The sequence below is a fragment of the Trachemys scripta genome, chromosome 8 (genome assembly GCF_013100865.1).
Source record: "Trachemys scripta elegans isolate TJP31775 chromosome 8, CAS_Tse_1.0, whole genome shotgun sequence".
Classification (NCBI taxonomy): domain Eukaryota; kingdom Metazoa; phylum Chordata; order Testudines; family Emydidae; genus Trachemys; species Trachemys scripta.
In genome coordinates this window covers 92341865-92402812 of record NC_048305.1, presented here as the reverse complement: position 1 = coordinate 92402812, position 60948 = coordinate 92341865, and the positions used below count along the sequence as shown (strand labels likewise).

Genomic DNA, 60948 nt, shown 5'->3' with positions numbered 1-60948 from the left:
ATGGGTCTGCCTCATGGAGCATAACTGCTAGTGGTATTTGGACAACTCAGCTTGTTTTTTAAATTGATTTTGTGTTTGTTTAAAACTTGAAGAGTTGGTGTCGTGTATTGATTACCTCTCAAATTCCAGGATTTGTGTTAGTAATCCTGGCATTGTTTAATCATTTTATAAGTTTCTCATCATATATCCACTGGAGACCTACTTGCCTCTAGAAAGGGACTTTGTCATTCCACTAAAATGTGTTGGCGATAATAGACTTAGAGGTTTTTCCTTGTATTCTGTAACCTATATCATTCAGTTTCCCTATCTAATTAAGACTAAAACCCACGTAAATACAAAGGGTTCACAAAAGGCCCCCTTGTACTTTATTAAACATGGGTCTGATTCAACTCCCACTGGAGTCAAGAAGAATTTTTCCATTGACTGCAATGTGTGGTGAGGCAATGGGTGATTTCACCATAACTGCACCCCCATTTACTATCAAGAGAACTAGTTCACTAATAAAATGTGTGATCTAATTTTCTGTCCCAGAAATGGAGAAGGAAAATAGGTATAAGAACAAATGCAGGTAAATTAAAATCTGACTTTTATTCACACATAGAGGAGATAAATTCATTTTGGGATACAGTAAAATGAGAGACAAATGTATGGGATGATGACCATACAGATTGCTTTTGATTAAGAACCATGAAAGAAATAACAAGAATTATACAGTAGATTTCGATGTGAAAACATCTGAATAATGAAAAAGAACAAAGGATAGGATCCTCTTTTCCTTACTTCAACAAAACTCCCACCTAAGCCATTGGAGTTTTGTTCGAATGAGGACAATGGGATCACGCTATCAGTCTTGGAAATGATTTTGATATGCATCGCAAATGCAAGGGAAGGGGATGGGGTGACTCAGATGAGATTTAATAACATGCTATAATGTGACTTACACATAAACCAAAAAAAGTTAAACCAGGATTAGGTTTTGTTTAGAAATAAAAACGAGGACGTTAGAAAAACAATACATTTTATTTGTAGTAAGTGCTACTGGATCCAGTCTCACTGACTTCATGCTGCACACAATTTGAATGGCTGTGCACAATCAGGGTCTGATCCCAGGCCCATAGAAGTCAATGGAAAGACTCTTCCAATGGAAGAAATGTAACATCAAGGCTTGTTAATTTTTTGTCTTAATGAGAATGGAAAGATGTTTGGAGGGATAGGGATTTATGACCCCATTCTGCTAGGTGCTGAGTAATTCTTGCGAGATGCTGAATTCAGTGGGAGTTGAAAATGCTCAGTATCTCACAGGATGTTCTCGGTACCCTGCAGGATGGCACCCTTTGGCTGTGACTTTCACAGAGGAAGGACCTTTGGGACATACCATACCTGCTTTGAAAGAGGAAGGCAGAGTGATCTGTAATTGCTGTGCTTGGACCACTGGAATGTAGGAAAGATCTGCCTTATATATGCACTGCAGACAGTGCTGGATTCCCACCAGGGCCCAAAGGGCTGTATACTTCAAGGAGAAGCCCTAGCTCTCCTTGAGCAGGTCACTCAGACTACACAGGAAAAATCTGGCAGCTAAATTACTACACAGATTTAAATCTGTCCAGTTTGGGGGGTTCCCAAACTGTTTAGCATGCTGGAAACTGAAGAACAGATGTTTGGCCAAAGGGCACTTTCTGGGTGGAACCTATTATCATCGGAAGTGGTTCTATGAATTTAAATATGCAACCTTACAGACAGTATTAACCCATCCTTGCAGAGAAGGTTTATGCAATGATCAAGTAATTTGTCTCCTGTACTGTGTTTGGATAACCTGATACTTCACAATTGTACCTCAGCATCCTATAAATGATATATTGTATATGCCAGTGGGCCACGGTTCCTGCTAAAGTCAAATTTAATTAGAAAAAATGAGAGCCATATGGTAATTCTGAATACAAGAAAAACAATGCCTGTGTGTTTGGATCTGGCACACTCAAATATTTTCTTAGAGAATTAATTTTAATTCTTGCTTCTGAGCACATAACCACACATAAATAGGATTTGATATTTTTATATAATCCACCTGACTTGTATTTACTGCTATATATATTGAGTAAGCATTGCCTGCTAGTACATACAGAAGGTGTAATAATAAACAGTAAGATGTAAACTTGCAAGTTAAATGACACACATTTTAAATAGTTGATTAAAAAGAACACCATTATCTAAAATTACAAAAAAAGTAAGTATTGCTTTTCTAATGTGCATTTGTTTTTTGTTCACCAACGTGACAAAATTATACTGTGAGGGGTAGATAGCGGAATTCAGTTTTAAGATCAAGATCAAGTGTGTTAATAAAAGGCAATACAATAATCTAACTCTCTGAAACAGTATTTGAGTCATTTATGGCACTATGCATAGGTTAGAACTATAAAAGCAGGCTTAATGAGGGGAATTATATATTAGGAATGTATGCAAATAGTTGACATAGTTCACTCCCTCAATAAGTATAGAAATCAGCAGTATCAGCTACAATCATTTCCATCTAAATTGGAAGCAGAGTTGTTAAAAGAATGAACCTTTTGTTATCCATTGCCCATTCCGACAAATGCTATTTTCCATTTCCTTTATTTAGCCAAAGACCGGCTCTGCTCTTTGTGGGCTTGGAGAAGCTCTGCAATTTCCATGTGGGCAGATTTCAGAGCGACAGACAGAGCAGAATTACCACTCTACATGGGAAAAAAAAGAAAATGAATTTACTATGCAAATCTTTCCAATAAAAATCTTACTGGACAGCTAAGGGTTAATGTCAGTTGAATGTGGAGAATTGCATGTGCCAGTTCTACTAATGGGAAAAGGGGTTGCATGCATTACAGTGACAAAATTGCCCATAACGTCAAAATGGCCTAATCCTTCATAAAGTCATATAGTCCAAGGCCAGAAGGATCACTAAATCATCTAGTTTGGCCTCCTATATATCACAGGCCACCAACACCACCCAGGACCCACACTCTAAACCCAACAACTACAATGAGACCAAAGCATTACAGCCCACAGGATACCAGCCTATTATGTGCCACAGGCAGAGAGTAGGAGGGACTGAAGAGGACAAGTGCTCAAGGCCCCAGCAATGACAGAGAAATGATTCAATGAGATATACGCAAATAATCCTGGCAAGCGACCCACACCCACATGTAGCAAAAGAAGGCAAAAAATAAAACCATGGTGACTGCCAATCTGACCTGGGGAAAATTCCTTCCTGACCCCATATATGGCAAACAGTTAGGCCCTGAGCATGTGAGCAAGAACCAGCCAGCCAAGCACCTGAGAGAGAGAGAATGCTCGGAGCCACCTCAGAGCCCTGGCCCTCCCTGCCCAATGTCCCATCTCCAGGCGTGGTCATCCCTGATGCTTCCGAGGAAGGAGAAAATAGTATTCAAATGCCAGATGTTTCCCCCTTTTGTCTGTTTTCCTGAGAAAAGCATCAACTGTAAGGAGATGTGTGTGAATCTGAACATAGTCTCTGATCACAGTATTTAGCAGGCTGCCAATCTTAGTTACCAGAGCAGCTGCTATGTACATTGGCCAAACCAGACAGTCTCTCCGCAAAAGAATAAATAGACACAAATCGGACGTCAAGAATTATAACATTCAAAAACCAGTCGGAGAACACTTCAACCGCCCTGGACACTCAATAACAGACTTAAAAGTGGCAATTCTTCAACAACAAACATTCAAAAACAGACTCCGAGAAACTGCAGAACTGGAATTAATTTGCAAACTGGACATCGTCAAATTAGGCCTGAATAAAGACTGGAAGTGGATGAGTCACTATAAGAACTAAAAATTTTCCGCCTACTGTTACTTACACCATCTTGTCAACTGTTTGAAATGAGCCACCCTGATTAGCACTACAAAAGTGATTTTTCGTTCTGTTGATAATAGTCCACTTTAATTGAATTGTCTCGACACCCCCTCCACTTGGTAAGGCAACTCTCATCTTCTCATGTACTGTTATATATATCTTCCTACACTCCATGCATCTGATGAAGTGGGTTTTAGCCCACGAAAGCTTATGCCTAAATAAATTTTTTAGTCTCTAAGGTGCCACTAGTACTCCTTGTTGTTTTTGTTTTTGCTGATACAGACTAAGATGGCTACCACTCTGAAACCTGCTTTCTCTCAGTAGCTGACGACCCAAAATTAAGATGAGTTGTGGAGAGAGATTATAACAATCTCCACTTGTGTATGTTTATATTAAACAAAAGACATTATATTTGGTGTTCAGCTTATAGTCATGATACTGGGCTGTCCATCCTGTAGTTGGTCAACTTGATTTATCAGCATAAGACAATTTTTGCCATCTTGCTAGGTCTAGTTAGTCTGTTTCTAATTAATTCATCATGGTAGTATCTTGCTCAATTTTGGGTGTTGTCAGCAATGACTATTTCCCATTAAATAATGTCCAAAAAATTGCTGTTTATTTAGAGTGTGGTTGTATTTGTCTCCATTTGAGTGTATATGTGTAAACTACCTATTGCCACTGACTATGCAGACACAGATTGAATACAGTCTACTGTACTAATCTCCGATAGCTAGCCCTGCCCGTACGTTCTTGTCTGCTCTTTCATCCTCCTCTGGCATCATCTTGAAACAATGCTGCTCTCTGGTAATGAAGGCTGTGAAATTCATCCTGGATAATCAACAGTGGTTGTTGAAGAGACAGTGCATGATCCACCTCCTTGCACACGAACAAAACCAATGCATACAACTACTGAGAAATTCCACACTTACAGCCACTGTATATAATTCCTCAGAAACTTCATCAGTTAGTTGGCAGCGTGGTGTGCTGCCAGCTTGCAACTGGTCTGGCTATTAAACATTTAATTGTGTTTATGTAAATACCATTGTTCAGTCCTTGTCACAATACCGAAAGCTGTACATGTATAAGCAATGCTTCTTTGGTGTTTCACATGAGAAATATGATAGCAAGGCACCTGGTACAAAAAAGCAGCTTTGTGATGGATTTGGATTGATTTGGGGTCTTCAGCAGGTGACTAGTTTTGCATCAGCAGTCACCTTTCAGATTAAAACCTTCAAGTAACATTATAGTGCAGCACATCTTTATCCCTCACTAGCACAATCTGCTGTCTAATTAATTGCGTTAAACAGAGGGAAAGAAGCAGATACAAATCTGTAATCTTCTCGATTCCACAGGCATGGAGGAAGCTAAGTTATTGCCTCAAATGGTCTTCTTTATTCTACGAAAATTTCCTCTCCTGTTGTTTCAGTGGTTTTCACATTGCCAGATGTCCACGTGAGATTATGATGTACACAAGCTGTAAATAACAATTTCTGCCCAGGAATTAACTGCCAGTAATTCACTCAATGGGGTTTTCAGATCTTCCTTAACTAAATAAGATAGTGATTCACATCTCGTGCTGCTACTGAAGACTATACTCCCAAGGCTGAAATGAGATTTTTAAATGTGCTAATGTGATCTTTGCCAAGGCAGTAGTTTCCTTTCCAGTCAGATGATTTATCCAATTTATGAGGGGTGAAAAGGGAGTACTTGGACAATTTGATATATATTGCTGATAGGGCTTTCGTTGCAAGGCTCTCTCTTGTCAAGATCCTAAGAGCTCACTTCTGCCTTTCAGATGCATTGGTGCAATTCTCAGTCATTTAAATCAGTGTATCCAAAGGGCAGAACTAGGCCCTGATGTGTTTTTCAACTCACTTCCTGTCTTGTGACTGCTGTCTGGACATTCATACTAAATGGCATGCTACGTGCTAGCCTATTTAAGGGATTAATGGAAAAACTCCCATTGACTTCAGTTGAGCCAGGGTTTCACCCTATATATTATTAACAGGTTTAAATACATCTTGGCAAAAATTTCAACAAGGTTGGCTTCCCTTTTATGGGTCCAATTTGCACCTACAAAATTTGTGCCCATATTTTTGCACCCATAAGAGTAATCTGTATATTTGTACCTCTAACTTGGCTGCAGGTGCACATCAGGTAGTTAGAACTGCAACCACTCTGCAGCAGCAATGCATTGTGTTGGTTCAAAATCTCAGCTGAATATTTCACCTCTAAAAGAGCAAGGTGTGACCTATGCTCTATTAAAAATGTACCCCTTAGTGTCTGTAGGTGTGCTGGGCATAAATATTTCCCCATTGTGATTTTCTGACATGTTCATAATGCAGTGGTTCTTTCTGCTGGAGCTGAGAAGATCATTCAGAGGTACTCAACACCCACCCATTGACATCAATAGGAATTGAGAGTACTCAGGGCCACAAAGAATCAGGACACAATGCCTAAATATTAGAGCTGATCAAAAAAGTAGAGTTTTTTTAGTGGGAAGTGTTCATTTTGGGCAAAAATTTGAACACCAAAATATTCTGGCTGAGAACTGAAATATTTTTATTTGAAAATACTGCTCTGGTGCCTTATGGGAGTTGTAGTTCAGGTGATTCAAGCTCCAATTCTCCTCTGTTGGCTGGGCTCCTTGGATGGACTACACCTCCCATGATAAATAACAGTCTACCTGCGTGGAGAGGAGAAGTGGTGCAACATGGGAGTCCCTGGCTGTGGTACGTCATGGAAGATTGTGAGGGACTAGTGTATGTCTGTATGTTAGGGTGACCAGATGTCCCGATTTTTGGAGCTTTTTCTTATATAGGCATCTATTACCCTCCACCCCTGTCCCGATTTTTCACACTTGCTATCTGGTCACCCAACTGTATGTTCTTATATCAGATTACAAACTTCATTTTGTTTTGTGAGTGCCATTTTGATTGCCTACACTTTTGCCTTTTACCCTCCATTTTCTGCTAGGACTTCCAGGGAGGTGTCATGAGAAATTCTTGCAGCTAGCAGAAGGTTAACAATCCAGGGTCATTTACTTAGATGGTCTCCCATTCAAATACATGCACCCTAAGACAATGACCTCGCTGCTGCCTGAGGAACCAGTTCAGCTAGGTGAGTTTGTAACCAAGTAATGGATCACCTGATGAGGGATTTGAAGTCACTGAGGAGACTGGGGGCGTGTGGGGACTGGAACCTTATAAAAGGAAAGCTCTCTCATTGGCTGTTACAAATGGCATATCAGCATTCTGAGGAAGGAAATGAATTTTTCAGTTGTGACCCCCTGTAGTTAAATGGTGGGTACACTCAGTTAGTTGATTCTGATAGGTGCAGTTCTTTCAATGGCCCCGTCAAGTGGAGAATTGGACAATATTTGATTATGTGCCAGGTTTTTACATAAAACTATATGGTTATAATGAAGCTGTGATCTATTAACATAATATTTTTCTGTTGTTTGAGCAGTGCATCATAATGCTGGAATAAAGCTCTAAGCCAGAGTGAATCTTCCTCATTATTTTCAAGATGTTTTTACACTTCCAATTATCTGGTATATGCCAATGGGGCATGTATTATCATTTGTAACCCACTTGTTGTCTGTAACCTACAGTGACGAATGCAAAGGGCTGTATCCAGGCGTACTGAACATGTACAAAATAGGAAACATCTTGAGCTCCATGTTGCATGCGCGCAACCTAGCTGTTACTTATTATGGTATTTTAAAGAGATAAAGGCCTATGCTGGAATCATTCTCTCTCTCTCACGCTCTTTCATCTACCAAAACTCCAGCACAGGATGCCGCTGTAGTTCAGTAGTGTTGAACGTACATGTTCACTGTATTGTACAGTGACCCTGTCTTAAGCGAATGCTCAATAAACTGAAAAAAGGTTTTTCTGCTTAATGGAAATGACCTCCTACAGATGCTGGAGTACAACTGTAGTTAGTACATTTGGGGATACTTCGGAGGTAGTCTATGAAGACAGTAGCTTGTCTGGTAGGGCAGGTTTCATTGCACTTCTAAGTATGCAATTGTGCAGCTTGGCTTGGAATTGAAAATTGAGTTAAAATGTGGGTTACTCATCCTCCAAATCCTTAAACTGATCCAGTCCCCTTTATTTGTGAGACAGGCAAGGCACAGAGCCAAAGCCCACTCACTAACATATCTGATAAGGGAGATACTTTGGTTTCCAGGAGGTGTCTAGTGTCTGCTCCAGTTCTAAGGCAAGAAAGCCATATGGTTTCTTTAAATATTCACTAATTGGCTCCTGGCAGTGACTGTCTGAATATATATATATATTTTACAGTACATGCTGCAACCACCTGTTTCCCTTACCTTGTCCGTTAATGTAGTGTCACAACCAGGGTGAGCCAGAAGAAGCTTCGCGATCTCAGCATTGCCATGCTGACAGGCAACCATCAGTGCTGATGTCCCATTATCATCCTGCTGGTTTATGTCAGCCTTGCAAGACAACAAGGCTTTCACCATATCTCCCCTGTCATGGCTGACACCTAATATTAAGGCAGTCTGGCCTCCCTGGGAATATTGCAAGACAGACCAAACACAATGACAGACCCATCAAAGAAATGTAACTTTATTTACACAATCTAAGCATTCAAATAGCATAGCAGTCTTGCTTGGAACACAGGTAGCCCTACAGCAGATGCTGTAACAAATCCGAGGCCATTTATAACTTCAGGGTTGACTCTTCTACATGTCATGGCTCCTCAGAACTTCACTGCGACAGTAAGGCTAAAACTCACATCTGATCTGCGTGCTCCAAAAGCAAAGGCCCTGTCATTGGAGCTATAGGAGATTATCCATTAGCTAGTAGCTGCATAGGGCTTATGATATGCAGTTCCAGTTCTGTCCTGTAGTCAGAGGTGATATATGTTTACACTGCCAGCTCAGTATCATTTTGTCTGAGGTATGAAATTTGGAAGCAAATTACAATGGGAGCTCTCACCATGACTTGAGCGCTGTGGTGTGTCAAAAGCCCCTTGAAATCTGGCCCTGGCCAAACTGGCCATGTCTTTTGTTTTTATTGCCAGTGTAAATATAAAGCTATCACTGTTTGTAACAGCAAAGTAAACTAGTGAAAGCTAAAGTGAGACGGGCCCGGTTGCCTTTTACACGAAGGTCCTTAGTATTACACATATAACCACACTAACACTGCCTTTACACTGCCACAGCAAAAAGAACACAAATGCCAGAGTTGTGTCAAGGAACCTTAGTGTAAACCAGAATCAGGCCCAGAAAAGTTTACACAACCATGACTAAATAATCATGTGTAGTGATATTGTTTCAAAAATAATTATTCTGTGGTGTCCTGATAGTTCACCCCTGAACAATTGCGCCTCCCCATAGTGGTTCACATTCTGGGGGTTTTTAGGTTAATTTAATTCACCTTCATTTCTGAGACTCTTATTTCAGATTTTAGCCATTGTTTAGCAAGCAGGTGGGAGTCAGAAAAAGTGAATGTTTGCATTTGCAAAGTTCTGCATCTCAACTCCCATCCAATGGCAGCTGAGGGCACTTAGCTGCATGTGGCGGATGCTCAGTATAGTGAAGGATCAAGCCCTCTGAGTTTTCCTTCAAGTACTTTAATTAGCAACTGATTAATTGATTGATACTTGTACATAAAAGCATGGATTGAGAAGCAGCATTGAAACAGGCAAAGTCCAGAAGGTTTAATTCGTCACAGTGGACTGCACAGTTTGGCTGAATATGCTGCTTTAACTTTCTAAACTGGCAACTTCAATACAAGACGCACACTAACACATAATCTTGCTTCTCAATTTCATGAACATAAGAACAGCCATACTGGGTCAGACCAAAGGTCCGTCTAGCCCAGTATCCTGTCTTCCAACAGTGGCCAATGCCAGGTGCTCTAGAGGGAATGAACAGAACAGGTAATCATCAAGTGATCCATCCCCTGTCGCTAGTTCCCAGCTTCTGGCAAACAAAGGCTAGGGATATCATCCCTGCCCATCCTGGCTAATAGCCATTGATTGACCTATCCTCCATGAATTTATCCAGTTCTTTTTTGAACCCTGTTATAGTCTTGGCCTTCACAACATCCTCTGGCAAGGAATTCCACAAGTTGACTATGCGTTGTGTGAAAAAATACTTCCTTTTGTTTGTTTTAAACGTGCTGCCTATTAATTTCATTTAGTGGCCCCTAGTTCTTCTGTTATGAGAAGGAGTGAATAACACTTCCTTATCTACTTTCTCCACCCCAGTCATGATTTTATAGACCTCTATCATATCTCCCCTTAGTTGTCTCTTTTCCAAGCTAAAAAGTCCCAGTCTTATTAAACTCTCCTCAGACGGCAGCCGTTCCATACCCCTAATAATTTTTGTTGCCCTTTTCTGAACCTTTTCCAAGTCAAATGTATCTTTTTTGAGATGGAGTGACTACATCTGCACACAGTATTCAAGATGTGGGTGTACCATGGATTTATATAGAGGCAATATGATATTTTCTGTCTTATTTGGGAATCTCCCTCACATCCTCAATCGTGAAGACCGATGCAAAGAATTCATTTATTTTCTCCACAATAGCCTTATCTTCTTTGAGTGCTCCTTGAGCATCTCAATCATCAGTGGCCCGACTGGTTGTTTAGCAGGCTTCCTGCTTCTGATGTACTTAAACATTTTTTTGCTATTACTTTTTTAGTCTTTGGCTAGCTGTTCTTCAAATTCATTTTTGGCCTTCCTAATTATATTTTTATACTTCATTTGCCGGAGTTTATGCTCCTTTCTATTTTCCTCACTAGGCTTTAACTTCCACTTTTGAAAGGATGCCTTTTTGCCTCTCTCTGCTTCTTTTAATTTGTTGTTTAGCCACGATGGCACTTTTTTGGTTCTCTTACTATGTTTTTTAATTTGGGGTATACTTTTAAGTTGAGCCTCTATTATGGTGTCTTTAAAAAGTTTCCATGCAGCTTGCAAGGATTTTACTTTTGGCGCTGTACCTTTTAATTTCTGTTTAACTAACCTCCTCGGTTTTGTGTAGTTCCCCTTTCAGAAATTAAATGCTACAGTGTTGGGCTGCTGTGGTGTTTTCCCCGCCACAGGGATGTTAAATTTAATATTATGGTCACTATTACCAAGTGCTCCAGCTATATTCACCTCTTGGATCTGATCCTGTGCTCCGCTTAGGACTAAATCAAGAATTGCCTCTTCTCTTGTGGGTTACAGAACTAGTTGCTCCAAGAAGCAGTCATTTAAGGTGTCAAGAAACTTTATCTCTGCATCCCTTCCTGAGGTGATACGTACCCAGTCAGTATGGGGGTAGTTGAAATCCCGCATTATTATTATTGAGTTTTTTATTTTAATAGCCTCTGTAATCACCCTGAGTATTTCACAGTCACTATCACCATCCTGGTCAGGTGGTCTGTAATATATCCCTACTACTGTATTCTTATTATTCAAGCATAGAATTACTATCCATAGAGATTCTATGGTACAGTTTGGTTCATTTAAGATTTTTACTTCATTTCTTTCACATATAGTGCCACTCCCCCAGCAGCATGACTTGTTCTGTCCTTCCAATATATTTTGTACTCTTGTATTACTGTGTTCCATGGATAATCCTCCATTCCACCAAGTTTCTGTGATGCCTATTATATCAATATCCTCATTTAATACGAGGCACTCTAGTTCGCCCATCTTATTATTTAGACTTCTAGCATTGGTATATAAGCACTTTAAAAACTTGTCACTTTTTAGTTTTTTATGCCATTACATGAGGTAATTGAATGGGCCTTTTTTTCTTTTGACTGTTTCTCATCAGATCTTACATGTATTTTATCATCTTCCTTCCTCTCCTCCTTATTAGGACATAGTGAATCTCCATTTATAGACCCTCCCCTAAGGGATGTCTGAACCATGTGCTCCTCCGCACCTGTGAGCTTTTCCCCAGCCCTTAGTTTAAAAATTGCTCTATGACCTTTTTAATTTTAAGTGCCAGGAATCTTGTTCCATTTTGGTTTAGATGGAGCCCATTCTTCCTGTATAGGCTCCCTCTTTCCCACAAGTTTCCCCCATTACTAATAAATCAGAACCCCTCCTCCCTACACCATCATCTCATCCACGCATGATGAGACCCTGCAGTTCTGCTGATCTAACTGGCCCTGCGCGTGGAACTGGAAGCATTTCAGAGAATGCTACCATGGAGGTCCTGGACTTCAATCTCTTACCTAGCAGCCTAAATTTGGCCTCCAGGACCTCTCTCCTATCCTTCCCTTAGGGCAGGTAATCATACATGCTGCATTGGGTGCAGGAAACTGGGTAGCCCCACTCTGTTGCTGGACTTCTGCCTGCATTCTCTTTTTATTCCTGAAGCTTATTCCTTTGTTGTTGTTTTGTTTTTATCAGGGGGTGTTTGGGGCTTTAAGTTTAAAGAAGTTTAAGGAATGTTAAGTGTATGCAGCCCCCACACACACACTCCCCCTGTAAACTCCCTCGCAAAACTCCCCTGTTCACTAGCTCCTCTGGTTGCTTAGGTGTGGGCTTTTTAAAGCCCTGGTCTTCCTGAGTAGTCCCGCCCCCTGATTAAGGGTTGATGGTGTAAGCATGTTGTAATGCTTGATTTATTCTCCCTATAAGGCTCTTTAAGGGGACATAATTATGAAGGAAATAAATTCTATCTGAGGATTATTAAACATATTTAGTTACTCTGGCTGAATTAGCATCTAGAAGGTTCTACAGTGCAGCATCTTTATAAGGCTAGTTCCCATATGTGCTGAGACTTAATTAATTACACGATAAATACATTTCAAAGTCATCTTGTTTAGCCAGATCTTTCACTCCTTTATTCAATCTGAACTCACACTGGGAGTAAGTAATAGGAATCGAACAGGTCTGATTATAATTAGGGTGGTATGAACCCTGCAGGGTTTGGCTTGTGAATGAGTTTGCCAAGTGAATCCTGTAGTTTGGGGTTGGAAGGGAACCTATCCCTATGGTTTCCATGCATCATCCAGTTCACAGATATATTCTGTATAAAAACTTAGAATCATAGAATTGTAGGACTAGAAGGGACCTCGAGAGATCATCTAGTCCAGTCCCCTGCACTCATGGTAGGACTAAGTACTATCTAGACCATCCCTGACAGGTGTTTGTCTAACCTGCTCTTAAAAATAACAGATGATGGATATTCCACAACCTCCCTAGGCAATTTATTCTAGTGCTTAACCACCCTGACAGGAAGCTTTTCCTAATCTCCAGCCTATACCAACCCTTGCTGCAACTTAATACCATTGCTTTTTGTCCTATCCTCAGAGGTTAAGGCGAACAATTTTTCTCCTGCCTCCTTGTAACAACCTTTTATGTACTTGAAAACTGTTATCATGTCTCCTTTCTGTCATCTCTTCTCCAGATTAAACAAACAATTTTTTCAATCTTCCCTCATAGGTCATGTTTTCTAGACCTTTAATCATTTTTGTTGCTCTTCTCTGGACTCTCTCCAATTTGTCCACATCCTTCCTGAAATGTGGCACTCAGAACTGGACACAATACTCCAGTTGAAGCCTGATCAGCGCAGAGTAGAGCGAAAGAATTATGTCTTGTGGCTTGCTTACAACACTATTGCTAATACTCCTCCCAGAATGATGTTTGCTTTTTTTGCAATGGTGTTACACTGTTCACTCATATTTAGATTGTGATCCACTATGACTCCTAGATCCCTTTCTGCAGTACTCTTTCCTAGGCCGTCATTTCCCATTTTGTAAGTGTGCAACTGATTGTTCTTTCTTAAGTGGAGTACTTTGCATTTGTCCTTATTGAATTTTATCCTATTTACTTCAGACCATTTCTCCTGTTTGTCCAGATCATTTTGAATGTTAATCCTATCCTCCAAAGCACTTGCAACCCCTCCCAGCTTGGTATCATCCGCAAACTTTATAAGTGCACTCTCTATGCCATTATCTAAATCATTGATGAAGACATTGAACAGAACTGGACCTAGAACTGATCCCTGCGGGACCCCACTCTATATGTCCTTCCAGCTTGACTGTGAATCTCTGATAACTACTTTCTGGGAATGTTTTTTTCCAGCCAGTTATGCACCCACTGTATAGTAGCTCTGTCTGGGTTGTATTTCCCTAGTTTGTTTATGAGACAGTCATGCAAGAGAGCATCAAAAGCCTTACTAAAGTCAAGATATACCATATCTACCAGTTCCCCCCTATCCACAAGGCTTGTTACCCTGTCAAAGAAAGCTATTAGGTTGGTTTGACACAATTTGTTCTTGATAAATCCATGCCGACTCTTACTTATCACCTTCTTATCTTCTAGCTCTTTGCAAATTGATTGTTTAATTATTTGCTCCATTATCTTTTCAAGTCTATGTTCACTTGTACAAACAAACAGGGACTGTTGATGATTGTTATGTACCTGACTTGCCCGTATGTTTACATCCCCTTCTTTCAACAGCTTTAAGACCACCTCCATGTCTTCATCACTTTCTGCTGATGCCAGTGGTGTGATCATCACTGCAGTATATCCAGCTTTATTTTGATGGTTCACATCACAAACACCTAAAGATGAGGGGGGAAAAGAGTCCTGAAAATCTACAGATAGTGCAGGGTTGAGTGACATAGCCAAAACACACTATACTATTTACAGATGGATAACGGATACCTGTGAGGAAATTTTAGGCCATTTATGGCCAGTTGCATCATCACAGGAATCTGGTCTTTTTAACTTTTTTTTAAAACTGATCTCATATTAATATTGAGATCTGAAAGTGAGAGGCCTAGAAAGTTGAAGCTATAGCAAAGCCAGTGGTTGATGCTCACGACTTGAGATATTGATTTTTGCCCTGAGTTCAGTGGCAATCACTTTCAGGTGCATGCAAGTCAGGCAAAAAGTGCACTAAGGATCAGCTGTGGAAACTATGTGGATCACAGAGAAAATGCTAAACATCAGCTGGTCAGAAAAAAGGGAGGAAAGAAAGGAAGAATTTGAAGGAAAGAGAGAAGGAACCCAAAACGGTGGAGAAACTGAAAGTAGAGATAAAAGAGTAGTAAGAGAAACACTGGAAGAGAAGAAATAATCAAGTGGGGTATTGCAGAGCAGCGAAACAAGTGAATTAGGAGGAGACAAGCTGAGTAGAGAGAGAACGTAATTATAGCAATTATAGAAAATGTGACCATCAAAATAGAAGTGAGAGAAGTAAAAGAAAAGCAGAAAAAATAGAAAAGGAAAATATAGCAACTTGGAGATCAATCATTTTCCCGATTAAATTAATGGGAGCTTTTCTACTGTCTCCACTGAGAGCAGAACTAGGCCCTGAGAAGATCTGTAGAGAAGAAAAATGACTGTAGACTTGAAAAGGAGAGAGACCCACACTATCATGAGTGGAAGGGAAAAAAATAGAGTGCAGAGGTGGGGGAAAAGTCAGTATATAACATAGACAAGCAAACTGAGCAAAACAGAAATAAAAAAAGAGAAGCAGAGTATCAAATATGAAAAGATGTAAGTATTACTTGTAGCCAGCATTTAAGAGATGGATGCAGTAGTTCTTATTCAGGCAGGAATGACCAATGGCTTGATCAGTAGCCTAACAGAGGAGTTGTGTTTTGGGACAAGTCTGTGAGTGACTTAGGAACTGCTCCTGCTCCCAGTGAAAAAAATGGCAAAAATCCTATTGATTTCAATGGGAGTTAAGCACCTAATTACCTTTGAGGATCTGAGCCCAAATGACTTGAAGACTGAGTAAGTTGGCTGTAAGTACAGAGTCGCTGGATGTTATGTATTGCTCCGAGCTACTTGGAATTTTGTTTCTAAGCATTTTTAAGTTGGGTTATGATCATCAAAGTTATTCTGAACAAAATGGCACTGTGCCACTGCCATCATTGCTTTGTATGGGTGACATTTGCTCCAGTGCAGAGGGCCAGTTCCAGACCTATGAACCACTCGTTTAAGTTCTCAGAATAGGGCTTAAGTAGAAGAGTGAATTTCACCCAACATGCATCCTAAATCTGATCTTCTTAGGTTGCTCCTATAACCAAGTTTTACTAATGTTAGCATTGCAGAGCTGATATAGCTATGGAACAACAAGCTGGATTCTGACCTTCTTTGCTTGCACAATCTCAGGTAACTTGCCAGCAATGAATCTAGATTGTTAGTGATGAAGTGCTGACCTGAAAGAACACGGCTTGCTTGCAATATGATGTTTTAGGCTGAACTTGCAAGCGCAAGCAGTTGGAAAAATCTTCTTTTGATCTGTAAACTAAACAGATTTGGGGTCTGATTCTGAGCTACACTAGCTCCTTCACATCACTTTGGCATAGGGTGACCAGATGTCCCAATATTAGGGGCTTTGTTTCATACAGGACCCTATTACCCACACCCGTAGGACCTTATCATCCCCCTCACTAGCTGTCCCCATTTTTCACACTTGCTAACTAGTCATCCTACTTTGGCAGCCTGGGGTGTGAACACATTCAAGATAAATTTGTTTCAAAATGTGAATGAACATTCATAGTAAATATGTTTCAGTAGCTGATCTAAATAGAGATGCAGCATGCAATTTGGACTATTCTAATTCTGACACTTTTATGCACTTGACAAATGACTCCGTTCATTCTATACACAGCAAATAGGCTAATTCTATTTAGAAATGCATCACTCCTACTGTTCCAGTGTGTGCTGTTATACGCTCAGCCTTCTTATTTACTGTGCCTAAACATTTAAATATTCCCCGTTGAGCTTAGTCGCCTTGGGGTATTTTCTAAAAGAGCAGAACAAACTTCTCTCAATATTCTGGGGTTGCTTGGAAGTCTGTTAAACAATGGGTTTATAGATGTGTATGATAATATGCCATTTCCCTAACATTTAACAGAGTGTCTTGCCAACCAAGCAAGGCAAAAAGCTTCATTATTCTGTCTGGAAAGTGCCTGCATTTTATCTGATAAAATCTCAGCTGGACGTTTAATTCTTTACAGTAGGAGCTAAAAGTTCAATAGTTTAGAATGCGGTTCTTGCTGCAGAGCTAGAGACCACTGTGACAATCAAAGGGTTTGATCTTGCAAACATGAACTGCGGAGCACAATGCTTACTCCTGTGATTAGTGCCACTGAAGTAAGCACTAAGGGCCAAATATTTAAATGTATTTAGGTGCCTGAAGATCCCCCCCAGTGGGATTTTCAAAAGCACCTAGGCACTTAATTCCGTTGAAATCCCACTAGATGTCTATCTGCATCTTCAGGCATCTAAATAGCTTTAAAAATCTAGGGGCCCAATCCAACTCCTACTGAAGCCATTGGAAAGACTACCACTGACTCCAATGTTGCTCCATCAGCCACATGCTGGGTAGTAAATTTTCCAGGATTGGGCCCTTAAATGGTGACCAGATTTTTTAATCTGAAAAAGACATTAAATGTGATTATATGAAATAATTGGCAAGTACCAACCTTTCCCTCCCACCCCAGACAAAAACAACAACAAAGCATTAGTTCCCACCTGTGTCTAGTAGAAGCTTCACAATCAGAAAGTTGGAATGGGAAACACTGTAATGAAGAGCTGTATTCAAATTTCCATCCGCCAAGTTTATGATCATCTTCAGTAGCTGGGGATGAATTGCTTTGAATTCTTTGAGATAAGCTGCAACAACCTCAGGGCTGGAGGATTTCCTAGTAGAGACTCGGAACCACTCTTGACAGACCGTGTTTAAGATGTGTCTCTAAAACACCAACATTTCACAGTCACTTTCAGGACCTTACTTTTTCAAAAAGTAATGATGCCAGTTCCCTTCGCTATTGCTCTACCCTAGGGTTGGTCCCTGGCTGGGGTTTTCACTTTGTGGCTGGCAAAGAAAACTTCACACTTATTGGCAGTGCAAAAGGATGGTTTGTTTTAGCAAAGACAATACAAAAAAATCTTTAAAAATAGAGGTAGTTTCTTACTGGCTTTTGTTAGTTTGTTTTTAATTGAAAAGTGGCCATCCTAAGGGAACTAAAGTGACTAGTTCTATATATGAATACATGGAAAAATTCTCTCATGGGCAAGTTATCACTAGACTTTAATTCAAGCAGCATTCATATTTATTGATACATTAGTGGAAACAAATAAATCTGAGCTCATCTCCTATATCCTGTTTTATGGGCCAACTAGAACAACGGTGTTATTTTTATATGATGTCATCAATCTAACATCTATATTAAAACATTTTACCAACTTCTCTTTACCTACCTCCAATAATAAAATAATAATAATTAATACATTTATCCCAAATACTCTATAAATCCAGGTCTAAACTGTAGCTTCTCTATTTGCCTCACATAGGGGGAAGTGCATAACTCAACTAGCCGAGACTTCCTGGGAAGTAAATTGTGATTCAGTCACAATCTGACTCCTGGATCCCACTGTCTCCAGGGTGGAATGTACTGTGCAGAAATCCTATACCTGGCACTGTGTGTGTCTCCTCCATCTGGTGCAGCTGTGCTGTCCATCACGATTGGTGGGTGGGGGGGCTGTCCCAAGGTTCTGCACATTCCCCATCCCCTGCATGCCCACCAGTGTGGGATGGGCTCTGTGGAGGCTATCTGCAATGTGTTGGCATAGGGCAGCAAGGGGAAGCCTTACTGACCTGTGCAGAACATAGGATGGGGCAAAATACTGGCCTCAACTATGTGTGTGTGTAGAATAATCAAACAGCAGCTAGAGTAGGGAAGAAATTCTTTAGCACTACATGTTTCTCCTCTAAGTGATTCAGCCTTTGTATGCAAAAAGGATTCAGCACTCAGTGTTCCCATTAGGCACGCTCCTGTAGAACTTTTCTCTGTTCTACTCTTAAAAAATTACTAATAAGCAAAAGCTAATGAAGCATCATTGTCTTTCTCCTGACCAGCCCACAATCAGTCAATTTGCTGTCTCTCTGAGGCTCTCTTTACAGACTATGTAGTCACATTTTTGCAAGGGATATGTGTGTCTTCTCACCCACCCCCCGCCTGGAGATCTAGGGCCATGCCTTTGCCATACCCTCAGTTGCTTGGCTACGGAAAGAGGAGGAGATGCTGGGCAAATTTTTCCCCTTCTCCAGTGCTCTGCTTGTTAGTTAGTACCAGATTCTCTTGCACTGAGATCTGCTTAATGCAGCAGAGTGTGTGTGTATTGGGGGGGAATGCTGGAAGCCTGTTACAACTCCTGGTTCTATGCCCTGCACTGCTTCAGCCTATGCCCTGGCATAGGTTGGAGAAATATAGTTGCCATATGTATTTTGGCAATGTTGAAGACTGCTTTCTGCATGATCCAGCATGTGTTTAATACGCAGAATGGAGTTTTTGCATAGTTTTTGTTATTTTATTCCCCTTGCAGTCTAGAAGCAGGGAAAGATTATTTAAAGGGGGAAAGGAATTTTTATGTCAGTTTTAGTCTGGCCCAATTGAACAGAGGAAGCTTGGAAAGTTTTCTCCCTTTTTCTGTAGGTCATGAATCTAAAACCGAACCTTGAGCTGGTTTTGAGTTTCAAAACCAAAACTGGACAACAGAAGTTACCTTGACCCACCTCTCCTTATAAAGCTGCCCATGGTTTGCTACAATAATTCTGCAAAGCATTGTCTGGATGGTCTAAACTCTAAATGGTTAAATGTAGCACAGACAGGGGGGTTGCATTTTAAATTCAACTGAAAAATACCAGTACCAAATGTTTATCATTGGTGGTCCTTATTTCTGAAAGGTGTTTGCTCAGTAACAGGCAGCCATCAAGAAAATCTTCTGAGGGTTTGCATCTAAAATGGAAAACACTCTTATAAATCCACTGTAAGAGAGAACTAGTGCACTCTGAATTGGGAAGATAACTTGCAGGGTGTATCTTTAAGCCCCAATGCTGCAAACAAACAATTATGCATATTGTTCCATTAACTTTGATAGGATTGTGGGCATAAAGTTAAGCATATGCATAAGTGTTCATAGATCGTACATGTTACATAGGCAATCAAATGTCTTTTATATTTACAAATCACCACTTTCACAAAAATTCAGGCAAAAGCAATTTTATTCCTGGATCTTCCAGGAAATCCACTATAGTTACAATTAAATGTCTGTTAGGACAAAATTAGAAGATGAGAAACTTTGGATTCTGTACTAACCTGAAGAAAATATGTAGCTCTTTAAAGCCTGATCAAGTGCTCACATAAGTCAATGGGAGTTTTTCCATTGATTTCAATTGACATTGCATCTGGCCCTAAACCAGTACAACATGACAGGTTGTGATGATGCGTGGATAGCTCTAGCCCAAAACCCCTTATGAAACACAAAGAGCAGAGTATGGTACAGAAATTCCCATTGATATACTGATTTTCACAGTATGAATATTCTAATGTCTAGGCATGTAGTTTGAAAATTGGCATATATGGCAAATGCGCTATTGTAACATGCTTCGTGCAGAGAAAAATATAAGGACTGAAAGCCCTGTTTTAGTAATTTTAGTTTGAGTTCTTTCCCCATGAAAAGCACAGATCTCTCGAAAAAGCTTAATGAAATGAGAACTTAAGACAAAGCCATGGGTCCAGCAATATTATCCTACTGTATCTGCATCATTATGATAACCTAGCCACACAGGTACTGCATGACTCAGAATCAGTCATAAGAACATAAGAATGGGCGTACTGGGTCAGACCAAAGGTCCATCTAGCCCAGTATCCTGTCTACTGACAGTGGCCAATGCCAGGTGCCCCAGAGGGAGTGAACCTAAAGGTAATGATCAAGTGATCTCTCTCCTGCCGTCCATCACCACCCTCTGACAAACTTTGCTGCTAACAAAGTGGCTGCAGTCTTCCACTGAAACTTGGAACCAAAAATCACAATTTGCCATTGTTCATTAGTCAACATCGCTAATATGTTACATTAGCCTGTTTATCTGATTACCTGTCAGTCTTGGGTTGAATGCTAGCCATTGTTATTTCTTCCAGTTCCTGTGGCTCATTGTCTTCATGACTAGTGCACTGGGAGACTCCAGATGAGGCATGTTTGTTTTCACGGGCAGCTTTCACCTGTCTGTGCTCTAAAGTGTCATACTTCCTCTCCATCTCGCTGTCAGAATTTCCTTCCGATGAGCTGTCTTCACAGCTGGTGTCTTCACTTGACGTTGTTTCGTAACTAATTGAGGACACCAGATATTATTCACTTTTCCTTCCCCCTCAGCAACTATAGGGCCTGTGCCAATACCCATTGAAGACACCCAATGACTCCAATGGGCTTGGATGAGGCTCATAGTGACATGCATGTTAGACACAGTAAAAATATGTCAATATAAAAGATTGGCACCAAACCAAAACCCTAGATCCAGACCCCAACTTTGAAGTTCAAACCTACTACACAGGAACTCTGGGTTCAATTTCTAGTCTTCTTGTTTCCCAGGCCAACGAAGCAATTTGCTGCTAAAATTAGGGATAGGGAATGTCACTCTATAGAGAATTCCCCCTGGCTAATTTAAGAGCAGTGGTGTTAATATGTTACATGTATATGGTGCCTTTTACTCCAAAGGATCCCAAAATGTTTCACACACTGAAGCTCAGATTCTGATATCTTTGCTTATGTTGAGTGCCAAATTCCTCCACAAGTAGTTCCATTGATTTTTATGACTACTTGTGAAATAGCCTTGCTCATGCTGTGTAGTTCCTATCGGAATCTCAGCCACTGAACTGCAGTGACTTCTGGGGTAAACAACAGCACATATAAGTACAGGGAGAGAAACCCAGGATCAATTTCACATGCATAAGTCCATGCCCATTGAGGGGAAAATATAAATCTTTCAGCACAAATAAAAATCAGCTGAAGAATTCTTCAACTGAGTCACTTCTATTGGCATTTTGTAACTGTTCCTTGGGTGATCCATTTTTTTAAATAATTATAATACTCAACTATCACTCACACACAAATAGGCATCTTTTCATGGGCAAGACGTGAATTAGAACTCCTTGGTTTGTACACATATACATATTTTGTGGGTGCAACATAACAAGCTATTTTTGAAAACTTGGCCCACGATGACATTATTAATGTATGGGACACTTTTAATTATAGTATATTCCATTTGCAGTTCATTTGGACAAATTATCCAATTATGTCTACTGTATGAAGCAAAAAACCTGAAGCAATATTAAGAACAGTTGGTAGACTTCAGCACATATCTGAAAAGAACAACATTCTCTTCATAGTTTCATTCCGCTTTTCACTTATAAGCAGGGGTGAAAGTAAGTCCAGTGACTTACCGGTACGCTGGGGCCAGCTCTGGCCCCTGGAAGGGGCAGGGCCTAGGGCGGAAGGGGCATGGCTGAGGGAGTCAGCGCTAGCCCCAGCCCACCCTGTAAGGTAAGTGTCCCCCCCCGCCCCCCAGGGATAGCAGCAACTGCCCGGGGCTCCGGCAGTGCTCCCGCGTCTATTTAAAGGACCAGGGCGGCAGAGGCAGCTGGAGCCCCAGGCCCTTTAAATAGCCCCTGGAGCTCCCCCCACCGCTGGGCTCCGAGGGCTATTTAAAGGGCCCGGAGCTCCCCTGCTTCTACCGCCCCAGCCAGGGCCGGCTCCAGGGTTTTGGCCGCCCCAAGCAGCCAAAACCAAAAAAAAAAAAAAAAAAAGGCCGCGATCGCGATCTGCGGCGGCAATTCGGCGGGAGGTCCTTCACTCCGAGCCGGAGTGAGGGACCGTCCGCCGAATTGCCGCCGAATACCTGGACCTGCCGCCCCTCTCCCAAGCGGCTGCCCCAAGCACCTGCTTGAGAAGCTGGTGCCTGGAGCCGGCCCTGGCCCCAGCCTTTTAAATAGCCGCCGGAGCCCTACCCCAGGAGCCCTACCCCACCGCCGGAGTGGCAGCGGGGCTCCGGTGGCTATTTAAAGGGCCGGGGCAGTAGAAGCAGCGGGAGCCCTGGACTTTTTAAATAGCCCCCAGAGCCCCGCAGCCCTACCCCAGGGCTCCAGCTGTGGGGCTCTGGTGGCAATTTAAAGGGCCTGCTGGGAGCCCCAGGCCCTTTAAATTGCCCCCGGGGAAGCCGGGCCACCCTGGTTCGGCAAACCAGCTCTTGCCGGTACACTGTACCGGGGTGTACCGGCTTACTTTCACCTCTGCTTATAAGGCTCATGAGATAACACTGCTATTAGATAAGGATTCATAACGGTAGACATTCATGTATCAAATATATAACTTCATGATTTAAATCTTTAAGAGCATGGTTTTTGATGATTGTCTGTTTAAGCAGCAACTTTCCCCCATAACTGATCTTTAATTGATCCCAGTAAGGTGACAATTTGCATGCAGGCAAATTTATCTCTCTTCTAGAGCAAGCCCAAATGCAACCTACATTAATTTTATTCACTTAGAAAGGAGTGCTTACTTATACTTTCTTTTTAAGTGCTCCTGAAAGCTCCCAGAGTGTCGACACTGGAAACAGATGTCAATTAATCAGCAGAATGGGGCAAAGGGGTAAGATTCCATCATGCTGCCCAAACAATGTGCCTCAGACCTTGCCCAGAAAGACCATTTCTAGGGTAAAATGCCATTTTGTCTCAATTCAATCCTTGGCCTCTCTGCTGAGACTCTCAACAAAGATGTTAATTCATACCAGCTTGAGCGGTATGGACTTTGGTCCACAAGAAATTCAGCTGAGTTCACGAATGCCTAACTCTTATGATGGTCATGGATTTTGCTCAGTGCAAATTAGATTAGATGTAACTGTGAAAAATTCCATAGTGCAATTTCTATCTATCTTATATACTTACGAGCCCCCCGCTAACATAGTATCAGAATGCCTCAGACTCTTTTAATGTAGTTATCCTCACAACATCCCTGTGAGGTAGGGGAGTACTATCCCCATTTTGCAGTTGCAGAACTGAGGCAGAGAGAGACTAAGTGACTTGCCCAAGGTCACAAAGGAAACCTAAGACAGTGCAGAGAATTAAACCTGGATCCCACAGGACCCAGGTGAATGCCTCAACAACTGGACCATCCTTCCTTTCAGTACCTGACTCCTGTGGTAGTGTAGACCCTCATCCATCTCCCACTGCAATCAATTGAAGAACTTCCATTTACTTGAGCAGGAATTGGATCAGACTCTGAGTTTCCAAGTTGATGATAATGAAAATATATTACATGTATTGGTCTCCGTTCAGTTCTTAGTGAACAAGTGTCCACATAATCCTCACTCCTATCACAGCACTGACTGGCACTTTTGTTGGCTGTCATTATAGAGAGACCAAGGACTGAATAGGAATAGATAGAACTTCTTTTAGGCCAATACTGAGGCACTTTTGATGGCAGGGTGTGGCTGCCTGTGCAAGGCCCATTGAAGTTAATGGAAAGATTCCCAATGACTTTGAGGTTTTGGATCAAGCCCTAAATGACCTGAGTGCAAAGGAATTCAGTCTTCAAGGATGTCAATCCAGTACCATTCATTATTGCTGTAAAGTGCCGATGTCCCAGTCTTTCCCATCAGGTTTTACTGCAAAGTTATTGATATTAGATTGAAGAAGGAATAAAAGAGATGACATTGCAAATGGCCTTTTAATTAAAGATTTGTGGGGAGGGGGAAATCATATTTCCTGAGAGAGAGACAGATGAGGATAATATTGTATGTGAAAAGGCAGTTTTATCTTCTTATCTGATGCTTACCCACCATTTACCCCAACAAACTGAAGATTCTTTTTGGTCCCATTACCTCCTGCCTGGAAACCATAACCTTTCTTTTTCATGATTGATTTAAGACTTGTGGTTGGAGAGATTTCTAGCAAAATACAAAATCAGAGATTAAGAAAGTATCTATGTTGTCATAATTGTTAGTCTCAACTTTATTTGTATGCCTGGAACAAACTACAGAGCATAAGCACAATTATGTCACACTTATCTAGGTATCTTGGGTTTATGTTACATGTTACCTTATGAAGGACCTTATATACCTTACAGAACTGCAGAGGCAGCTGTATATAGTCTAAATCTGGGCTACCACCATTAAAACAAGGATGGAGATCTGACACACATCTATAAATGACTGGTAAGTATCTGCATCTTGTCCTAATATAAGTAGGCTTTACTGGTATAATAATGTTCTACTACAACCCCTTAATTAGGTCTTTTTGCACTTTGGATATTGATGTTGTCATTGAAATTCATGCATAGTGTCCTCGGTAACACTCTTAGTGTCAGCCTTCTATATAACACTACAGAAATGAATTACTGCACCTGAATTCACATCCTTTCATGTTATATTGCTTGAAACTAGAGGCCTTGGATTTAATTACACTAATACCCCCCTCTGGCAGTGTAGAGGAGACAATGTAAATGAGGATCAGGCCACAAAAGAATAAAATAACCTAATTTCACATGGAATATTTATTAGTTATTTATCTTAAAGGGCACAGGTCTTTTTAAATACCATGGTCCACATCCTGGTGTGAACTGGCTTAGCTCCATTGAAGTTAATGCTGATTTACACCAGATGAGGATCTGGCCCTGTGCTCACTAATGAAGTGCAGAATCATAAAACCCAATTAAGAAAAGCGATGAGCAACTCTACCTGACGGACCAGTCCCTCTCAATAGCATAAGGGAACTTCGAAAAGTTCAGATTGTGTGTAAAACTTCAAGTAAAACGTCAAAGTTTTACACCGTGCTATAAAGATTACCTCTCTCATCTATACTTAAGGAAACACAAAGAGCCTGTTTCTGTTCTCACTGACACTGGCTCTACATTGATGTAACACCATTGACTTCAACGGAGTTACTGCTAATTGATGCTGGTGCAAGTGAGAGAAGAATCGGCCCGGATGCGTTTAGACCTGTGCCGATGTTATTTACCCAACTGTTGATACTGCGTGTTCGAGTTCTCCTTATCTGATGGTGCTTGTGTAGAATAGGCAGATAACAGCAAGTTTAAGGAATTAACTATCTGATTCTGGATGGAACTAAGCTTCGATGCAGGGTGTTTAATAGCGCTTGCTAACTCTGGATAGCCATGCTCCAAGCACATCCACTGCTCTTGCAAAAGCTCCTGGATTTTTTTAACATATTGGCCTATAGGGTCATCTGCAGAGGAATCTTGTTGTTCTGTATGGTTTTCCTCCTCAATCAGATCTTGCTTTACATCCCCGGCAAAAACTGGTTTATTTCCACCTGGTTTATTTCCATTCGAGTCAGCTCTTCCTGTTCTTGAACAGCTTTCTCCAATCAGAGAGCTAGCAACACAAGACTGTCTGTCATAGCTGTTTCTTTGATGTTGACAGTCATCATTGATCTGTTCATCTATCTTCAGCTCAGTGAAGCATGATGTAAAGACAGGAGGCTCAGTGTCAATTCCAGTTCCTTTCTGTTTGGCAAGAGCTGCAGCCCCTTCCTCTCGGACACCAGTGTGAACAGCTGCCAACCCCTGATCCGTATGAACAGGCATTCTTCTGAACTCCTTAGCCTGCAAGTTCACGTTGTCCACTCCATAGGTACCACATCCTACAGATTCTGTAGCGACTGGAATATTAACATTGACACCCTTGTCATAGGCCTCCTTAAACGTGTTTGCTTGCATAAGTTCAGTGTTCACTGCAGCATCATGGTATTGCAGGACATTTCCATCCTGCTTGGACGGTTCAGTTTCTTTGGTGTTTTCCTGACAAAGTTTCTCTTCCAGTTGAGCTTTGGAACTTGCCAGTATTTTAATGCTTCTCTCCTTTGCTTTGATCTCACTATCCTGCTGCTTCAGCACTACTTTGATCTGCTCAAGTTCCTCTATTTTGCTATTTAGTTGCTCCTCCAGAACAGTGATCTGTTGTTTCAGTGCTGTGATCCTGCTGGGTTCTACTGTGTCACAAAGCAAAGGTTCAGGATCTACGTTTTCCTCATTTGCTCTAGCCCAAACACTTCTAACTTCAGTCTTCTCTGGTGCACATGGCATGATCTCACTTATGTTTAACTTTATTTCTTCACGGTTCTCATTTTCAGGCATAATCTTGGGGGCATTTGATGAGATTGATTCATCCTTGACTAATTCAGGACATTTATTTGTCTCTGGTGCGTAGCATTCCTCTCCTCCACTCTCTGTAACCAGGAGCAGCTCTTGAGCTATGAAATGCTGGCTTTGATGTGGAGACTGGATTAGCATTCTCTCCCTAGGAAACTCTAAGGGTTGGGGATCCAGCTCGGGGATGGCTTTCACCTGTTGTCCCTCAGGCTGCTCATTTTTCTGGAACACCACTTTGATTTGCTCTTGCACATTCCTTGGCTCTTTGGGGAAATGTAATGTGACACTATCAGAATAGTGTGAATCCAGTAACTCCTTTGCAGGGCTAAAGGGAATTTCTGTGAAGCTCTTTCCATCACAAGGCTGAGACAGTGCCGAGGGCTGAGAAGGCTTGGAGCACTGACTTTCCTCTTCTGAACTTTTACTTGGTAGAAGTTTGGCTGGCATGCTGGAAGCCCTTAACAGCTGTGGCCTCCCTCTACAGCTGCCAGGCTCTTCTTCATGGTGGATGACCTCTGCTTGTCTGATTGTTTCTGCTAAAAGGGCCTTTTTTCTGTAACTTGGCTCCTCTGCAGTTAAAGATTGTGGTGAGTCATACGATGTGATAAGACAGGTGGTTTCTTCTGCCCCTAGTGATGCCTTCCTCTGTGCAAATGAACAGGTTGCAGTCCAGCTCTTATTGGGGGAGGAAGCGTACGCACGGGATCTATTCTCAGGCAGGCTGAAATTCCGAGGCAGTGTGCTGAACTTTGGCTGTTTGGCCTTCCTGTGAATCTGAATCCTTTTAATGGTATTTCCTTTTTCAATGTCATCCACATATTTCAGAAAGTCCAGGTCTAAATGGAAGCCATAGGGTGTTTCAACAGAATAAGGGAGACTTCTGGGTTGATCTTTATCCTCAGCGGGTTTTGATGGCTGATTGCCAGCTGAAATAAAATGAGACATTACATTTTAAAAAATTAATTAATTAAAAAAAAATCTAATCAAGTTTGCAGCAGAAAAAAAGAGGTCAGCAATGATTTATTTTGTCTCCGCTTTATACCTTTCCCATTCATTTTCCGCTCCTCAGACCCAATCCTTGGCTGTGGCTGAGGAGACAGCATGGAGTGTGTGGACAGGGAGGGCTGGCTGTGCATTGATCCAGTCCTCTGGGGTAAGTTAGAGCAGTCTAAAGGCTGTTCTAATGTTCAGCAACTATCAATAGCCTGAAGGAGCCAAAAGGCAGCTGCAGCATAGCTGAGAATCAGGGATCTCATCAGTATGCACAAAATGCTGAAATGCCAGCCGGCTGCCTTCCTAAATCATTATGCAGTTAGCCTGCATCTACCAGGAAAAGGGAGAAGGAATGGTTTGTAGTTTGTCACTTGTAATGCTAATGTCGCGTCTGATTAGAGATATAGCCACAGAGCAACACATGCAAATGTATAATCTTGTTTTCTGGAGCTGACTCATGTAATTGTTGCACTGGAATTTGCTAAATCATTATTTTAATTGGCAATTATGTAAATAGCAGGTTTGATAGGCTGAGCTACAAATTTGTCTAAGTATTAAAAAGCTGCTGATGTATAATAAATCCTAATTCTAGTGTATAAGAAATCCAGCTACAAACCAGATGATAGAAACTATCCATGACAATTACATTTGGAGCTTTTTGCAAGTCAGGCAACGAGACATTGGTTGGCCCTATGGACAAACATTGTCACCCTAGTTGTCCTTTGAAAACAAAGAATACCTCTAAAAGGCAGGGTGCTTGGCAAGTTGATAGAATGGATAGAACTTATAGTAAAATCCACAGCCCACAAAATTCATAGGCCCAAATTTTCGAACTAGTGCGGTTAAAGTTAAGCACCTAAATCCAAATTCAGGAAACAAAATAAGTGTCCTGATTTTCAAATGTGAACCCATGAAGTTGTGGTGAGTTAGGACTGCTAAGAATCTCTGAAAATCAGGCCATTGATTTAAATATGGGTATCAGTGCCTAACTGTAATTACCCAAGACTGAAAATGTTTGAGCATTCTTCCCTTTGCCACTGCTCTTGTGAAGCAGTCTTGCAGGGGCTGATGAGAATTTGGCATAGATATAGACCCTTTCATCTCAAAGGTTTCCCAAGCCCTTTATACAAACAGCCAGGAGCGCCGCCAGCTTTTCTGCCGCCCTAGGCGGCGGAAGGTCCCGCCCCGAAATGCCGCCCCCCAAAGAGGTGGCGGAAGGTCCCACCACTGAAATACCGCCGCAGTCGCCGCCCCCCAAATCGCCGGCCCTGCAAACAGCACCACTGAAATGCAGCCACCTCTGGGGAGGAAGCCAGCACACTGGAAATAGTGGAATGAGGAAGGAAAATTTTGTGTAAAGCGACACCAAGGCAAAGCCCTACTTCTCTTTTGAAAGGTAGAAGGGGATCATTAATGTCCATACAGAATATACAAGACCTTTGTCTTTATGATCTTATCTGAAAGCACCATACACAATGCTTGAAACTCCACTGTAAACAATAGAACTATCATACTTATTCTCTGCTACAATAATCACAAATCAGAGCAAAACAAGAGTGCAACATGTGTGTCTTGAACAATGCACAAACCTTGCATATTTTTATTGTTGGAAAACATGTCTCCATACAGTTAGAAGAGCATGAATTATTTACTGTATAAACAAAATACCTTGGTTTAATATTTTTTAAACGATAAAAGAGTTCCATTCAACAGTGTTTAAGTAAAAACACAACCTCCATACCATCTGCTTTCTCCATAATGTGGAATGTGGTCCAGGCTGTCAGTTAAACATCATCCAACGAGTCAATAAGACTTTGTGCACCTAAAAAAATTAAAAGGACATTTAGACAAAGTCTCAGTATTTATTTCAAAGCCCAAGTACACCACACCCCATCCATGTGTAAGGTCTTCCATCTAGCTGTAAGAAACTCCTCAGTTAGCCAGAATGGCCACTGCTGAACAATGTGATTTTTAAAAAAAATCTTTTTGGTACAACAAAAGTCAGGTCCTTCCGGGAGTACAGTTGATGTTAGTTACTGTTGTTGCAGTACCTTGCCTCTTACTTGAAGTATTCTGTAGCCAGATGGTGTACAGAAAACATTTTCAATAATATTTAAATCAATATTTTCTCTTCTAGTGGTAACAATTCCTGCTTCTTAGACACATCACAATGAGATGCTGCTTTAATTAGCTGTTAGCCTGAGATCTGTAATAGATGGTATATGAACTCTTTAGCCAAAATACATTGATTACTATGAGATATAGTCTGTAATTTATATACTGTGTGATATTTCATCTCCTGGTGAAAAGAGCCAGGGGTATATACGGCTACATAGAGTGGTGGCTTGTTTGGCATTTCTTTGCTTAAAGCAGCCAAAGATTCAAAACTGCTACTAAATATCTTTAACACAAACCCCATTATTTCAGTGTGTGGTCGATCATATTAAGATAATCCTTCAGCTAAATGACTAAAACACAGTCGTGCTTCTTGCAGGAACATATAACTCCGTCTGTCTCTTCGACTCAGACTCTTCATTGTCTAGAACATGATCATCGTCCTTCAACGCTCCCTCCCCGCTCATCTTCTCCTGATTCTGAGTGATGGCGTATAGGACTCCAAGGATCTCAAGAGGACTGTGGATGTTGGGACTGCGGACACCCAAGCCAAGTCGGATGGGAAGCCCCTACTTCTTCTATGCCTGGTGGCTGGATTCTAACGAGGTCAAGGCAACTGGAGCTCATCAGGCAACCAAGCCCACTAGTATATATACCAGACAGGAAAAGAAAGTCAGGGCCAGAATGGGAAGATGATTTCCCAGCTTACAGGAGGAGACTTTGGGTCCCTCGTGTTTTTTGAGGTGGGTTTGTAACCTCAAAGGGAGAACTTTCTTTAAGATCTGGGTTTGTCCCTGGAAAGAGAGGCAGGGAGGACCTGCCCAGTGCAGGCTGGAAATCCACCTTCCGCTGCTCCCAGGGCTGGAACCATGCTAGAACTACGAGAGTGCAGCCTTGCCCCCAATGCACCAAGTCTCTAATGGGGTTGAAGGCTTGAAGAGCCCTGACCTCAACTCTCATTCTGACCAACGTTGGAAAAACTCTGATTTCAGCCTACTGCCCCGGGCCGGCCCCTCCTGAACCTCTCTGCAGCAGGCAGTCCCTCAGGGTGCCCAAACCTCTGATCTTTCACCCATGCCTGTACTCAAGAGAGCAGAAAAAAGGTGCATGAATTGCAAGTTCACAAGAGCCAGAAGGGAAGGAGGTAGACAACGCGGGAGAGCTGAACTACTGGGGAAATTCCCCCAGCCCCTGGCATAAGACAGACTAAGTTGTGTGGGAGAGCAAAGAGCTGCTCAATAATGTCCAGTTTCAGAAGCTGCTGAGGGTGGAGACTCACTGAATGCAAAGCCTGGACCAAGTGTGTGGGGGAAGGGCAGATAACTAGTCAAGAACCGCCCTCATCTCATTAGCCCTATTGGCAGAAGTGGGTGAAGAGGGGGAGATGCCGCCTGATTGTTTTCCACACAGCTGCCCTCTTCAGCACCATTGCCCAGGCATGCCCTGCCTCGTTTCCCCCTCTATGCTTCCAGCTCCTGTCACCTCAGCTACTGCAGTTCCTTACTCTGTGTCGGACTCCAGCATGCTCAGAATTCCACTGCCACCTGCTCAAAAGTACAAAGAAGTGCAATCAACTTAAACCCATTCCAAGCCAGCTCTGCTGACTATCCATTCATTCAGGAGCCAATTCAAATTGCTCTTCTTGGTCCACATTCCAAGCCCCTTGTTCACTTTTTAACTCTTACAGTTTCGCCTGAGGAAGGACTTCAGCATTTGGCCCATAGTATTAAAACCCTCCATGGGCTTGCCCCAGCCACATTTATTGGCTTTTATCCCTCACTGTGTCAGTCATTCCACTTATCTAGTATTGATCTCTTCTCTGCCCCTCCACCCAATCTCATCATGGTTGGTGCAAGAGACTTCTTCTCTGCAGCTTTCCTATGTCTGTCCACGTCTTCATTTAAAATAAAATGTTCATCTGAAACCATAGCTTGTCTTAATTCTCCATTCTTTATCCCTTAAATGCCTCTCTTCCTGTGAGATTGGTTTGAATTTTAACCTAATTTATTTCTGTTTTAATTTTTAGAAGAGCTGCCCAAAAATGGGACAGATGCTGCTGGTATGTATGTTTTACAACATTGAAATGAAGTGCTTAAATTATAGAGCTTTCAAATAAAGACACTAGAGAAAATGAGATTAAACTGTGCTGTGTTACCCATTTAAAATTATGAAAATATTTTTATGAAACCACAAATAACTGGTAAGAAACTTATTGCTGCATTAAATAAGTGTGGTCTCTGCATCTGAGTGTGATGGAGTCTTCCGAAACACATTACTATAAAGAAAACATTAATATGATCCTAAGGTTACTACCTTATACACAATTATAACTGGATAGTGTAACAGACACCTGGCAGACTAGTAATTTGTTTACCCATCTTAATCCTGCAGAACCAGTCAAAACCACGTTTATGGTAGATTTCAACCAATACACTCCTAAAATATTCCCAGGCTAACTCCATTTTGTACATGAAAGACCGTTTCTCCTGCTTTTCCTCATGAATAAACAGCATGTGCCAAAATTAACATTAATCACTTTCTCCAATGTTTTTATTTTACTTTTCCAATTACAGTCAGTTACACAGTGATTATGGATTCCAGCCACAATCTGACCAGTTTTATTTCACTCTTCTAGGTCATTTACAAAGAAAAAAAATCCAATCAATATGAGGTTTTTAATATCTAGATAATTAGACCTAATTGATTCATTTATGACTTGGCTTAGTTCCAACTTTCCAGTCATAAAATTGATATTATTACTTTTCTCTTTTGCCTAATCTATTTCAAAATAACCTCATAAAATGACTTCTGCATGTACCATACCAGCTTCTAGACGTACTTCAAGTGCCTCCAGTGTAGTTTGTACATGGTTTTGATGGCTAACTGCCAAAAATATGGGTCCTATTACCCCTAGTATCCAAACCAACATTCTTCCATGACTAGCTACCATGAAAACTAGATCAGAGTGAAGAATTTCATCAGAATACATGGACAAATTATCCAGTCATCTCTCACAAGAGCTTCAAACAGTCTCAGATTGGATTCTACATTTTTTGTTTTTAACAATAAACCAAATAAGACAACACCAAAAAGATATTTAATTTCTACTGAAGAAGGAACCAAATAGCAGGCAGGATGATAAAGTACAACAAGGTCTCACCACAGCCTAATGTTGTCTCTGATGGGAGACTATGGAATGAAAAATGACTCCCACATACCACTTTGATCCCTGCTCCCATACATAACTTCAGGGAAGCCTGAGTGTGAGGAAACAAAGCTGCCAGCTGGTGTGATCAGTTTTCATATGTGCATTAGTGTTCTGGACGGAGCTCTGAGGGTTTGCAAGAACCCGCCCAGCTATGCACAGTTCCATGGATCGCATTCTGCACACATAGCACACGTGTCCTCCTGATTCATCTTTGCCTTACAATACTAATATAACTCCACTGACTGCAGAAGAGCTACTTCTGATTTACACTGGTGCAAAGGGAGGATCTGCCCCTTAGACTTTAAATTTAGAGAATTTAGTGCATCTGAAAGACAGGCCTGAACTCTCCTGGTTAAGACAGCTCATGCACCACAACATCAACATGCTTGAGCCTTCACCTGGGGCCTGATCCATAGCCTACTGAAGTCAATGGAAAGATTCCCATTCCATGGACTTCAAAGGGCTTTGGCTCGGGTCTCTAGAGGAGCCATTTCTGCGACTGACAAGCTAGTTTTTACTCCATCCCCACTCAGTCCTTGTCTTGTACTGTGAGCGACAAGCTCACCCCCACTCAGTGCTTGTCTCCTACTGCAACTTAGTGCTAATTTGCAGTGGATTCTTGTGCACTAGAAGCAGAAATGAGCCTTTTCAGATATGCCACTGAACAGCCTTCAGATTGGTAAAGCCCTTCAGTTACAACCAACCTGGGACAGATTTGAACTAGTGCCCTAGGTCTGTATCCTGTTCTCCTCCTCTAAATCATCTAGCCCCTCATGAAAGAGTTTTCAAAGATTCTGTAAGGTTTTCTTCCCCTTTGGTAAATACCTTATCAAACACTGTCGTTATGAGCCTTTAATATACATTGACAGAAAACACATTATGTATACGTTTGTTAAATTGACCCTGCCTCGGATTTCAATATTTGCAGACTTTCCCTATATCATACAATAATGGAAAACACTCAATTTTAATCCCCAGGCAGAGAGCATCTCAGCATATATAAAGCATCTTTGATTTTTAGTTTTACTACAAAGAATAGTGTTGAGGAGGATGAGTTCGTATGTACATTAAAAAGACCTCTTATGAGGCAAGAGCATATAGAGAAATAAACATAAAAAAGTCAAATATTTGACACAGCAACTTCATTCCCTCCGTTCCCCCATTTGCCAGGACAATGTATTGTCTTTTTAAAAAGCCAGGTCTCAAGGAGTAATCCTTTACCGTCAGATTTAACGCTCCATTTTCTGACCCCCATTAGCAGAATAAAAAACAACACCTAAGATCATCCTCCTGGAGGTTTTAACTTTAACTGAATGACAAGATTAAGATAGGCGAAATTCACTCTAGGAAAGGAGTCTGCTACCACCAGTTTTACAAATGAGAAACATTTATCCCTGTGACTATAAACAAAGAGATAATTCATGCCTGGTAGATGATATATTAACACAATCTCATTAACTATTTAAATAGATCACAACATTTATTTATTTTTTTGCCACTGGCTGTCATTTTCTCCTGCATTGCAGCAATTGCATTTAGCACTTCATTATGAAAGAAAAAGTATCATTAAAAAAGCACATTGCCAGGTTACCTTCTCATCCTTCCATCTACAAAAAACAGGGCAGAAGAGCTTTTCCCATTCAGAAAGGTATCTTTTCACTGCTGCGAGTCAATACTTATAGGTTCAGAGCAGCAAATGTGTGAGTTCCAGCTGTTAAAGAAGTTGGTCAGCTGATCAGTGACCTTGCTTAAAAAGCAAATACTAGTTTAACTAAACAGAGGGAGCAGAACAAAAGATGAATTCATTTTATAACAAGCTAGCACATAATTCTTACACATCCTTTCTGGAGAAAGTTAAAACCCAATCTTTAAAGTTAGTTACATTTTCTGTAGACAGTGTATATTATCTCCCCATAAAAAACAAAATGCAAAATGTTTAGTCTACTGGGGAAATTTTTGAACAACATATGACCTTATCTGCCTTATCAAAAATAGGATTATTTAAAAGTCAGTCAATAATTAACTACACATTTCTCATTTCATCTGATGTTACTCATTAAAGAAATTCTTCCTGGCTGACCTACACCTTCATTCTGAGCTTCAGTTCACATTCTGCAGCTTAGCAATTTTGAATACATTATTAATTCTGGTCAGCATTTCTCCCAACAAAAAATAAAAACAGTCCCCTTGATTAAAGGACAGAAGCTTTATTAGAAAACACAACATGTTTCAATATTAATAATTAATTCTGCTTCAGTCCTACCATAGAGCAATGAGTTATACCAGAAATATCCTCTTAAGAATTCATGGTTTTGTCTGTGGCTCAGAGTCCTATAGTTACACCCATCAATCTGCTGTTCTGAGGAGCTGAAGATAAGGCAGCGAATCTATTTAACAGGACAAGAAAATCAGCAAAGCACCTTCTGTAATTACTGAACATGCCACTCTATTGATTTTACACTTCAATGAATTGCAGGTCATCATGTAGCAGTTGATAACTGCAGCACAGAAAGAGAACTTCTAGTACAACAAGCAGGGCCCTCTGTAAAATGCCCTGCTGATTGAAAGGAGACACATTTAAACTCTGATCACCCATCTCTTGTCGCATTTATTGTTAGCAGCGGCAGGATACAGTGGTAACAAAGGAAACTCGTAGCATTGCTGTTCCCATTGTGCTATGCTAACCAAAGGAAGGAAAGGAAGGGATCAATAGGACAAGAGAAAAAGCAGTTTGTCTAAATGATGCAACATTTTACACTGGGTTTATCAATGCAAAAATAAAATTCAAACAAACATAAAACACCGACGGAATCAAATGGTCTCAAAGATAAAAGGCAAGCACAAATGAACCTCCAGGTTCTGAGGTACATTTGAGAACATTTCAAGTGAAAGGCTTGTTTCCTCACCAATCTTTGCAATGTTAAATATCACTTCTCAAGTTATAGGTAAATGGTAGTTTGTGAACTGCAGTTTGCAGTCATTCAGCGTCATGTATTTTATGCCCAGGGCTACCACAGCTGTTGAGCTGAAACCAGAACATATAGCTGCCCCTTAACACAGTAAAAATTGTGTCTTCTAGATTTTGATCTGTAGAAAACTGAAACTTCATTAGAGATTGAGCTTGCGAGTAGTTTTTAAATGGTAAGTTGCCATTTTTTAATGTGCCATGCAATGATAGGGCACGGTTCCTATCACAAAAGTCCTACATAACACTTCAGGCATGGCTTAGGAAATTCATCCACTTCCCAAAAGTGCCAAAACTCTTTCCTGCTCTGCAAAGATAGAATTCAAAACTGTGCCAGAGAAATGAAGGGCTGGATTGTGATTTAACAATCTATGCTGAGGTGTGTAGCTGCACTGCCCCTCCAACACACCAGGGAACAAACTGTGATTCTCAGTTCATAATCTGGTTCCTCTTATTCCAGAAGGTAAATCTAGTCTATACAAGCAGATCCCTGGCTCAGCTGTGCTGGCTGGCACAAGAAGAGTTAAGATTTCCACCTGCCCACCTGTGTGGGGAGTGGGAGTAGCAGGCCCATGCTGGGAGCCACAGTGTGTGTAGCCCACACAAGGGAGTTAGGGACACCTGACATTCCCTTGTTCCCCTGCATGATGATCTTGCCCTAAGCAAACAGAGAAGGTGGTGCTGGTGATGGGGGTTGATAATGGAACACAGAGCCTTTCACTGGTAGGTTTGAATCTATCCCATGTCAGAAATGACTGAAAGTTATGAGTGTCTGATCAACACTGAGGGGTCTCTGTAAAGTAAGTTTGTGGCCTGAATCCAGGTCCTTGTGCACAAGTATTTACATCACCAAACTGGTATTAGAGCTGATGCTAATAGACCATCTCAGCAGAGAGACAAAGGATTGTTTAAGAGCGGAAACTGTATTCCTCCCTAGAGGTGAATTGCTGGGGCAGGATTGGAAACATTGCAATGCTGCCCACTATGCTGTACTTGGTTTGTGCCTCTTCAGAGGGCTTCTTTTTCCAGAACTGTCCATCCAGCACTTTTCATAACCACAAAATTGACTAAAAAGACAGTGATAGAATAAACAGTGAACATTGCAAACAAAATGACCAGGATATTATCAGTGGCAAAGTAGATATGTTTGGGTCATAGTTTACCCAAGCAAAACTGGGCTAATTGTACTCCTTGAATTTTATTGGCATTCATGGAACATTTATAGTACTTTTGAAGGTTAGAGTGATTGCACACAGATCTTACAGATGCTGCCAGGTCAAATTTGGCTGAAAATTTAAGTTTTGTAAAAAAATAAGGTATTACAAAAACTAAGGGCAAATATTTATATGAAATGATTCCATTAGGTTAAAAATATATTTTGGATACAGTTTTAAGAAAACAAGGCAAATAAACATTCCCCTGAAGCATTTGCAACCCAAACATTGCGCTTCTGCATGCGAACCAGCAAGTGAAATTGTCTGGAAACAGAAACAAAAGTGAAACTTCAGTGGTCCATTTGCATTGTCCAAGCAGTGAGATATGTTCACTGTTTGCACAATTAATTAAAAATAAACTAGCCACTTCAATGGCTTTGAAAATTTCACTTGGTACACTTTTCATCATTAAATCAGCACACACGATGACATTATGTTGTTGCATAGTGATAAAGTTAAGTCCTTGTATTTTTCTTTTACAGTTCATTAATGTGGTCGGGTGTTCAAATATAACTTCTAACTGTTTGATTATTTAATGATTACTGCAAGTTTGATGTGTCAGATTCTACTGGTTTGCTGTATTCATGTATCCTGTGATAGGGTATGCAAAGCCCACACTGAGGGAGGAGGAGTTAATAACTTTGGGGTTCAATCAGTCCTGACCTGCTGCACGTGCAGAAGTTATCTGGCCTGGCCGGAGATACCTAACAGGGCTGAACCTGGCTCAGTTGGGGTCTGATTGAGAAGGAGAGCAGATCTCTGGCTCTTATTCAAGGAGAGAGGTATGGCTGGATCTAGGAAGCTGAGGTGACCTCATGGCAGACAAGAGCCTCCTTGAAGGAAGCAAGGCAGGCCTGCGATAGGGAGCCCAGGGCAGTTGTAAAGGAAAGCAGGGAAAGTGAGTCTCCCTAGTATTCTCTGTGCTGGTGGAGAAGCTTGCCGGGAGCGGCGAAACTCCTTCAGGGTCAGGAACTGCCCCGTGAGAGGAGTAGAGAAAACTCCCCTACAGCAGAGCTAGCTGGATGATGGAAAGTACTAAGAAACTCTGCAGGAGCCTGGAGAAAAGGCTTTGAGAATGTGATGCTGGTACATGGTATGCCCAGGAAGAGGCTGTGGGAAAGGCCTAAGATAGGGCAAGGTAGGAAGAAGTCCAGGGAGGCAGCCAGGGAGTCTGTGTACACAGGCCTTGGCCTTTTATTAAAGGTGCCCTGGACCAGAACCCAGAGGGGAGAGAGGGCCTGAGCTCCTTATTGGCCTGCTGATGAAGGTGGTGTAGAAATTCCCCTGTCACCAGGGGTAAGGATTATTGAAATCCTCTGATACAAGGAGTAAGGGCCAAAGGCCCAACATGAGGTTGGTGGGTTATTGTTTGGACTCTTTGTTAACCAGGAAGGGCCAGGAGTATACATGTACTGGCTGAAGGGCTGAGTCCCAAGAAGAGGTGGATCACCAGCAGACCTAAATGGCCTTTTGGTGGTGACAACTGAGGGGAAGGCCCTGCAACTCTGGGCTCGGGCCTGGCCACAAGGGAGTGCTCTAGAGATGAGTCATACTCTTCCATAACTGTTCTGTATATAGTCATGCCTTTTGCTCTTTATATATGGTATATTTTCTATACTATATGTTTATATAAATAATTAATTCCAAGTATAATGTCAGACCATTTTCAATTAATTTTTCCCTTTTGAAAGACCCAGTAGTATGTTCTTATTCTAGCCTCTCCTCCTCAGATTCACTTGGCTAAAACATGCAGTCTTAACCAAGCAAAATTCCAAAGGATTTGAAGTGGGTTGACAAATCCCTGGGGCTCTGATTCAGCAAAACACTTAAGCATGGACTTGAGTCTCTCCCTGCTTCATAAATCACATAAGCCTGGGCCAAAGACCCATTAAAGTCAATGAGATATAAGCATGTGTTTTAAAGTTCACCACGTGCGTAAATGGATTGGTGAATCAGGGCCTGAAGTAGAAATGCAGCTCTACAGGAGGTTTGGCCCAGTGTCTGATCTATATTTAAGGATCTCCAGAAGAGGTACCAGACTGTGGCCAAATTCTGCGCCTCTTCAGCTTGTGCTCACAAATGGGCATAAAGCAGTGCAGCAAAAATAAAGGCGAAAAGTCTGACCCAGAAGTGTTGCTGTTGATTCTCTACCAGAGGCTGCAGTTCTTTAAACTCTTGTTCTCTCGAGTGCAGCTCTTTGCAGGAGTGGAGTTTATAAAATGGAGTACACTCAGCCAGTTGTGGTCAGTTGTTTGTTTGTTCTCAGCTTGGCAGTCAGCAATGACACTACTCCTATCTTCAGGAGACAGTGCTTTGATGAAGAGTGCTGGTTATGAGGGACGCATAGTAATGCCAACGCGAAGGGGAAGTGAGAATTTTTCTTGTATTGGCCATGAATATGTCTGCATAGGGAGACTGTGGCGGCATGAGATATAAATAGCTGATGTTAAAGAGAAACACTGACAGGATAGATAGATGGGAGAAATTATCCAGTGAGCTGTTCTGCAGATTTATCCCAAACAGTGCTATGGAGCACTAGAAGATCTTAGATCATCTGTCCATATATGTGGCAGCTACATGGGTTAAGGTGGCACTGGAGCAAATTTAATTCTCAGTCCTGAATGCTCTCTTTTGTGTTAGTGAGCTTGCACAGCTTGTTGGGTTAAGCCCACAGTTCTTAGCTTTTCCTACCCCATATTGGAGAAGGGAAAAGAAAGCAGCAAAATCCAATATTTCAAGGCTTTGAAGTAAGTGATGGGACCTTTACAGTTGGATTCAGTGGCAGGAGATGGCAATGAAAGATCGGGGGAGGGAGGGAGGGAGGGAGGGAATTTGTGGTGGCAGAAAGCCGCTGCAACCTTTCCTTTGCCAAGGAATCCTAGGGGGCCCAGGAAATGGCTGGAGAAAGGAGTGGTCAGGAGTTATGCTGATTCAACACACCCACTGGAAGTCCTCCAAAGGAGCCCCATCAGTAAGTTAAACCTGCCTGCTTAATGGAGAGCAGGGAGTGGCAACACCATCTGTTCTCCCTCATAGTGAATTTCCCCTAGGGGAAGAGAGGGCCGGGCTGACACAGGGAGATGTAATTTGCACACCTCTGTGCCAACTATCTACTGGGAATCTAGCCCTTGCTGTTTAAAGTGTTACCAAAAATCTGCTCTATCCAGGTGGTCTGCTTGATTACACAATAGCCCAGCAGAGCTATTGTTACAAGTGGACATACCATGAACAAATATGGCCTCACAGGGAATATTTGTTACACGTATTTTCAATTCTGTTTGGATACACAGGAAGAAAAATAATGTGTTTTCAATCTGTTAGGTGCAGCAGTGCAAGAGAGAAGTCAGCTATGTAGTGATGGGCTCAGATGATCCAAAATATAAAACAATATGCAGTCTGGGAATGGGCAAGAACAGGTAGAGAGAGAGAGAGAGAAGAAAAGGCTTGAAATTTTAGTGTGATTAAGTAGAAAATGGCCTGGTTAAAACATATGTGGCTTGTGTGGCAGGATTTTTTGATGAAGTGAGACTTAAAGACTGGAAAGATCTCTCCTGGTTCACCTATCAGTAAGTCATCACTGTCATTATTATTACACAGCACTTTACAAAACAGGTGAGATGAGGGGATCCCCTAGTCCAAGAAGCTTACAACAATCTAAGGTCCTGATCTTGCAAATACTCATACATGTATCTAACTTTACTAGCATGTATAGCCCTATTGAAATCAATGGGATTACTCGGGGTAGTAGATTAAGCATGTGTTTGTGTCAGCCATATCTGGGCCCAACTAATAGGATACACAGCAAAACTTTCGCTGCAAGAAGGTCTGGGGAGATTAGCTTCCTAAAAGAATGAGGTAACTTCAGGGAGGTCCAGAGGCAGATTCTCCCTTCTAAAATTGCAGCAGCATAACATTGGCGCACTGTGGCGTGCAGGAAAGCAAAGGTTCTCTTCTCTAAGTGCATGTACAGAATAAAAACATTTGCAAAGAGAATCAAGTACATTACACAATCTTCCTTCTCTGGGTACTTAGTGAGACAATGTTGTCTACAGGTTAGAGGAAGGGAGTAGAACTCGGAATTCCTTGGTTCAATTCCCAATGGCTTTAATAACTTGCCAAGACCTTGGACAAATCACTTCCAGACAGATTTTCAACAATGGGAACTCTGGTGCTCAGTCCTAGTGAAAATCCTGCCCCTCTTTTCTCTGTGCCTCTGTTTAGCCATCTGCAAAGTGGCTATAACAATATTTCCTCCATAAGGATGTTTTGAGGATGGATTGATGTTTGTAAAGTGCTTTGAGATCCTTGCATGAAAGGTGCTATGTAAGTGCAAATATTATTATGCTGATCCATTTAGAATGCTTTTTCTTCTCATTTTAAGAGCATGTTACTGGTCTATAGTTATAGTAGATAACAAGGAAAAACTTTGCAGTCAGGCTTTAAGCAAAGAGTGATGGTATGATATACTCCCCCTGTGTTAACCTATTGTATACATCATTTTCTTGACGTCAGATAGAGATCTAGATCTTGGGGAGCAAACTTAATTACTTTTTTAAAAGACAAAATTAGTGGATGTAGGTTGAGCAGTAGATGCAGTCTATTTAAATTTTAGTTATATTTGATACAATGCCTCATGGAATCTTACTCTCAAAATTGTGTCAAATCAACTTGGATATGAACACTGTGACTGAGAAAGAAGGAGCCATAACAAAGGGTAATTAATGCTAGATAGCAAAATATCATCTTAGGAGGTGATATCTACTGCAGAACCACAGGGGAATCGGTGTTAGGTCACTTTTACTTAATGTCTTCACTAATATTATAGGGTACAAACTGCACATTAATGGAACTTGCAGATGATACTAAATTGGAAGGAACTGCAAACACCAGTGGAAAAAGAGAATACAGGACATGAGCCGAAGTCCGTTGAAGTCAGTGGAAAGTTTCCTGTAGACTTCGGTGGGCTTTGGATCAAGCCCATAGGGAGATGAGAAATGTAGACAGAGAATAACAAATGAGATTCAATTTGAGAACATGCAAGCTGGGTCATGTTAATCCAAAGCGCACATTCAGAGGGAGGCAGAAACTCACTATCAGAAAGACAGTGGCCAATTGGAAGAATGACAAAAGTACTTGTGTGGCTGGCAGGAATGGCTTTCAAGAAAAAAATAAAGAGTTAAATATGTCTAGATATGACAGAGCGGATAAAGTCTTGAAACTGCTTGGAAACCTAACGCTGATACATAATGCAGCCCCTCACTTAGGCTGAAATTCACCCCTGTGCAGGGGACCAGCCCAAGAGCTATGCATTGTTTAAGTCACGCCCAATTTTAAGGATTGAACTGGTACATATTCCTTGTGCTAGACCTCTGCATGGAGTGAATTTCAGCCTAAGTCAGTGGGCTTTCACAATGAGGGTGAGGGCATCAGTGCTTTAGGTTGCCTGTGAATTTAATCTTCAAAGGGTTTGGGATCTGATTACCTCAGATACTGCCCCTCTCTCTATGAGCCACATATCCACAGTTGCAACCAGTGAAGAGGTCTGAGCTGGACTTCCCTAGTTACAAATGGGTGGGAGCTTCTGACTGAAGGCCCCTCAACTGTCATTCCCTTGCCCCCTTAGTGCACTAGCGCCTTGTTAACTTTCTATACAGACTATGAGCTCATCTTTTTCTCCCGAGCACTCAGGATATGTCTACGCTGCCATTAAAAACCCGGGGCTGGCCAGTGCCAGCTGACGTGGGCCCGCAGGGCTCAGGCTCTGGGGCTGTTTAATTGTAGCATATACGTTTGGGCTCAAGCTGAGACCAGGCTGCAGACTGAGCCCGAACATCTACACTGCAGTTAAATAGCCCTGTGGCGTGAGCAGCATGGGCCAGCCGTGGGTTTTTAATTGCCGTGTGGCCATACCCTAGGCCATACCCTAGGGACATATCCCTGGGGATATGTTTTATCTGAAGCGTGGGGGTAGGGTGGGTGTTTACAGATGAGCGGTTCACTATTTATTGTGTTCATGGCCTAAACACAGAAGTTAGATACACATAAAATACTTGTTCTGGAAGGTTGCAACGTAACGCTGCTTTCGTTTGTAAAATCCAGAACCTAATACACAAGAACCCAAAACGGAGAGACAAAGCAGGCTGCTCCCTAAGGCAGAGAGCCACAGCTCAACCTACCTTGCTCTAGGATGGCTTTTTGCAGGTTGACTGCTCCTGAATACTCAGCCTGCATGCTTCCCTACAGAGCCCCTAGCACACATGCAGGGCCAGGAAACACCTGCCAGCTTAAAGTGATAGCTTGTAACTTTAACACGGTTTTCAATACATCACATTAATCACTCTGCAATATTGACATTGTAAGCTCCTCTCCCCACCAGTGCCAGACCATGGGATGGGGGCACCTGCTATGTAACATCCTTTAGACACTGAAAGAAATGATCTAATTAATATTTGAAGGGTGTGAACTCCAGGGAGATCTGGGAGTTCATTATAAAGGTATAACCAAGAGTGATGGAATGAAATTAAGAAAGGGAAACATTAGGCTGAGCTTTCTGACAGTGAGCTCAGTTAGTCCATTGATTAATCTTCATTCCACTTCATTGCCATGTTTAAAATTAGGCTGACTGTATTAGGGAATGTACAGCAGGATAGGGTGACCAGACAGCAAGTGTAAAAAATCGGGACAGAGGGTGTGTGTGTGTGGGGGGGTAATAAGAGCCTATATAAGAAAAAGACCCCAAAATCAGGACTCGCCCTATAAAATCGGGACATCTGGTCACCCTAAGCAGGGAACATACCCGCACAGTCAGGGAAAGTGGGCTACTTGTCCAAATAGGCCAAATTCAGCCCTGGTGCAAGCGAGCACAGCTTCATCGCTTGAGGCTTCCCTGAGGTTCGTCTGTCTCACTCAGGCATCTGAACTGTCCTAGGAGCCTCAAGAATTGGAGAGAACAAATGTGGCATTAAAGGCTCCTTGAGATCCTCAGTCAAGTGCAGCTCCGGCAGACTAAAGGACCTAGAGTCAAGGACTCGCAGAACCATTAGATTAGTAGCCAACTGTGTTGAACACCAGATGACTATTAGACCCCAATAAATGTGGCTTCAGTAAGTGTATGCACAAGAGACAGGAGCGGCGCCAGGGTTTGTGGCGCCCTAGGCAGGGGTCCTTCCGCGCTCCCAGTCGTCATCGGCAATTCTGCGGCGGGGGGTCCTTCTGCGCTTCCGGTCTTCGGGGCACTTCGGCTGCGGATTCCGGAGCGAGTGAAGGACGTGCCGCAGAATTGCTGCTGAAGACCCGGAGCGCGGAAGGACTCCCCGCCGCCGAATTGCCACCGATGGCAGCAAAATGCCGCCTCCCCCCAAATCCTGGTGTCCTAGGCGACCGCCTAGGTCGCCTAAATGGAAGCACCGGCCCTGACAAGAGATAATGACTTGGCAAATTTAACTCAGACAAATCTGGCTGCTGAGTAACTACCCCAAAATTACTTAATCAATTAAAGGAATTGTTTTCAAAATAATATGTCAAACTCTCAAGGAGTCTTTAGGTGTTTAAATAGCCATTTAATGAGATGGCAGTAAAAGTTATGCAGATATTAATTTTACTAAAACTGATTATTGCTGTTTGTTAAATATAGTTAATGCTCTGTCAACATTTCCATTAAAAAGACAAGTTCAAGGCAAGACACATCCTATCTAGAGACTTCCCTTTTATGACTTGCCAGGGTAAGAAAAAATCATTCAGACTCTTCCTCTAAAACCTCTTTGACAAGTGGCCGCTAGTCTCTTCTGGCCATGAATCAGGTAGTGTTATAAAAGCAGTGTTGGCAATTCTTGTAATTTTTATTGAGTCGGGCAATATGTGGTGTGTTCCTTAAAGTCCCAGCTCCTGGCTTCATGTGACTATATGAATCTCGTGGTTGCAGAAAAAAGTGTGAACATGTGAACCCTAAATACTTCAAAACCAGAAGGCAAATAAAAAGAACCTAATGCTAATATTTCATTATTATTAAGCCAATCTCATGAGTTTTTGGAAGCCTGACTCATGGTTTTTGAACATTCAGACATGGCAATACAATGAAGCTAGAAGCGCCAGGTTATTCTTCATCTCTTCTGACTGCTTGCCTCTGTTTTTCTAGTTACTGTACATGCTGGAACAAAGATCCTCATCATGTAGGCTTCGGAGACTGGGCCTAGCAACATCTCAGTACAACCACCACCATCATCATTGACACACCCACTGCAAAGGAACCAAGTTGGTGGCTTCTCCAAGTACACAAGGTTATCTGCAACTTGGCCAGACTTTAATGCTCCCAGGCCTTTCTGAGGAGGTTTCCATGCTCAGGTAAGAACACAGGATCAGGGGTTGTGCTGGAGTTTATGGTGGAATGGAGTCTGTAGCTGCTGTTAAACAGGAAGGAGGTGAATTTAAAATCCACCCTGAAGGGAGAGCCACTTTTGCCTGAGTTGATTTGGAAAGAGCCTGATGGCCCACCTTGAGGGATGGAAAGAAGTCTTGGAGCAGTGTCTAATTTCTTAAGAAACAACAGACACCCAATGGATGCTGGACACCTAACTCCCTTCTGTGCCTTTGAAAATCTCCCACTCTGTGTCTCACCTGCTCTCTCTCTGCTGTCTCATTTGCTGGGTACAGGGCAACTAAGTATTTTTTCTCAGGCAGTGGCAGTGGTCAGGGAGCTGGTGTGATTCTCACACAGACCCTCCTGTGTGCCCCAGCTCTGGGCATGGAACTTGACAGATAGCCCACACCTTCGCTTTCGGGGCAAGCTTGCTGCAGAGAGACTTTGAAGGACAGGGAGCCCAGGCAATGAGAAGAGAAGAGGCTGAGTGAGGCATTTGGGACACCAAGAACTACTTACTCTACCCCCTGGCAAAAGAGGCCCAAGGATTAACTGCCGGTAGAAGACAGGGCAGAAACTAGGAAGATGTACACTCTTCGCTAAGCTGCATGGGTGGAGTGAAGCCCTTTTGATGATTCCCTGGACTGCTATTTCTTTTACTTTTTTAACAACCCTATCACCCCTGCTTTCTCCCGTCTGCCACGGGAGTTAATGCCCATTTCAGTTCCCTCCAGCTCTCTGACTTTTAATAGCTTGCGGGTCTGTCTACACTAAGGAAACCCTATGTTGGCACAGCTACGCTGGCATAGCAAGAGTGTAGATGCAGCCTACACTGACAGAGGGGGGTTTTCTATTGGCATAGTACCACTGCATCCCAGAACAAAGCACTCTTCTGTCGATATAGCTGCATCTACTTTGGGGATCATATCAGTGTAGCTACGTCAGACTTTTCAGTGTAGATCTGCCCTTGGACATCCTCAGCAGTTGGGCGTGAGGGAGAGACAGCAAGGTACTGTGCTCAGACCCTCAGGGAACAGCCCCTTCATTCTTCCTGTGGGCTGGTCTGCACTTGAAAGTCATATCTGCATAGCTACGCCGACATAACCCCCAGAGTAGATGCAGCTGTGTCGACAGAAGAGTGCTTCCATCAGGGTAGCTAATGTCGTTCGAGGACGTGATGTTTCCGCATCTACAGAAAAACCCCTTCTGTCTGCATAGGCTCTGTCTCCATTATGGGGCTCTGATGGTATAGTCTCTGTAATGTAGACATACTCTGTGATTAAATAAGGGTTCCCAGCTCACTGGCCATTAGCAGTGCCCATCACCGCAGCTAATGATTATAAAGGATCCTTTTGTGCAGAACACCCGAATTTTGGGGGGTTTTTTGAATCTCCATCAACATGCAATATCCAATGTGTTCCACTTTATTCCACAGTTGCATGAGGTGAAAAGAACAGGACTTGGCTCACTGTGTAAACCCTCTGCTCACAGTCCATACCACTTGCCTATATAAAAGCTTGCACACATAGCAAATTTTGCCATGTTGGAGGTCTGTGTTGCAATGTGATCATTCTCCCAGCTCTGATGGATCTGTTTGGTCTTGTCTGTGTAGATGGAACCTAACTATTTTCATAGCCCTGTAAAAACCTAGGACCTAACTCCAGTCTCAGTTACATCTAATGTTTTTCCCAAATTCTGATATGTGATAACGTTAGAATCATGGAGACACACACAACAGGTAATTTAATGCGAGAAGGTTTTAGAAATAAGGGCAGCTCCTCAGTTGTGAGTAGGCAGCAGGGTGAAAGTGGCAGGAATCCTGCTCTGCAAAGCTCAGGTTCTGCTCTGTTACACCACTGTAAAGCAGGTGTAACTTCATTTACTCCAGCTTTTTCACCAGTGTAACTGAGAGCAGGATTTAGCCACAAGCAGGCAGGCCTCTGACTGCTCACAAGAATAAGACTGGCAAGGAGGTGTGCAAACTTCTCTAGTCAGCCATGCTCACAACTATCCTAGCTTAGTGAATGATGGGTGCTCACCTTCCTGCTGGGATCTTAACTCAGTTGTGACCCGCATCCTGGAGAGGAATTGTAGCTCTTTTTAAGGTACCAGGTGGACACTTTTGCTTTAAGCTTTATTTTTTGTAGTGGTAGTGTAGTTTTATAATACAACCTCTGAGCATCCTGAAAGGCTCACTACCCTTTCTTCCTCCTGCAGCGAAGAAGGCAAGAATGACTCTGCAGCACTGAGTTCTCACAAATTTCTGACCATACAGGAGGTTTTACTACTTGTACCCATCCACTCTGCCATACAGTTCAGGGAAAAGGGAGCTGAATCAGATGGAGAATAAGAGCAGATGCATGTTTTCACCTGTTAGCTGAGACATCAAATGGGCCAGACAAGCAAATAAGAGGCATCACAATTCAGGCTTTTTGTGTTTTGATGGGACTTGCGTAACAAGTTGAGTTATGTAAACCCATGAGAAATTGTGACAGAAATGTCAGATCCTTCTGCTTACAACACAGATGTTGAGCTTTAGAAAAATTACATCTAGCTACAGAAAGGAATCTAGGATTGATAAGCATATAACAAGTGTAGTCTGAAAAGTTATCTCAGGACAGGCATAAGAGCCAGGAATTCTAATACTAGCCCTGACACTGCCTGCCTGTTTGGCTGTGGGCAACTCACCTAACTACTCTGCTTCAGTTTCCCTATCTAAGAGGTGGCTGAGAGTACTTCCCTATTGTGCTTCCGAGGGATATTGCGAAGATTCATTAGCTAATGTTTATACGGTGTTTGTTCTAAGTCTTAGGCCTGGTCTACACTTGGGGAGGAATCGATCTAAGTTATGCAGCTTCAGCTACGTTATTCACATAGCTGAAGTCGACGTACTTCGATCTACTTACCACAGTGTCTTCACTGTGGTAGGTCGACTGCTGATGCTCCCCCGTCGACTCTGCCTACACTTCTCGCTCTGGTGGAGTACTGGAGTTGACGGGAGAGCGATCGGCGATCTATTTATCGCGTCTTCACTAGACATGATAAATCGACCCCCGCTGGATCGATCGCTCCGGAGGTAAGTGTAGACATGCCCACACTGTATATCAACAACTAAATAGTGGCTTCTGTATAAAGGCTAACAGTGCCAGCCTACAGGGCTACCTGCCACCCCATGACTATATAGCAGCATTTCTGCAATGAGCCATTTGGCACTGATTCCTAGAGTTTTGAAAAGTTTATGGATTCTGCCAATTTTACAAAATGAGATTTTTTTTTTCCAAAATAAATCCCCTATTTACCAGAGGCGTGTCACAATTATTTCTTACTTCCATTTTTGCCCCTTTACCATCTCTTTGGGCTGACAGATACAAAAGCAGGGTGGTCACTACAGGGACGAGTCCTGAACTTGCTGAGCTGATGGCAAAGCTCTCGTTGACATCCAAGGGACTAGGATTTGGCAGTCTTCCCTCCCCATAGCCACCTTGCAGCCTTACATTCAAAGTTGATAAAATAAAAAGCAACGTATTTAGTGTATTTAAAATGGGCAAAGTTATTTTTTTCTCCTTGTACTGGTATTTTTATTATTGCACAGCTGGGCTTGACTGAGATGTCCTTGGACATACGCTACATGTGTTGTATGGCCTGACATTCCACTGGCTAAGGAAATGGCTTCTGGTGCATAGTCTAACATATGCACATGAACATATTAAAGGAGACCAAGACTTTCATGGAATGTAGACTTTGTCCTTTTTATAAGGAGATCATCAGCACGCACCTTGTCTTTCATCTACGGCAATTTTTGAACCTGATTCTGCTCTCATAGTGGTGTAAATCAGAAGAACCTCCATTGAAGCCAATGGAATTACAGTGGTTTAAAATTGGTGTCAGACCAGAATGAGGCTCATGGACTCTAGTTGGTCTTGCACATTATTACACTGGTTAATGGCCTAATTCATTCAGAAATATGTGCAACATTCACTTTACACTGCAGTTTACAGATTGCCTTTTCCGAAGATGTGCACACTTTTCTGATTCATTAACTGCATTCAGTCCAGTTCAGAACTGATTGCACTTCTCCATCATGTACTCAAAATGTGGACAAGTTCAGTCCATCAAACAATCCCAAAACATACACAGTAGCAGTCTAGGTTAAAGATATCAGCTGCCATGTTTAACTGAGAGTTTAAAAGTTATACAGTATTTGCTGAAATCTGTATCGTGCTGTTCAAGAACAATGAAGTGTCACAGCAACTATGCTGTCATATGGTGCGCTCAGCGGGGAAAAAACATTAACACAAAATGTCCACTTGGAACTTGTCAGGCCAAATTCATCCCTGGTGATTTTCCAAAGCCTTCCCTGCAGTCCTAGCAAACATGGATTTGGCCATAATGCTTTGAAATAAAATGTTACTTGAAAAATATTTGGTGGGCATGTTCCAGGAGCATGACCTGAACTAGTAGCTTAGTGGTAAAGATTGAGTGAATGAGCTTTATTAATATAACATCATGCATCTTGTAGGATCCCGGTGTATTTTGTAAATTAAACAATATGCAGGGATCAAACTACCCATCAGTCAGATGCAACCATTTCTGGGAAAGCCGAGTCTGTTATATTATATTTCTGTCCTCAAATGTACATACTAGCACTAGACTCTATGGGCCATATTTTAAGTACCCACTCATGGACCAAATTTTAAAAGTGCTTGACTTCCATACGAGCACTCAGCAGTTCCCAGTGTGATGCTGTTTTTTTTTTTTTTTTTTTTTAAATCTGGCGGTGTATGTTTGCTGACTTTATTGAAGGAAGGATCACAGAGCAAAATGGAATAATTTTGCAACATACGGGCTCTATTATTTATTTTTATTACAGTTGGGCCTAGAAACCCTAACTGAGATCAGGGTTCCATTGTGCTAGGCACTATGTAGTAAAAGAAAATGCGTGCTCTGAAAAGCTTACAAGCCCAAGATCCCCTGCCCCCCAATTCCTTTTATGGAGGTGAATCAAGTCCCATGTAGTCAGAGTATCTATATTACAACACCTGATCTCTACTGCGAGCACTTCCACCTTCTTCTAATACAGCATGTATTCCCTATTTCTGGAGGCATCACAACAGAATGGATCAAACAGCGGTCTGCTCTGGTGTTGCAACACTGTTTGTACCTTTTATTTCTAATGTCCAGATACCACTATAACTACCAATGGGCCTGGCAGAGAGGTGGGGTATCGCTGACAGACCCCAGTTGTCAGGGGGCAGCATTGAACCTGAGATCTTTGGAGCTAAATGCATCAGCCTCAATTTCATGAGCTAAAAACTACCTGCCTATTAGCCAAGGCTATAGCAGCCACATCAATCTCTAGATAAAAACAACGAGGAGATGCAGGCATAAATATTTATGTAATTTTCACTCCATGCATTTTAAGAAGTGGGTTTTTTACCCACAAAAGCTTATGCCCAAATAAATCTGTTAGTCTTTAGGTGCCACTGGACTCCTCGTTGTTTTTGTGGATACAGACTAACATGGCTACCCTCTGAATCTCTAGAGGGTCTAAGCAGGGCCGCCCAGAGGATTCAGGGAGTCTGGGGGCAAAGCAAGTTCAGGGGCCCCTTCCATAAAAAAAAGTTGCAATATTATAGAATACTATATTCTTGTGGGGGCCCCTCCGGGGCCAGGAGCAAATTGCCCCACTTGCCCCCCCCTCTGGGTGTCCCTGGGTCTAAGTGCCTCTAGAGGGGGACAGAACACCACACCAAACAGGCAAGGGTTACAGTGGCATTGAATGATATCCACTACAGTACAAGGGACTGAATCTGATTTCACTTACACCGGTTTACACTTTGTGACTCAAGTGACTTCAGTGGAGTACTGCAGGTTTACACCAGCGTATGTGAGATTGGAATCAGACCTCTATAAATTTTGCCTTAGTGCTGTAACAGGTCACAGATTGAAAGTCTTGTTTATAAGAAGGCAATTTACCACTGGGCTCACCAGCTCCTGGCAGGGCTGCGACTTGAGACCTATTACCAGTGAGAAAATGTAATAAATCTTGTGATGAGAGAAATTGCACTGTACTCACTTTACTACAAAAAAACAAACAAACAAAAAAAACCCACCACCACCCCGGGCATAAGTATTGCATAGTGACACAGAAGTAGGTCCATGAGCCATGAGCTCCAAGCCCCAGTGCCCCGCAGGGCAGAAGCTAGGAGCCCCAGTGCCCCACGGAGCAGAAGCCCTGAACTCCGGCACCATGCTGGGATAAAGGTGGGAGCCTGGAGCCTCAGCCCCCCATGAGGCTGAAATCCTGAGCTCCAGTGCCTCATTGGGAGCCTGGAGCCCCAAAGCTGGGAGTCTGGAGCCCCAAGCCCCACGAGACTAAAGTCCAGAGCCCCTGGAGAGGTAGAGCCCAGGTAAAGTTACACTCTGAGTACCTATGAGGATGGGTAGGGGTGTATTACATCCTGAATACCCATGAGAGAGGTTTAGGGATGGAATCTTAAATTGTGCAGATACCATGAGCCCCAGTGCCCCTACGGGGCTGAAGCTTGGAGCCCCACGGGGCAGAAAGGTCAAGCCCCCCCACACATACCCTGCAGGACTAAACCTGAGCCCCCGTGTAATGACCTGACACTGTCAGGTAATTAAGCCAAACTTCTAGGTTTTGTCATTTTGAAAATAGCAATAGCAACATTTTCATGAATTTGTTTGCAACCCAAACACTGCAGCACTGTGCTGGTGCATGAGAACCTGAAAGTGAAATTGACTAGAAACAAAAATGAAAATGTCTGGTCTATTTTCCTTTTCCAAGATGAATGAAATTTTAAAAAGGAATCAGGAAAAAAACATCAAAAACAAATTAAATTTTAAACTATTTTTACTGGGCACACAGGCCAGGGGAGATATTTCCCTTTTAAATGTATATATTTTAACCTGAGATGGCTCTTTTATAATCTATGTCGTTTTCTTTACTCTTTGCAAATGTGAATAGTGTTGATTTGTTTAGTGCTCATACAGTTCTGGATGTTCTACCCCAGGGGTTCTCAATGTTTTTCTTTCTGAGGGCCCCGCAACATGCTATAAATATTCCAGGGCCGAGGGAGGCATAGAGACAGGGCTCCTGGATCCAGGTGCAGGGGGGGCTCCAGTCTCTGAGCTTCAATCGCAGGAGGGGGAGAGCCTCAGGGCTTCTTCTCCATGGGGCTGGAGGTTCAGAGCTTCTTTAGCCCCATTAGACTGGGGGACTCGGGGCTTCTGCAGCACCAGGTGCCAGAGTTTGGGGTTTGTGCCCCACGGGACACCAATGCTCAGGGCTCTCAGCTTTAGCGCTGCGGGGCAGAGGGTCTCGGAGCTCCAGGTTTTAGCCCTGCGGGGCTCTGGGCTCCTGGCATTAGCTGCTTGGGGCTTCTGCCCCTCTGGGCACTGGGGCTCAGGGCTCCTGGCTAGTACCCTGTGGGTACTGGGCCTCAGGGCTTGTGGCACCCCTGAAAGGGGGGGGCTATGCCCCCCCCCAGTTGAGAACTGCTGTTCTATGGTATTATACAGTGCTTGATTCGCTGTGTAAATGGGGGAGTAACTCCACTGAACCGAATGGGATAAAACCAGGGTGAGTGGAAAATCAAGCCCATTCTCTGTCCCAAGAACTTGCAATGAATGTTACAGACAGTCGGGGGAGGGGGAGCATTTAGCGGGGTTTTTCCTTCTCTTCGCTCCCCCTGCTATTGATAGGTTCGTTTTTGTGGCCTTCCCATCCTGAATGGAGGATGATAAGCAAAGTATTTGTAAGAGTTCATGTTCCTGGCCGGTTCCGCTCAGAAGATGAGTCTCCCCCAGTTAGCTTGGCTTCCTTGGAGTACAAGCACTAGACAGTCCTGGGGCGAGGAGTAACCCGAGGTCACAAAGGGAGAATCTCCCCGGGAAACAAACCAGCCTGGCTCAGCCAACTCCAGCCAATTCCCTTCTCAGAGCGGCGCTAGCAGCCGCCTGGCCGGTTCCCGGCCATTTCAAAGGGAGAGTTGCGCCTTGTGGCTTGCAGCTGTCGGCAATCGCTTTTCCTGGCTGCTCCAGCCGGCTGTTGTTTCCAGCTGTGGTGGGGGTGGGGCAGATATTTACCCTCCCCCCCCCAACCGCTGTAACAATAGATGGCAGAACTGCCTGCAGCAAACAGCTGGCGTCTAACTGCCTAGTCAAGCTCGGCTCGGCCCGGCTCGGCTCAGCAGCTGCTATTAACCTAACCGTGCCTGATCTCTCCCCCCAACTGCAGCTCTGGGGCTGGGCAGTCCAGGGAAGGGCGATCAGGTCCCTGGGCGCTCTCCGGCCGGAGGGGCAGAGATGGTGATGGAGCCTTTGTCCCCCCCCCCCCCCCCCCCGTCCGAGCCCCGGACTCTAGGAGAGATTGGGCTGGAGACAAAGGCGGCGCCACAGCTGGCGGCCGGGACGCAGCGGAGGGGGACGCGCCGCGCTGACAAAGGAGCGAAGTTTCTTTACCTTGGGAGGTGTCTTTAGTTCCTGCCCGGCTCGTCCGAATCCATCAGCTGCTCTCAGGCCGCCTCTGGGCTGGCAGCACCTTCCCCCCCGCACTGGGCTGCGTGTGCTGCGGCTCCCCGCCTCCCGCTGCCCGGGGCTGAGTGAGGGGGGATGCCCCCGGAGACAGCCCTGGAGTCAGATGCAAGGCTCGGTGCCTTCCCCAGGACTTTCTGAGCCTCCCTTGCTGTCCGGAGAGCTGGCCGATCCGCACAGTGCCCACAATCCTCTGGCTGGTAGAAAGCTCTCCCACTGCTTTGCCTTTCGGGATTTCAGTGCGGCTTCAGCATTTCACGCGACCCTCTCGCTTATCTCAGTGCGTGTCAATGTCAATGAAAGGAAATCGAAAAGAAAGGGCTTAAAATATCGGATTCGCTGCATGATGACTAGACTCCTAACACCTAGTAGTTACCTGGTGCTTTGCCGTCTCCAAGCCTTATGCTGCTCATCCATCAATCTTGTAACCCCCTTTATGGTTTATAAATGTATTAATAACAAGAAGACTGAAATCTATGGTCTGATTTCTACCAAATACTGCGGGGGGGGGGGGGGCAGGAACTCCAGCACTTTCTGAGGTCTTTAAGGTCTACACAAGTGTTCTAATGCAGCACACGCCATTTGATTAGATTCAAGGAGCCAAATTCTGCTTTCAGACTGGTTTAAAGTAATTCTGTTGAGGTCAGTGGAATGACTATTTGAATCTTTGTAATGGAGTATAGCATTGAGCTATGGCATTGAATTCAGCAGTCACAGAAGCAGTGGTGTATATTAATTTACACATGAGGTGTAAGAGGGTTAAAGTAATAATAATACTTCAGTCTTATACAGTACTGTGCTCTGTTCATCCATCCATCTCAAAGTGAACCCAAAGTTGAGCATCATTTGTTATCCACATTTTTAGACAGGGAAGCTGAGGCCTTACTTAAATTCACACAGAAGCTCAGTAGCAGAGGCAAGAACAGACCCTGGCTCTCCTAATTTCCAGACCAGTGTCTTATCCATGGGTCCCCACTACCACTTGCACCCCAATGCCATTCAGTGAGTGTGTGACAAAAATGTAACTTACATAACGGGACAGAAGAGGAGTGTAGCAGGAAAAACAATTAATGGGGTTGGGAAGACCCAGGTGTAATAGCTGATTCTCCTCACATACACCTTATCGATGAAATTACACCAGTGATGAATATGGCCCCTGGTGTTAAATGATCTGGAGTAGGAAAAGATGGGTTATATATATATATATATAGAGAGAGAGATGCACCTCTCTCATAGAGCTGGAAGGGACCCTGAAAGATCATTGAGTTCAGTCCCCTGTTTTCACTAGCAGGACCAAGTACTGATTTTTGCCCCAGATCCCTAAGTGGCCCCCTCAAGGATTGATCTCACAACCCTGGGTTTAACAGGCCAATGCTCAAACCACTGAGTTATCCCTCCTCTGGGGTTAATAGTAACCAACATCATATAACTGACCTTTTTTCCCAAGGGTATGTCAAGCCTGAATGTCTACACTGCAGTTTTATAGTTCCTTTGCCCGAGCCCTGCGAGCCTGATTCAGCGGACATGGGTGAGCCATGGGCGTTCTATTGCACAGTGCAGACATTCCCCAGGTGACCCTTTGAAGTCCTGTACTGCAGTGTTGCACTACAGAGTGTAGTATATATTTCCAGCTATTGTTTGGTTTGGGTTTTAATTAGAATTACTAGGCTATACTGATGATAAATATAATCAACTAGCGAATGTGTCAGAGAGGGAACATTGGAAATAAACGGTTATACTGTAGTTTTGTTACAGTTCTCTGGAAACCCATCTAATCCTGTTTGCACATGTAAGAGCAAGGTGCCACTGGGAATGAATGTCCATGCCCACACTGGCTTGTTAGTTCCTCTTTGGCATCCTTAAGCTTCTTCTTTCGTACACATCACAATATCTAGATTGTTCAGCCATCTAACTGCTGCATCATTGAGGGTAGCAAGGTATTGCCTTCCACCCTCTAATCATCTAATTGAGCACACCTCCGCCACATGTTTGACCATTTGCATTGCTGCCCTGCAGTCACACTGTGAAGATTGGACTAAGCGAAATGTCTTCACTATGGCAGCTGCTCTGGCTGTTCCAATCGGCAGCCTACTAACCCACATCCAGGCTCTGCATCCCAGTTTGCAAACAGGTGGATGTAAGTTAGCCAGGGCTTCTGAAATTCATTAGCATGTCAGTCTCTTTATCCCAGAATTGCTACCAGGACATAGCTGTTGGCCTCGTTATGCTGTTATTCACCTAAGCTTGGCGCTGGGCTAGCAGTCATGGGCATGAGGGCATGAATGGCTGCCGCAAAAGGATGTCACAAAGTCAGTCATAGCAAGTCAGCAGGAAGTGCAGGTGTGGGTGTTTTCTTCTGGAGACAAGCAGAGCTTCTTGGAGGACGTGTCCGCTGCTTGTTTGCATCTATTGGAACCATTGTGAGCCTTGGGTGTAGCAAGTTGTTTTAATCTGCCATAGGATGGCATCTCATTGAAGTTTTGGGGGAATGAGATGAGCCAACACTTCTAAATTAGATGGTAATGAGGAATAATAAGGCAACTATTAATGATAAGGGTGGCTGTGTTCGACTTTGAATCAACTAGATGTGTGTGCCGATTTCTGCTCCTAACTGCTGTGTGATAGCCCACTGGGGCATCAGGACTGAGGTTTGTAAAGCATTTGCCTCTGCTCCCCAGGAGGTTCCTGCTAGCATCTGGATCAAGGCAGTGTGGGAGGTGGTCATTTTCTTTGTGTTCTAGATGGGACTGGTATGCTAGACTGTGGCCAAGTTTGACTCCTAAGTAAGTGAGAAATGGCTGGAAAGGGAGTGGACAATCCTCAGTGCAGACTGTAAGGGGTGGATTGGCCAGACAATTGTTTAGATAGAAGGTTGTGGCAACTATCTGAGACTCTCTTAAAGTAAGTCTCCACTGACAAAGGTAAGAGGACAGAGCATTCATGTCTTGACTGGGTGACCCTTCAATAGTATGTAGATCAGGGGTAGGCAACCTATAGCACGCGTGCCAAAGGCGGCACGTGAGCTGATTTTCAGTGGCACTCACACTGTCCGGGTCCTGGCCACCGGTCCGGGGGCCTCTGCATTTTAATTTAATTTTAAATGAAGCTTCTTAAACACTTTAAAAACCTTATTTACTTTACATACAACAATACTTTAGTTATATATTATAGACCTATAGAAAGAGACCTTCTAAAAACCTTAAATGTACTACTGGCACGCGAAACTTCTGAAAGGTTGCCGATCCCTGATGTAGATCATCACCCACATCAGCAAGACAGATGCTATCCGCGTATATGTACTTATCAGATGTAGTTGTTGGTAGGTCATAAGTCTATGTGTTGAAAAGGAGATTAGCTAGAAAGGAGAATGTTACATAGATGCCTAAGCAGGCTTATTCTATCTCCAACTTACTAGATAAAGCTCCGATTTGTTATCTTTTCTTTGATGAACCTACCATGGGCTTACAGGGGATAGTCTGCAAAAACTCAGCAGTTGCTTGGTGACCCGCTAGGACAGACCAGACTTGTCTTTAGATCTAAAATTGCCTGTGGGCATTTCATTGTGGTTTTGAAATGATTCTTCAGCTGGCCTTGATTGTACAGTGCCGTTTTCAATCCCACGTTAAACTGCATCTGATTTTCTGAAATAGCATCATGCCAAGGTCTGATACAGAGGCCCATTGGTGCCAGTTGGCAAAGGATTCACTGTTCTTTACAAGCAACTTACATCTCAGATCTGACAAACCCACTACATCTAATATTCCGTTTTCATGGTATTTATCTATAAAACGTAGCATGTGAGGTCTGTACTGAAATCTTGTAACTTATCAATACTCATAATCATTGCAAGAGGTATGCAGGGGTAATAAGTAACAAATAATGTAATTATATTCAAGTAAAAGTTAGTCACTGGGGAATCTCATGTCTCAGTGATGGTCCATTCGAGCAGGAGGGAGTTGTCATCTCTGCCTGGTTAGCTGGTGATGTAATGCAGGCTTGGTTGTCTATGCTTGCCCCACCTCTGAACACTCAATGGAAAACCATCAAGGACACATGCAAACCATTGAGATGATGTGGAGATAAAAAGGAACATTATAACAGACCAGAGATCGCCCTGTCTGTGAATGAATACAAAAGACTGATTCAGTATGTGACAGGGTGGAGAAAGACACTCTGCATCCATTCACTGAGGAGACATCTTGTTGAGTGTGGGTGTTTCATGAAAGATTGGATCCTGGCTCCTGTGAAGCCAGCCAGCTTTGCAAAAAGACTGAACTTTGGGGTGGAAAATCTACTTTATTAGCTAGAAAAGGTAACAATAAGGGTAGGCCCTAGTTTGCATTTTATTATTTTGTTTTATATTGTGACCATTTGTTTTCATCATTCTCTCTTGTTTCTAGTGGAGCATCTCTTTTTTCTTAAATAAACATCCTTTAGTTTTATTGTAGAGTGCTCACAAGCACTGTGTGTTATGCAGGAGCAATGGTTTACAGTAAAACTGGCAAACTGGCTACGTTGTTCCTTTGGGAGACAAGGATCTGGGATTTCTGTGAGTAGTTGGGGTCAGGGGTTGGATATCACAGGGGAACTTTTCAAGGGGACTCAGGGACTGGGGTGCATCAATTGCAAGGCAAAGACAGTGCTGGCATAGCCCAGAGAAGAGTGCTTGAGTGGCTGGTAGACTGGTGGTGCTAGGGAGCTAACAGCCAGCTACCACAAGCAAGACTCCCTCACTCTGGAGGCAGGGGTAACAAGGTAGCTCCTCTCACACAGGTGTAGCATGAATTTTCATACTTGAAGGAACTACCAAATCAGATCACTCTGGTTAGTATATTGCACACTGTAAAGGCCACATTATGGTCTTGATCCTTCAAGTCCTGTCATGCACAGCAGGAAGCCCAAGTTTGTTGCCATCCAGTACAAATGTGTGACCATCAGTGTGGTTAAGCACTTGGCTTAGTTCTCCTCCCTGAATGTAAGTTAGCCTCATGCCCCCTTTGTGTCCACTCTCGTATTCTCACAGGTTAAAGAAGGGGAGGAATGTGGGTGCAGAATGGAACTGCCTTAAAAGACATGACCTTAAGTGCCATTCTCAGCATCCCAATGAGGCACTGAGATGCTGCTTCTGCTCCTAGGCATTTGGTGGCCGCACAGCAGCGGACTCATTAATGCCAGATCAGGTTCCCCATCCGGTTCTGCTCATCAGTCTTCCCTGGCCCTGATTCATGCAGTACTCTGCCCCTGCATTGTGCAAGCTCAAGTGCTAGGTGGGAAAAATGATCCCTCCTCATTTGTTTCTGTGTAATAAACTCTTTATGGGCAAAACCCAAAGGAGCTGTTTCTGGTAGCTTAGCTATTTTTATAAGATGTTACACAAGTGTTTGCTTCTGTGGTCAGCAGCTGCAGCCCTGACATCACTTCAGTCATATGTTGTCTCCTGGACATACATTGCAATGTGAATTGTTAGTAACAAATAAGGCTGCCCGTGGCTCTGATAACAAGGCAATAATGCGTCTGAATGAACAACCAATTAGACTAAAACCTCAGTAGCTTATTCAGAGAAGGGAAAGGTATTGACAGCAGACATATTGGCTTCCATGCTTTTTTATCACCATTATTTGAGTAAAACAGAAACAGTATAAGAGGTTTTGAACTTCATGGAAAATAATAAAATTGGTCAAATTCAGGGAATAAATTTGATGGAAAAGGTAATGTTAATCAAGGCAGATGGAAGAAGCAATGGGGTAGTGGTGTTTTTAAAGTGGAAATATATTGCCCTGGACTGTTTTAAGGTAATATACCCCTAGATGACTGTAACCCATTATAGGGAACTTGTGTGTTTTTGTACTCATGTCCTGTCATTGTCCACAGATCTGGGAAATGGAGAAATTGGCATTGTTCAGTGAAGATTTTTCCCTCTCATCATTCAGAGCTGGAAAAAGGTGAGCAGGTTGAGCTCTTGAAATACAAAGTGGGCCACATTCTCCTCATTCCTACACACTTCCTCCTTTACATCCATTCAGGCCTTGATTCATTGAAATCTATGAGAATCTTGTCTTTCTACTGACTTCAGTAGACTTCCATTCAGATACATAAAGAAGTAAAGAAATTAGTTAACAGAAGTATTTCGCTTCTGCTATGTCAGAGGCTAGTATAGCAACCTTTGGCCTTTTGACTAAGAGACCAGTCTCTCTGGAATCAGTGAAACCAGACTGCTAATTCCACAGAGTTGTACCTGCTTATGCAAAAAGTTAATTTGGCCCTCTCTGTCTGGTAGGGGAGAAACAACCCTGCTGCTCAGAGCCACCAGCCACTGTCACAGAAATAGAAAGGAAAAAAAAAATGAGGATGGTTTAGAAATACAGCTAACGCAAGAAATGAAGAAAAACGAAGTGTGACCTGTCCTGTATATTAAAACCTGTCAACATTTAAAACAAGGCTCCTGTTGTCAAGGGGCTAAGTTTTCATAAAGGCAATCCTCACAGCAGCAGTAAGCGGCTCTCCTGTCTATCTGATGTGTAAATAGAGTTCTTCAGAGCTCTATATTTGGCTGACCATCATGATATTCAGCAAATATACAATGTGGGGAGCTGGGTTAAAAGTCCAAAAGTGGGTAGAGGTGTCATTAAAAGAGAGAAACTGCCTTGAACAACAGAGTTAAATGGATCAGACTCAGACATACATTTTGTTTTTCAAAAGGAGAAGTACAATTGAAGCTATGCACAATTGCTTTAGTTTGCACGCCA

At 42.7% G+C, this 60948-nt stretch overlaps 1 protein-coding gene across 2 annotated transcripts; it reads right to left on the bottom strand.

Annotated features, from left to right (window-relative positions):
* Positions 1 to 569: 569 nt before the first annotated feature.
* Positions 570 to 54427, bottom strand: KANK4 (KN motif and ankyrin repeat domains 4). Of its 2 annotated transcripts, none has more exons than XM_034778597.1 (10): positions 54131 to 54427; positions 29530 to 29610; positions 25643 to 27721; positions 24462 to 24573; positions 20727 to 20957; positions 19501 to 19588; positions 17322 to 17541; positions 14250 to 14392; positions 8184 to 8384; positions 570 to 2711 (listed from the first exon to the last, which is right to left on the bottom strand). In XM_034778597.1, the coding sequence occupies exons 2-10, from the start codon at positions 29543 to 29545 to the stop codon at positions 2610 to 2612; spliced, it is 3192 nt and encodes a 1063-aa protein (XP_034634488.1). In that variant the 5' UTR covers positions 29546 to 29610; positions 54131 to 54427; the 3' UTR covers positions 570 to 2609. The 2 variants fall into 2 exon arrangements, with proteins under 2 accessions (XP_034634488.1, XP_034634486.1); XM_034778595.1 differs by lacking the exon at positions 54131 to 54427 and adding an exon at positions 34703 to 34979.
* Between the last annotated feature and the right edge of the window lie 6521 nt (positions 54428 to 60948).

Coding starts and splice junctions, on each gene's coding strand:
- KANK4 (XM_034778597.1), bottom strand. Junction 20,958..24,461: donor TTTGTTGGGGTAAATGGTGG/GTAAGCATCAGA, acceptor GTCCTCAATTAG/TTACGAAACAACGTCAAGTG. Junction 2,712..8,183: donor ACACTACATTAACGGACAAG/GTAAGGGAAACA, acceptor TTTCCCATGTAG/AGTGGTAATTCTGCTCTGTC.